Source organism: Rhinolophus sinicus, chromosome 3, assembly GCF_057876585.1.
Source record: "Rhinolophus sinicus isolate RSI-liver-muscle chromosome 3, RSI-T2T, whole genome shotgun sequence".
NCBI classification, from domain to species: Eukaryota; Metazoa; Chordata; class Mammalia; order Chiroptera; family Rhinolophidae; genus Rhinolophus; species Rhinolophus sinicus.
Window position 1 is genome coordinate 89,908,229 of NC_142503.1, and position 68,385 is coordinate 89,976,613.

Genomic DNA, 68,385 nt, shown 5'->3' on the forward strand with positions numbered 1-68,385 from the left:
ACCACCTGTGCTAGACTTGAAGGTACCTTGAGAGGCCAAGCCACAAACCAAAGCCTGCTGCTGCTAGTACTGAGATTGGGGCTGCACAGCAAGAGGTACAAAACATGCCATAGCCAGATGCCAGATGCTACTTGTTTGGTTTTTGTGAACCTTTGAGAGACTTTATGAAAGTCCGCAGCATGAACTAAGGCAGGAGGTTTGTATGGAAAAGCCGCTGGAAGTCGCTTGGTTGTGCCCAAAAATTGGGTGGGGCAGTGACTCCAGGAATTGCTAGGGTGGGGCAGACAAAAGGTGATAGCCAGTTTGATTGAGACTCAGAAATGTCATCTGCCTGTGTCTGCATACAGGGAGGGGGGAGTGCTCAATACAGAAACAATGACTTCTGCTGACTCCTCCAACCAGTAGAAAGCTGCCCTTTTAGCCTTGGCCCTGAAGCCAGACAATTTAGTTCTTCCCCATATGTCCTTGGCACCTTTTGAGCCTTTGCCCCAGTGCTGGAGCTCAGAGCAGGTGTGTCTATCAATGAGTAAGTCCCTTTAAGAGGAACACCTGGGAGTGCAGCCACCCTCCATCTCACCTAACCACAGTCTCCACTGGTTTTCACAACCAGAAGTTTTGGGGCTTCTCTCCCTGGCACTGGAACCATGGGTAGAGGAGCCTGGCATTGTGCTGGGACCCCTTGCTCCTGCAGGAGGGACCTCTGCAGGTGAGAAATGCCTCCCAATTTTTAATAGTCACACGCTGGGGTGGGACCAGCCCGTTCCGTGTCTCTGCCCCTCCTACCAGTCTCGAGATGGCTTCTTCTGTATGCTGTAGTTATAGGGCTTTGGTCAAACTAGATTTCATGTGATTCTCAGTGATTATTGTTCTGTGGTTTAGTCGTAATTGATGTGGTCCTGAGAGGAGGTGAGCACAGTATTTACCTACTCTGCCATCTTGACTGGAAATCCTCCACCAACCTTTCTTGAATGCCATTCTGTATAAAGTACTCTGCTAGGGACTAGTGACATAAGGGTGACGTAAATACCCAGACCATGCCCTTGAGAAGCTCTCAATCTGGTAAGGGAACTTGATGTGGAAAACAACAGTGGTGCTGGAGAATAGAGAAGACAATAATAGAATTGTGTGCAGGGAATAGAGGTTGTCCAGAGGAGGAAGTGGTTATATGTTCAAGGAGGTCAGTTAAGAAAGACTCTTGCAGAAGGGGTTCTATCTAGGCTGGATCTTGAAGGATGAGTAGGAGCCTTCTTGGGGGCACACAGACATTTCTTGGCAGAGGACACTGCATGGGTAAAGATTTGTAGACCTAGCTTGTTTGAAGGAATTCAAGTATTTTTCAGAGCAGGCAGCCATGGAGTCAAGGGCAGGATAGAGATTTCAGGCCAGTGGCTTTACTTGAGTTTCTGTAACCTTTGGGCTTGCTGATAAAACTGAGTGAGTTGTTGATTGATTTCCCACAGAACACGAACTCAAGGGTGGTCAAAGTGGGAGTGTCCATCAACATTCAAGGTGGAGAGGGCAGGTGCAGGTGGAGCACAGATGGCCCTTTTACTGGCTGCAGATCTAGTCACGCCCCTTTTCTCAGCACATAAACATCCAGTGTAGCTGAGTCACAGCTGGGTGGGTGGGAAGGGAAGCTCCGCACGCACAGGCTGACAGAGACTAGCACACACTGCTGAAAGGGAGCCTCAGAGTGGCAGATCTTAGAAGAAAACGGCCATGGACCTGATCCCAAGCTTTTCCACAGAGACCTGGGTTCTCCTGGCTACCAGCCTGGTGCTCCTCTATTTGTGAGTAACTGTCCAAATGTGTATCCTCTGTAACCTTGGACTTGGGGAGCTAATCAGGGTTCCCTTTCCCTTATGTATTTGGAAGATCAAATATTTAATGAAGGGGGAGTTTCTTAAGCATTGGGGGCTACAAATACAAAAGGAGTTATTACTGATCTTGTTTGAAGGAGTATCGCCTCCCTCCCCCTCTAAATCCCAACCTTCACTGCCTGGAATTTTTAGTGACATTGTTTACTCCTGGGGATAATCTTGTAATCGACTGTCAGTTTGGATGGAGTTAAACTAACCAGAATTCAGAAGGGGCTGATTAAAAACAACTGGCTTCTGTGCAGTGAGGTCCTCACTCTTTTCCCATTTTGGGGGATCCTGAAGGCAGGAGGGAGTGGCCTGGGGATTTGTCTGATTACTTTCACTTTCCAAGTTCCACTTTCCAAGTTCTGTTTCTACTGCAAAAAATATGTAGAAGGATCGTCGTCCCCTGTGTGACTAGGTTGGTTCCTCCTCCCCTCCGACTGCCTGGCATCATTAACACAAGGAACCAGGGTGCACCCCAGATTTCATGGGGATTGGAGACTGTCCCACCCTCCTCTTCACACTGGCTCTTCCCTCTTTTCTGTGTCTCTACCCTGGCGCTCCCCTCTGAAGACTCATTCCCCCACCCTGTAATAGGCAGAACTTTTTACCCCTAAATAAAAATCACAGAGTAGAGAAACTTGGCAGAAATCATGAAATTGTATTCTTTTCTTTAACTTTTTCCTTCCAGTCTTTGGGGAGGTCAGCATCAGTATAGAGATTAATATTCCCCCTATATGAAATCAGCTAACAGCCTGCAAAGCCATGAACCGACAAGCCAATTTGGATTTAATTTTGTTCCCTTTAAGTTACAGTGCAGGAAGACAGATCTAACAGAAGAGTTCCTCTTAAGGGTGGGATTCCTGGTATCACAGAGCAGGTGGGGGAGGAACTTTCTTGACTTGTGGGTAGGGAAGGCTCCCTCCTTGTCCTGTTTCACCTCTGCCTCAATTTCAGTTTCATGAAGAGCAGGAAATCATGATGACATGAATATAGAATATATAAACTTTGCTTAATTTTTTTGAAAGAAATATTACAAATTCAGCGTATTGTGGCAACATATTTTCTGTGTGATGACTTTTTAAAATTAATTGACACAATTTAGTTTCATTCTATTTAACACCAGAGTTTTTTTTTACTGAGGTAAGACTGTTCCTTCTGAAGGATAAAAGAGGGCTGTTGGTTCCGAATTTGTGGTGACAAAGGTGTGTAAATAACCTTACCCTTCTAGAATAATGTCAGGAATATGATTCCAGTGTACAAATATATACTTTTATGACGTAGATTATCTATATGTTTTTAAATATACCTGCCCAGCCAGTTATTTTAATCTCACAGTGCAGATGAGTAAGTGAGATTGTGAGCCAGTGACTAAGACAGGCATCCAGGTAGCATCTGGGTGGAGTGGGAGAATATTTCTCCCAGATACTCCACGTCCTGGTCCACAGGAGGTCACTCACAGGGCAGCAGGGTAGGCATCTCATCTGCTTGAAGCCTGGGGTCGGGGACACCATCTAAGTCACACTGTGTGGTCTGTCTGGCAGTGGGGCTGTCACTACTGTCACCAGTGGATACACAGCACTCTAACCTTAGGTAACACTGGTACAGCTGAGTCACTAGCTGTAGAGTAGAGAGTATCCTCTTATGCCCACACAATGTAAATGCAATAGAAATGATTGGCTTTATGTTAGCCCCTTCATTTGCACCAAAGCAGTATTACTCTACCAAAAAGAGGGAAGCTGGGAAGAAACTGAAGAGTCCCCCAGCCCACCCTTGGCCTTGATATGGAACCATGTGAGTTTAGACCTTAGATTTTCCCTTGGGATCAATGTTGCTGACACATTCATTCAATTGCTTAGCCTTATTTGAGGGTTTATGTAACATGTTGAAAGTTCAGAAGTAGAAACTGGTTTAATTGATTTGCTATGGTTGTCATTGCGAAGGAAGGAACTAAGATGGCATGAACCAAGAGTACCCCGTTTTTGACAGTCAGTGTACATACTTCCACCAACTTTCTGGAGGAAGGATCCAAACACCCAGCTGGGCCTGGTTGAGGTACCTCTGCTGTGTCCTTAAGCATAAGTACTTTCATACAATTTTGGGCATTTATTTCACCACATATTATGTGATTTGCTGGAGCAGTACAAAATATTTGGAACCTATATTTCCTTAAAGGCTAAACTCTAAAAAAGAGGACACAAGGTCTTAATCCAGCTCTGGAACATTTTGTAGTTACTAATCTTATGTTTTATAACACATCTTTTGCTATCAACAGGAAGGTACCCTGTTTGCAAGGCCACCTATCTTTCAGCTGAAAGTGTTTGTAGAGTACGTAGGACCATTATACAGAGCCTGCTTTTCAGCCATAATTCCCTAATTTGCCTCTATGGGCTTCGTCTTGTAGGCCTAGAAGCTTCATGGTTGAAATGGTTGCCAACGGCCTCTTTCCTCAGCCTCTCTTCCTCCTCCCCTCTGACCTCTCTGAGTAACCCTGGAGTGGGAAGGCTTGCAAGGATCCAGAGCCCCCAGCTGTGGGACTCCACATATGACACATGAAGATCAATTTCAGGCAGGCCTGCCGGAGGAAGCACCAGCCTTAATGGGATTTTGAGATGGTTGACACACAGAGCCAGTAAACCAACTGCATGGTGACTGGCCATCATGACAAACGGCGTGAGCCTGGCACGCTTAGCAGGTGACCATCACAGGCTGGTGGACCAGATGCCACCAGGGGAAGAATGGTCTGGAAATGCATTATTTAGTCATTGGTTCCTTCATACAGCTTCATTCAGGGCCCATGTGGGACAATCACTCTTCTCTAGAGCACATGGCACCAAATTTCCTGAGAACATGGGTGTAGCTGAAAGGCTACGAGGACAATGGAGGCCTTGAGCCCAGTTTCATGCTATAGAGATAAGAACACTGTGGCTAGTCAAGGCCTCCCTGTGATGATATATTTAAGAAGATCCAGATCCTAAAGCAGGGTCAGGGGCTAGAGGGAAGGCAAAGCATAAAGTCACAGAGCAAACTGTAAGAACTCTATCTCTGTGGGCGCTCACTAACCCTCAGTCATTGACGGATGCAGTTATGCAAAATCTCATCATCGGAGCAGAAAAACCTTCTTCCTTTTTCTGCTTAGAATTAGAATCTCCAAAATCCTGGAAGAGTCAACTTACTAAATAGAATTCCAGCCTGAGCCTCTCAGGAGCGCTCCAATCTGGAAAATTTATCAAGCATTCACTCTAGGATTGGGGCCCTGAAGTCTTCAGCTCTTTTTAGCTAATAATCATTACTTTATGTGGGTCTCTCAGTGGAAGTGAGAAAGGAGATGACGAGTGAATGGAATTATTGCTGTTGGAATTGCTTTATTACTTATCGCCTACATGTTACCTCCGCTTGACTGTTCCAGTTCCAAGTCCGCAATCACCAGCCCCAGCACCTATTCCACAATTCCTGCTTTCTCTTTTTCTTTATAGATATGGGACCTCTACACATGGGTTTTTTAAGAAGCTGGGAGTCCCTGGGCCGAAACCTCTGCCTTTTTTTGGAACTGTTCTGGGTTACCGTAAGGTGAGTGGTGTTTGGGCTCCCTCTTTCTCTCTTTTATTTTAGAGTATCATCTTTGTTTATATTCTTTATTTTTTATTAGTTTCAGGTGTACAAAACATTGTAATAGTTAGACATTTACATCCCTCACGATGCTAACCCCCCTCCCCCAATCTACTACCCCTCTGACATCTTATATTGCGGTTACAATTCCATTGACTCTGTCCCAGCTGAGTTCCATAGTCAAAGTGCCCTCCTCATGAGGATGTTCTGAGGTTTCACACTTTCCGGAATGGATGTCATATGCCCCATCCAGCACTGGGCCAGGTTTACCCCAGGGCCCTGTTGTCAGCTGTTAGGAGTCTCAGGTTTTGCCTCAGTCAGACAGCATCCCGCTCTGGCTGGTTCAGCACAGGACTTGCTGTTCCAGCTTGTGAGCATCGTGAGAAGCATTTTCTTGCAGCCAGGTGAAGATTCCCAGAAAGGCATAATCGTACTTAGTATTAGGTGAAAAGCATGAAGGAGGTGAGTGGCACTGCCTCATTACGGGTATACGCTAGAGTCAGACTTCCTGCTCGTAGCATAAGCTCCTGGTAGCTCTAGCTTCCGTCCTCCTGGAGAGCTTGGAAACTTCAGTGTATTTGGCAGCCCCAGTGTTCACCATCGGGGAATCTGCGTACATGCATTCTCTAAGAACTGCTAAATGCCTGTAGTTATATCCATGGCCCCTACTCACGCTTTGCTCGCCTTGACGACTTTGGGGGACAAGAGAGATGGAACAAGATCTTTCTGCTTTACTTCTCTGCCCTCAGAGGAAGCACCTATGGGTGAGTCTGAGCAGGTATCACTGAGGCAGCATGGGGGCTGTCTGTCAACTTCAGATATTTAACCTCTAAATGAGTTGTGTGGGGTTTTTGTAAGTGAGAGAGAATTACTTATACAAAATCACTAGAAAGGAGATTATTTGACAAAATAGCGAAAAATTGAATTTAACTGAATGGAATATACTCGTTGACACATGGACTGTGGATTTTGGTGCGGCCTTTGTGATATATCCTGACCTTATGCTTCACCCAGGGCGTGGCCCCTGGACAAAAGGTTACCAGCTCACATCCTCAGGCCAGAAGGCAGAGCCTTGAATACAGGCTGCTCTCTGCCAGATTTCCTTTCCCAGAGACCAGAGGCTTGTTTCTCAGATCCTAATTCTCCCAACTGAGGTCTTCAGTGTTTCTATTAGTCTAAGAACTTCCCGTAATTTTTCCCTCTGAAAAAGCAATAATTTCCTTTCCACCTTTCCTACATCAACTCCTTATAGATGCACCCCCACACCCACATTCTTGGGACCTTCTTTTGCATGGTTAAAACATCTAATATCACAGCTAAAACTTAGCGATCAGAAGATTTGTATTTTAAGTGACAGAAGTGAAAACTCAGAACAAGTGTGTTGATTTGCTCAGGCCTGGTGGAATGGTGCCATCTCCCCAGCTTTTCTATGTTGAGCTGGAAAACCAGAGGCAAATCTACTTTGTCATTCATTCATTCCCTCAGTCAGTTTCTCACTCAACAAACGTGTCTCACATTTATTCAAATCTGCTAGAATAAAAGAGTCACTGGTGAGTCAAACGTCCTAATTCTGCTGGAATTCTAGAGAGGGCTCATGAGATAAATGAAAATCATGCTTAACCAGGAGATCAAAGAGTGCGCAGGCCACTCTTACTTTCCCTCAGCTTCAGTTCTCAGTGTCCACGGTGGTAATAATTCTGGGGTTTAGGAGATTTTAGAGGCAACACATGTACAAAAAAAACCTTTAGAAAGACAAGGAGTTAGTTAATATCATAGACAAGGAAGGGTAAGTCATTCAGTAGCTATACTAGTTACAGAAATTTGAAGAGTGATTTAAAATTCTCCATTTCAATTATCTCTTTATTTTCTCTCCATTTCCCAAAACACCTCTGAGTAAGAGCTTCCCTCTACCTGCCAGTGAAAAAGAGTAAACTTGATTTCATGAGTTTGAGTCATTTTTGTCCCAATTAGAGGTAGGGTTCAGTATGTTTAGATTAATGATCTAATTTTGTTTCTCCTTGCAGGGTTTTTTGGAGTTTGACCAGAAGTGTTTTAATACGTATGGAAATATATGGGGGTGAGTATACTGGAAACTTCTATTGCATAGCCTTGCTGATATAATGAGACCCCACCCCCACCCCATGGTGTTGAAGACAGTCTCAGCCTATAGTGTTATTGTACAGCTTTGGAGGCTTGTTCTACTAGGGATCCGCTATGTCACCAGGTGTCCAGGGCTACATTCTGAATCAGCTGGAGAGGTGCAGGTTATCACTAGTCGCCAGATTTGGTGGCTTGGGGACTCCTGACGTCTCTCTCTGTCCAGTGTTTAATCATTCTCCCCTTCTTTATTTTTCCTTCCTTAGGTCACCTTTTATTGGATAAAATGCATTATTTCATTCCTAATATGCTCATAAATGCATGGCATTTCTCCCTTCCCACATGATTCACTGTTAATCAAGAGCCAAATGTTCTTGTTTAAAATTGGATTTGTTATGTCATTTTGAAAAATGGCTGTGGGTATAGGTACACAGAATGGGAAACCATTTGTACTCAGCTTTTTTCACTTTCTCCACAAGTATGAAGTTTGGGTTTTTAAAAGAATTTTAAGCCAAGACTTTTCAATAGAAGTTTAGATTATACAAGTATTGCTTTATCTACCCTATTCTCTAACTTTGAAGAGATGTAGCACATTTTCAAACCACCCTTTTCCTGGTGGGCTGATGGACTTGAGGATTGTATAGAGTGGCCTTGGCCAGTTCCAGCAGCTGTTCCCCTTCGGAGCTGCTAGAGGTGTGGTGAGAGCAGAGGGAAAGGTAGAAGGTGGTGCTTGCATGCTAGAAGCAAGTAGGAGAAGGCTTTATCTCTCTGTACTGGCCATCTTCTAAGTGGCATCTCATTAAATTATGTCACTGTTTCAACACTAAATGTACTCGACACCCACTCAAACCTTCTGAGTTTTAGAACATTTTTCAGAAATGGGCAGCATTAAATGCAGTGGGTCTCATCCATTTTTATTTGCAAACACAAAACCTTTTGAAATCATCTGTAAAGTCAAAGAGAGAATAGGTAAGTCTTGTGGAAAATCTTCCATTTGTTCTACCTAATGCATCTGATTTATAGTAAAAAAATAAAATTCCAGAGGACAGTGTAATTATAGTAATCCATGAGATCAGGCCAAATTGGGATGTATCACATAGAAAGAATCCCCTTTGTGTGATACGTGTGTCAAAAGTGGGCTTGCTGTGCTATTAACAGATGTCACCTACACAGAGACCAAGTCCCACAGGGGACCCATATACAAAATAAAAATAAGCAGTGAAAAGAAAGAATTTTTTAATGAATTATACATGCTCCCCTGTATTTTTTAATATTCTTTCCTTAAACATTTTTCTAACCTTGATTCTACCCAGAACTTCTCTTTAATAGTTAAAATAATATTTCCTTTAAGAAATTGTAAACTACTGAACAAACTTTATAAAATAGGGCAAAGAAACCATTCATGTTCCTATTATATATTTTTGGGCATTCCCAGTCTTTTTCATTTGCTGACGCATTTTTACATACTTGTGATCTCTATGTCTACAATTTTCATCTAATATGAAGTCATATGCATTTTTCATGTTTTTTGATATATCTTTAAAAGTGTATATTTTAATGACTGAGTGGGTGGACTCTTATTTGTTTTTTGTTCTCAGATAATTTACTTGCCTTCACCTATTTACTAACCTAACTTTATGTTTGATAATAAGGTATTTTAACATATAAAAATTATGGAGAATGGTATAGAAAATACCCATGTACACACCATCTGGACTTAACAAATGCTCTAATGTTGTTTCTAACCATGTCCTTTAGGAATATGGATTATGTAACATCAAAGGAAAGTCTGGACTTCCAGGAGTGGCTGCATCTGCAGATATTGGTTTGTTAAATTTAATCAACTCTGTTTTCCCAACACAGGTTCTATGATGGTCGACAGCCTGTATTGGCTATCACAGATCCAGACATGATCAAAGCAATACTTGTGAAAGAATGTTATTCTGTGTTCACAAACCGGCGGGTAGGCATGCATTCTTTTTTAATTTAATATTTCATTCATTTTTAATTTTGAAATAATAATAGATTAACAGGAAGTTGCCAAAAAAAACATCCAGGAAGGTACCATATCATCTACCTTGCACTCTGTTTTCCCCAAAGGTAATATCTTGTATGACTATAGTACAATACTAAAGTAGGGAACTTACATTGGTACTATCCACAGAGCTTAATCAGATTTCATCAATTTTATGTGCACTCAGTTGTGTGTGTGTGTCACTATAAAAATTTATGATCTATGTAGATTTGTGTAACCACCACCACAATGAAGATGCAGAACTATTCCATTGCCATAAGGCTCTCTCTTACTATTCTTTCATAGTCACAGTGTGTAACTTATTTTTTCCTTTTATTAGGGTTTTCAGCAGAGCAAACATTTTTGACACCAATTTATCAATGTTTTTATGGGTTGTGTCTTTAGTGGCAAGTCGAAAACTGTTCACCTAGCCCTGGGTCCTGAAGATTTTCTCCTATTTTTCTAAATGTTATATAGTTTTATGTTTTACATTTAAGCCTGTGATCCACTTTGTGTTAATATTTGTATAACATGTGAAGTTTAGGTCAAGGTTCTTTTTTTCTGCGTATGACTTTCTAATTGCTGCAGCACCATTTGTGAAAAGGCTAGCCTTCTTCCTTGAATGGCTTTTGCACCATTGTCAAAAATCACGGGACCTATTTGTGTGGATTTATTTCTCATTCTTTGTTCTGTCCATTGATCTATGTATCTACCCTCCACCAGTACCACACAATCTTGATTACTGTAGCTATATAGAAAGTCTCAGCATGGAGAATAATCCACCATTTTTTTCTGAATTGTTTTAGCTATTCTATATCCTTTGCCTTTCCATACAAAGTTAAAATGAGCTGATATATGTTTATAAAAAGATTGCTGAGATTTAGGTAAGACACAATTAGTCATATGGATCAGTTTGGAGAAAATATCTATATCATTACTAGATCAGTTGTTTCAATCCACGAACATAGTATGTCCCTCCATTTATTTAGGTTTTCTTTGATTCCTTTCACCAAGTTTTCAGCATAAAAATCCTATACATATTTTGTTAAATTTACACCTATAGTATTTCATTTTCTTTGGAGTGATTGTAAATCGTATTGTATTTTCACATATTCATTATTATACAGAAATGTGGTTGATTTTTATGTGTTAATCTTGTGTCCTGCAACCTTGCTGAACTCATTTATTAATTCTAGAGGTTTTCTTTTTATATTCCTTGAGATTTTCTACATTGACAGTTATGTCACTGAAAATGGGGACACTTCTATTTTTTTCCCTTCCAATCTGTATCCCTTTAATTTCTTCTTCATTTTTTCCTTTTATCTTTTTCTTTTTTTGGTCTTCTTACTACACTAGCTAGGATTTCCAGTATGATGTTGTCTAAGAGTAGTGTCTGTGGAGATTTTGCCTTGTTCCTGATCTTAGGGGAAAGCATTCAGTCTTTCTCTGTTTTAAAAATTTTATACACTTATTTTTGACAAATAAAAATATAGGTATATAAGTGTATAATGTGACAATTTTTTATATATGTACATACATTATAAAGTGATTCCCACAAATGAATTAACATGTCTATCACCTCTCATAGTTACCTTTTTGTTTTCATTTGTAGTAAGAACACTTAAGATTTACTGCCTTAGCAAATTTCAAATATACAATACGGTATTATTAATTATACTCACCATGCTGTACATTAGATCTCCAGAACTTATTCATCTTATAATAAAATTTTCCGGTACAATGAGTTTAACTATTTTTTTGGGATTACACGTATAAGTAAGATTATATGATATTTGTTTTTCTCTGTCTGACTCAATTCACTTAGCATGTTGTTCTCCAGGTTCATTCATATTGTTGTAAATGGCAGAATTTCCTTCTTTTGTAAGGCTGAATAAAATTCCAGTGTGTATATATGTACATATATATACATATGCTACATTTTCTTTATCATTCATACGTCCACTTACATAGAAAACTAGTATTCATAGGTACAACTTACTATTGCCATTTTGTTAATCCAGATATGTCATAGATCCTTTGTCCCATCTTCCTCTCTTCTTCCTGTCTTTCTTTGGGGTTTGATTTTTTATAGTAGTATGCTTTGATTCCTTCTTCTTCCTCTTCTCTATTTCTACCATAGGTTTTTGCTTTGTGGTAACCATGAGACTTATGATCAAGAACAACACAGGGATACCCCCTCTCACCACTGTTATTCAACATAGTATTGGAAGTTCTAGCCAAAGCAATCAGGCAAGAGAAAGAAATAAAAGGCATCTAAATTGGGAATGAAGAGTCAAATTGTCACTTTTTGCAGATGACGTGATTCTTTATATATAGAACCCTAAAGATTCCACCAAAAAAACTATTAGAAAGAAATAAACAAGTACAGTGAAGTTGCAGGATGCAAAATCAATGTACAAAAATCCATTGCATTCCTATATACTAACAATGAAAGTTCAGAAAAAGAAATGAAAAAAAAAAACGTTTTGCAATTGAAACAAAAAGAATAAAATACCTAGGAGTAAACTTAACAAAGGATGTGAAGGACCTATACACTGAAAACTATAAGACATTATTAAAAGAAATTGAAGAAGACACAAAGAAAACAAAGATATTCCATCTTCATGGATTGGAAGAATCAACATAGTTAAAATGGGCACTGACTCTTCTTCTACTTGATTGGGTCAGCTCTTATACCTCTCTGTTGCATGCTTTTCGTTCAGTCATTGTATTCTCCAGCTTCAAAATTATTTTGTTCTTTTTTATGTTTTATATCTCTTTGTTGAACTCTTGTTTTGTAATTTGTTTTTCCGATTTTGTTAAATTTTTCAAAAATTAAATTTATCAAGCTAAAATTGGTTAATTTTAGTACACAGAAACCATACCATTGCAAGACTGTAGGGATCATGACGAATCAGGGAACATGATACCAAGTGATCTTGTTATATTTTTAAATCTGCGTTTCTTTAGCTCTCTGAACTTCTTTAGAACAAATATTTTGAATACCTTGTCAGGGCAATTTGTGATCTCCTTTTCTGCGATGTCTGTTACTAGAAGTTTATTGTGTTCCTTTGGTAGTGCCATGTCTCCCTGATTCTTTGTGATTACTGTAGTCTTGCAATGGTGTCTGTGCATTTGAAGAAGCAGTCACCTCTTGCAGACTTGATCAACTAACTTCAGTAAGGAAAGACCTTTACATTTGGGTTGGAGCACACTGGAGTGTGCTGTGGCCCTTGGTCTAGTGGTACAGGGTGCCAGTGTGGGGGTGTGTGGTGGCTCCAGGTCTGGATGGCAATGTTGATCAGGTAGTTAGGTTCACCACATCGCCAACTGCATGATCCTTGGCAGCAAGAGCTGTGGAGGGTCCATGAGGGCTGTAAAGGCTGTTGGTGTATTCAACATCTCAGCAAGTCCAGTAGTGAGGGACTGGGGTAGGCAGAAGCGGTGGCCAAAGTTGATGGTATGCAAATTGTGGGAATTAACTGCAGGCAAACATGTCCAGTGGTAAGTGCAGGGGCCAATGGCAAGGGTTGGGGCCAACTGTGGGCACACAGGAAGCTTAGAGTGCACAGGCTGTCAGTGTGCACTCATGTGGCTACAGTGGCTACCTACTGGCACACGCACAGCAATCAGGGCTGGTGAATGGATTTTAGGCTGAAAGTATACAGATGTGTTGCTGCAGGGGTTAGGTGTGGGTGTATGTGTCAGTATAGTCCACTGACAGGAGTCAGGGCTGGCTCCAGGCACCTGAGCAGCTGCAGGAGCCTGGGCTGGTGCTATGTACATGGCCAGCCACAGAGGCCATGGCTGGCTGTTGGCATGGATCCTGAGGCTAAGGGTGTTAGTAGTGGCATTCATTTGGGCAGGTCTGGTGGGGGTGGAGTGTGGTGGAGCAGGAGTCAGGCCCCTGGAGTCTGCAAATGTGAAAACCTGTGGGCTAACAACAGCAAAATCTACAGGGGGTTCAGGGCGGCTATGCTGGTTGTTGGCTTCCTCAGCAGCAACGGCTGTTGGGGTCTTCTGTAGAGCAATACACAGACAATTATGGTCACTCCTGCCTCGTGTCTGATACTGGTAGTTACTGCTCTTCTTTGTTCTGAGCTCTCTCAACTTCTCATCTACACCATAGAGTGGGGGCAGTGAAACCAAAGCAGGTCATTTGTGCAGTGCATTGAAAGGCTGGGGAAAATTGTCACTCACCCGGTTCTTTTCTCAGCAAGGGAAAGTAGGTCAGGCTGGGGAGTTCCCTCTTGGCACTGAGCTGTGCTTGCCTGGGGGATGAGATGATGCAGGCAAAATTAAACTATTCTCCTTATCCATTTTAATATAGTTAATCTCAGGATTTTTGCTTCACTCTGTTTCTGATCTTCTTAAGTGAACTCCTAAGCTCTCCCAGATCTATATTTGTTTCTGAATGGCTGTCTAATTGTTGTTCTCTGTGGGGGTGCTGGAGGCTGGAGTCTCCTACTCCGATCTTGGTGATGTCATTCAAGGTTCTTATCATTAAATGTGATGTTAGTTGTAGGTTGTTTTGTAGATGCTCTTCATCAAGTTGAGAAAGTTTTCCTCTTTTCCTAGTTGGTGAGTTTTATCATTGAATATGTATTGGAGATACTCACTTTAAAACAAAATATTGTGTTGGAAAATGGAAGAAAGTCTCAAGCGAGTTGACTTGATAAGCCAGTCCCAATCTGAGAAATAGAATTACCTACTGTTTTTCTCCTTCTATCCCTGGTGGGAAAATGTAAAGGAAAAGGATCTCCATGTAATTGTATCATTTTTTCAGAATAGCCAATAGATTCCTTATCTGTAAATTTTAACTCTATTTTACAAAAAGTTACCATATTAACACATCACTTTTTCAAGTTGCTCATGCTGTAGACATAAATAAAGCTAGAACTGGTCTGAAGCAACACAGAGTTTACCTAGGCTATGTGGCTATCTCTCAACAATCCCTTTCTACTCTACTGAGCCCTGCAGGATATACTAGAACTTACACCTTTGTATTCCCCTGGAAGAGCAGTTTCCCTACCACATGGGTCATTTGCATTGAAAAAGACATTGGAATACAAATGCCTAATACCATATCAAGTAGCTGGATGTCTCCTCCACCCTCACAGGAAGCTAGACATTTGGGATAAGTATTTATTGAGTCTCTAGCATTGGGTCTGCTACTAAGTAGACTGTCACTAAATATTTGTTGAATAATTGATGCCCATTTAACAAATATTCTACAACTGTTGAGACCTTCAAAACTTATGTAGAACAAAATGTTTTTTGCTTTCAACTCTAGTCTGTTGGCCCAGTTGGATTTATGAGAAGTGCCATCTCTATGTCTGAGGATGAAGATTGGAAGAGAATACGAACATTGCTGTCACCAACGTTCACCAGTGGAAAGCTCAAGGAGGTAAGAAAATAGAGGACTTTTAATTAGAAAGTTAAAGAATGCAGCTGGGAATAGACTCAGAGATATAGAAAAAAAAAGTGTTGGTTATTAGATGGGAAAGGGGAGGGGATGGGGGAGGAAGTGAGGGATTAGAAAGAGAAAATTAGTAGACACAATATCGTCATGGGGATATGAAATACAGAATGGATAATATAATCAACAATGTTGTAAAGATTATATAAGGTGTCAGATGGGCACTGGACTGATCAAGGGGATGACTTCATGGACTGTAGATGCCTGACTAATGCCTTGTACAACTGAAGCTGAAGTAGAATGATATTGTATGTCAACTATAAGAATATATGTGTATATGTGGTCATGGGAGGTGGAGTACAGCATAAGGAAGATAGTCAATGCTATTGTAATAGCTATATAAGATGTCAGAAGGGTGGTAGATTGGGGAAGGGGGGTTATCACTTTGTGAGGGGTATAAATGTCTAACTATTATGTTGCTTTGTACACCTGAAACTAATTAAAAATAAAGTAAAATAAAAAGAATGCATCTGGGGACAGGTAGAAAATAACGTAGTTTCCTTCCAATGAGTAGTAGCATGCTGAATTTGAGCTTCCAAAAATAGTCTTTTATCTTTAGGTCCTAGAAGTGACATTAGAAAGTGTCACTGTTCCATGGTCTTGAAAGCCAGGTCCTTCTAGGACTTGAGTATTCGCATTTAACTTTGAGTGTTGTACTTTTTGTCTAGATGTTCCCCATCATTGGCCAGTATGCAGATGTGTTGGTGAGAAACCTGAGAAAGGATGCAGAGAAAGGCAAGCCCACCACCTTAAAAGAGTAAGTATGAGTGCAGCTGCTGGGATTCTGAGCTCTGCCCCAAGACCCTCTAGCTTCTTGCCATCAAGTCGAAATTCCCACTGTTGAGTAACTCTAGTGACCAAACAGAAGTAGGTGTGTGGTGTTAGAATACCAATGGGGTACGCAAGAAGACGTGGCTCATCCAAAAAGGCAGGGAAGCCAGGAGAGAAAATTTCTATGTACACTAGCCAAGATTAATATATCTGCTTAAGTGTCACCTTGGATACTCTGGAAGACAAAAGTACATAGTTTAGAAAGAAGAAACTTGACCATTACTGAGTTTTGAGTGTAGAGTGTATGGAATAGTGGCAGGGAAAATACTTCGTACACGCTGGCAGGTGGTGGGGAGGGTAGGAAAGTTACAATGTGGAACTTATAACAACTTAAAGACCACTTCCTGATTTTCTGAGTATACTAGCAAAATACTCCATATTAAATCTTATCACCACTTCTCCTTTCTTCAGTTTCAAAAGAGAGAACGTTCTGTATAGACTATGATGGGTAGAGTGGCCATATCATTTGTTGTCTAAACTAAGACACTTTTTAGTTATGCAGGAATAATAGGTGTAAACTGGGGCTGATCTGGGATAAGTGATAACTGATCATATGTCCATTACCTATGGGATTTCCCCAAATCAATTTTAGAATGATTTATTTTATATATATATATATATATATATATATATCTATATATATATATATATATATACACATACATATATATGTATATATATATACACATATATATACACATATATATATACACATATGTATATATGTGTATATATATATACACATATATATATACACATATATATGTACATATATATACATATATATACATATATATATAATAAATCATTCTAAAATTGATTTGGGGAAGTATATATATATTTTAAACTAGGAGTATTCTTAATTCTTACATTTATACAGAAATGAGTCTGCCTTCAGGGGAACCTCAGCTCACTGGAGTTGAGAGCGGGTCTTTCAGGAGCCTTAGCGGGGTGTAGAAAAGGAAGGATGACATTCCTGGCAACTCAGACCAGGGTGCTGTTGCTCTGTAATGTGCTGAAGAGGAATCAGCTCAGCATAGACTCTGTGGTGACACAAGACCCAGATCAATGTCGCCTTTTTTGACTCCACGAGGAAGAGTTACTTTTTCTACCCTTTGTCCCCCTCAAACACAGAGCAGCTACTATTGCTCGCACTCAAAACACACTACTGTCATTTGATTATGGTCTCCATCCTCCTGTGACTGATCTCCTTGAGCTCACAAGGGGTGTAACTTGTCGTAGTGACCCCATCACCCCCAGCACAGGGCCAGCTACATCAGTGCCACACGATAAACACCTCATGTGTGAGTGTGGCAAGAGCATAGACTCTTCAGATGGTCCAGCCGATGGTTTTGACAGCATGTGGCTCTTTACCTGTCTGCCTGAGCATATGCTCTTACATGCTCTTCTTGCTGCAGCTGTTGGATAAGGAAAGCAAAGAGGTGCTGATGTTAACTTCCCATGTCTGTCTTTATGCAGCATCTTTGGCGCCTACAGCATGGATGTGATCACCAGCACATCATTTGGAGTGAACATCGATTCCCTCAACAACCCACAAGATCCCTTTGTGCAAAACATCAAATTGCTGTTAAAATTTAATTTCTTGGATCCATTCATTCTCTTAATAAGTACGTGGACTACTATATTTATTTTTCTTTCTCCCTCAGTCCCTCCCTTCTCACCCACTTTCCCCCACCTCTCGTCCTTCTACCATCCTCCTTTTCTCCCTTCCTTTCTTCATCTCTCTCTTTCATTCTTTAAAAGTTTTATTGAGATATATGAGGTGTGATCACAAAATATGGTGACTGTTTAAATAAAAAAAATTTATTACAATAAAAGGACATATTGCCGTTAATCTCCTTCAAAATACTCCCCCTCTTTTCGAACACACTTATTAATTCTTGCCACTTTTTCAAGCAGTTCTGGAAGTCCTCTTTTGTGAGTGTCTTTCGTTGCTCTGTTGTGGCTGCCTCGATGTCCTGAATCGTTTTGACTTTAAGGAAGAGCCAGAAGTCACATTGTCCCAGATCCAGTGAACAAGTTGGATGAGGACACACCATAATGTTTTCATGTGACAGAAATTTCCATACCAGAAGGTATGTGTGACACGGAGCCTTTCTGTTGTGATCACAAAATGCAGTGAATGCTGCTGCCAAGAGCCATCCAACAGAAAGGCAGGGATCTTCAATATGGGAAGTGGCGCATCCAACCTTAGTAACAGTGTGTGACAAGTTTAAACTTATTCAGTGCAGTCAGTTGGATGTTAGCTGTGGTTGAGAAAAGGTGTGTGTGGTATTTATTTATTTATTTGTTATTAGTTTCAGGTGTACAAAGCAATGTAATAATTAGACATTTACACCCCTCACAAAGTGATAATCCCCTGCAATCGCCTACTCCTCTAACATCGTATATAGCTGTTGTAATACCATTGACTATATTCCTTATGCTGTACTTTACATCCTGTGACTATAGATATAATATATTTAATATTTATTAATCTTTAATATTATATTATATTTAATATTGAATTATAGTTGACTTTCAATATTATTCTACTTTAGCTTCAGGTGTGTAGTGCAGTGGTCAGCCATCTATACGGTCTATGAAATGATCCCCCTGATAAGTCCAGTACCCATCTGGCATCCTACATAGTCTTTACAACATTATTGATTATATTCCCCATACTGTATTTTATATCCCTGTGACTATATTGTGACTACTACTTTGAGAGAAGGTTGATTTAAAGTGTGCTCTAAATCATCCTCTATCATAACAATGCTCCATGTCACACATCACTTCTGGTATATGGCAATTTCTGTCAAATGAAAACATTATGGTGTGTCCTCATCTGCCTTATTCACTGGATCTAGCACCATGTGACTTCTGGCTCTTCCTCAAAGTCAAAATGATTCAGGACATCAGGGCAGCCATGACAGCTCAACTAGAGATTCACAAAAGAGGACTTCCAGAACTGCTTCAGAAAGTGGCAAGAACAATGGGATAAGTGTTTTCAAAGCAAGGGGGAGTAGTTTTAGGGGGATTAATATCAATGTGTCTTTTTTTATTTAAACATTCACATATTGTTTGATCACACCTCGTAATTCACATAGTACATAATTCATTCACTTAAAATGTACAGTTTAATCACTTTTACAACCTAGTGTCCATTGACAGATAAATGGATAAAGAAAATATGAACAGGAAGAGGACTTCTTGCTTCCAGTAGCGGGGGTTGAGGGGGTGGGGGTGAGGTTACTCAGACTAACCTTTTCATTGTAAAAAACCTGAATAAAATATTTTTAATATACACACACACAATGGGATATTCTTCAGTTGTAAAGAGGAAAGACATTTTTTCACTTGTGACAGCAATGCTGGACCTTGAGAGCATTATGATAAGTGAAATAAGTCAGACAGAGAAAAACAAATACTATGTGATCTCACTTATATATGGAACCTAAAAAAATACCAAAACTTGGGAAAACGAGAAATGCTTTGTGATTTTCAAGGTGGGGGATTAAATGAAGGTGGTCAAAACATACAAACTTTTAGTTGTAAGATAAATAACAGTGTAGATTCTAAAAGTTCTTATTACACGCGAGAAAAATATTTTTGTAGCTACGAGGTGATTGATGTTAACTAAACTTACTGTGGCAATTATTTTGCAATATATGAATGTCAAGTCATTATGCTGTATACCTTAAACTTATACACAATATATTTCAATTATAACTCAATAAAACTGAAAAAATGTGTTTTAGTACATTCAAAGATACATGCAACCATCATGATATCAATTGTTAGAACAATTTTGTCTACTTAGAAATCCTGTAAGTTTTAACTTTCACCTCCCACTCCCCTTAGCCCTAAGAAACAACCGATCTACTTTATGTCTTTATAGATTTGCCTGTGCTAGACACTTCAAATAGATGGAATCACATAATATGTGGTCTTTGTGGCTTGCTTCTTTCATTTAGCAGAATGTTTTCAAGGCTCATTCATGCTATACTTCATTTCTTATTATGGCCAAATAATATTCTACTTTATGGACACTGCATTTTGTTTATCCATTCACCAGTTGATGGACATTTAGGTTGTTTCTACCTTTTGCCTATTGTAAATAGAGCTGCTATGAACATTCATGTACAAGTTTTTGTTTGAATACCTGTTTCAATTCTTTTTTAAAAAAAGAATTTTATTGGGTGACAATGGTTAGTAAAGTTACACAGGTTTCAAGTGTATAATTCTGTAATGCATCATCTATACATCACATTGTGTGTTCACCACCCAGAGTCAGTTCTTCTATCACCATATATTTGACCCCGTTTACTCTCATCTACCATTCCTCTCCCCCCTTAACCTCTGGTAACCTCTAAACTATTGTCTATGTCTATAAGTTTTTGTTTCTTTATTTGTTTGTCTTGTTCCTTTGTTGCTTTCAGTTTTATATCCCACATATCAGTGAAAGCACATCGTTCTTGACTTTTTATGTCTGATTTATTTTGCTTAGCGTAATAATCTCAAGATCCACCCATGTTATTGCAAATGGCACTATTTGATCTTTTCTTATGGCGGAGTATTCCATTGTGTGTGTATAACATATCTTCCTTATCCAATCATCTATCAAAGGGCACTTTGGTTGTTTCCATGTCTTGGCCACCATAAATAAGACTGCAAGGAACATCGAAGCACATGTATCTTTACAGATAAATGTTTTCAGATTTTTTTGGGTATATACCCAAGAGAGGGATTGCTGGGTCATATGGTAATTCTATTCGTAATTTTTTGAGGAACCTCCACACTCCTTCCATAACGGCTGCACCAGTCTGCATTCCCACCAACAGTGTATGAGGGTTCCTTTCAAAATGTCCTTCAATAGATGAATGGATAAAGAAGTTGTGGTATATATACACAATGGAATACTATTCGGCAGTAAGAAAAGATGATATAGGAACATTTGTGACAACATGGATGGATCTTGAGCGTATAATGCTAAGCGAAATAAGTCAGACAGAAAAAGCAGAGAACCATGTGATTTCATTGATATGTGGTATATAAAGCAAAAACAACAAAAGAACAAGACAAACAAATGAGAAACAGAAACTCATAGACACAGACAATAGTTTAGTGGTTACCAGAGGGTAAGGGGGGGTGGGAGGTGGGAGATGAGGGTAAGGGGGATCAAATATATGGTGATGGAAGGAGAACTGACTCTGGGTGGTGAACACACAATGGGATTTATAGATGATGTAATACAGAATTATACACCTGAAATCTATGTGATTTTACTAACAATTGTCACCCCAATAAATTTGAAAGATAAATTTAAAAAAATTATCAGTTTTGTTTATCTTTTCAAGAACCAGCTCTTGGTTTCATTGATCATTTGTATTATTATTTTAGACTCTATTTCATTTATTTCTGGTCTGATCTTTATTATTTCCTTTTGTCTTCTCACTTGGGATTTGTTAGCTATTCTTTTTCTAGTTCCTTTAAGTGCAATGTTAGATTGTGTTGTTTTTGTTTTTTTTATATTTTTAAAATTAGTTTCAGGTGCACAAAGCAATGTAATAATTAGACATTTATCATTTATATCCCTCGCACAGTGACAACCCCCTCCCCCATCCACTACCCCTCTGACATCGCTCACAGCCATTACATTTCCACTGTCTCTATTCCTAATGCTGTACTCCGCTTCTTGTAAATATATATATATATATATATATATATATATATATATATATATATATATATATATACATACATACATATATATAAAATTGTAGTTGACATTCTTTATTGTTCAGCTTCAGAAGGTTAGGTTGTTTATGTGAGATTTTTTTTGTTTGTTTCTTGAGGTAAGCCTGTATTGCTATGAATTTCCCTTAGGACTGCTTTCACTGTGTCCCATAGATTTTGGGTCATTGTGTTTTCATTTGCATCTCTCTCAAGGTATCTTTTGATTTCTTCCTTGATCTCGTTGTTGACCCATTCATTATTTAGTACCATGTTATTTAGTCTCCATGTGTTTATGTGTTTTTCAGTTTTTTTCTTGTAATTGATTTCTAGTTTCATACCACTGTGATCAGAGAATATGCTTGATATGACTTCAGTCTTCTTAAATTTATTGAGACTTGTTTTGTGGACTGTCATGTAGTCTACCTTGGATAATGTTCCATGTGCCCTTGAAAAGAATGTATATTCTGCTGCTTTGTGGTGAGATGCTCTAAAAATATCAATTAAATCCATCTGATATAGTGTGTTATTTAAAGCCACTGTTTCCGTGTTGATTTTCTGTCTGGAGGATCTGTCTATTGGTGTCAGTGTGTTGTTAAAGTCCCCTACTATGATTGTGTTACTCTTGATCTCCGTCCTTATGTCTGTCAATATTTGTTTTATATATTTAGGTGCTCCTATGTTGGGTGCATAGATGTTTACTAAGGTTATGTCCTCTTGTTGGACTGATTCCTTTATTATTATGTAATGTCCTTCTTTGTCTCTTATTACAGTCTTCGTTTTAAAATCTATTTTGTCCGATGTAAGTATTGGTACTCCATCTTTTTTCTCATTTCCATTTGCATGAAATATCTTTTTCCATCCCTTTACTTTCAGTCTGGGTATGTCTTTCGATCGGAGGTGTGTCTCTTGTAGATAGCATATGCCTGGATCTTTTTTTCTAATCCACTCAGCTACCCTATGTCTTTTGATTGGAGCATTTAATTCATTTACATTTAAAGTGATTATTGCTAGGTATGTAGTTACTGCCATTTTATTATTCATATTTTTGATCATCGTTAATTTGTTTGTTTATTTTCTTTTTTCTTCTGCTTAAAGAAGTCCTTTTAACATTTCCTGTAATACTGACTTGGTATTAGCGGTAATGAATTCCTTTAGCTTTTTTTTTTTTTTTTTTTTTTTTTTTTTTTTTAATCTGGAAAGCTCTTTATCTCTCCTTCAATTTTAAATGATAAACTTGCTGGGCAGAGTAGTCTTGGTTGTAGAGTTTTGTGTTTCATTACTTTGAATATTTCCTTCCACTTCCTTCTGGCCTGCAAAGTTTCTGTTGAGAAATCAGCTGATAGTCTTATGGGAGCTCCCTTGTGAGTAACTAGTTGTCTTTCTCTTATGGAGAAGGCCGGTGTCTTTTACTCTTCTGATAGGTAGACAAAATTATAATTGCTCCAGGTACATTTTGTATTTTCACTGTGGTTTCCTTTTTTTCCTACAGCATTCTTTCCATGGCTTACCCCAGTTTTTGAAGCATTAAATATCTCTCTGTTTCCAAAAAGTGTTACTGAGTTTTTCAAAAAATCTGTAAAACTGATGAAAGAAAATCGTCTCCAAGATAAACAAAAGGTAAAACCTGGTGATGGTTACATGAGGGTGTTCACTTTTGATAATTTATTGAGCTGTATACATATGATTTGTGCACTTCTCTTTTTTTTAAAGGTAGGTAGAGACTCTAGGATTTAGCACAGGAGAGTTATAACATTTCATAGGGAATGAAGAAAGTAGAGGTGTGGGAAGGAAATAAGAAAATGAATCAGAAAGATAATATTAATAATGTAATAATAGGCTCAACAATTAGTATGTCACTGCATGAATGTTATTGAGATAAAAAATATACTATTATACTACTGTTCAATAAATTGTCAAAAAAGAATTATTGTTTAAAAATTATTTCTCTGGTATTATAATTTCTCCAGATATTATGTAGGCAAAGAATCACATCAATTCTAAACCTCTTATTTTACACATTCTGCAATGGAAATTCCAATGAATTTCTACCTGATGGAACATAATTTATGTTAAATTTGAGCCTGCCAGAAACTGGAGAGGGCAATAGTCTTCTCTTGGCATTGGAACTTTGCCTTAATGGGCCTGGAGGCCAGCACAAGAATGTCTGCAGGTCAGGGGGACAGGGCTGGGTACCCAAGGATGTCACTGCAGGTTGTTCAGAGTTCTGGGAGGGTGGAGCATTTGAAGCTACTCATGGAAAAGATGCCGATCAACTCAGCAAGTGTCAGGGTTGTAATCTATGTGGCCATTCATTAAGGATAAAGGATGGAGAAAATAAAAAAGATTGAAGTCAGTGACTTTTTTCTGAGCAAGCACACATGATAAGAGAGAGAGGAGACAACTCTTTTACGAGGAAGCTATATTTAAAACCAGAGAATTTGAAGATCAAAGACAGTTAAGACCAAAAAGCAGTTGGACATGATTGCTGGATTTCCCTCAGGGAAGCATCCTGCTCTCCAAGATTTGTAGATGGATGTGTCATTCACTGATGACTCAGGCAGCACCAGTCAAACTTCTGGACTAAAACAGGCCATACTTTCAGGGAAGAGGTGAAGTACTGCAGTCCTGATTTATTTCTGACTTCACAAGTGACTTTCTGTCATTGAAATTTCTCCTTCTGCTTCCAGCACCGAGTGGATTTTCTTCAGCTGATGATTAACTCCCAGAATTCCGCAGAAATGGACAATCATAAAGGTAACCAAGGTGAGCTTCAGAGAGCTGGTGATGGGGAAGCTCAGAGGTAGAGGCTTGGTTCTGAAAATGTTCAGGAAGACTTTTAGGCAGATAAGAATTTCTGCCAAATTGAAGAAAGGCACATGTTCAGAGATAGAAGGTAGGCAGTGGCACTTTCTAGAAGTATGCAGAGATGACTTTGTTCAAAGCGTAAATGGCAACCATAAACAAGTATTTTATGTCCAGAAATCAGTCAGTGGTCTGTACATCAGAACCTCTGGGGAGCTTATTTCCAATGTCCATTCTCCGGCCTCATCTGCCCCACTGAATCAGACTCTCTGCCTGGAAGTTTGCTTTAAGGCTCCATCACATCAGGAGGCACATTGCCCCAGTGTGGGTGACCTTAACTTGGAACACTTGGTTGAAATTGTGTTCACTAGCTTATCTACTGGAAACTTTTATTTTTCCTTTGTAACTAATAAGTAAGTTGTGTGGAAGCCTTTGAGACTAAGGAAATATTCTATTTTCTCTTCAAACTTTCCCCCGCTAGTTTTATCATCCATGAATGTTTTTGACTGAAATCATTATTACTGTGATGGTTGCAAAATAATGACTTCCTAATTCCATCATTTCTTTTACATTTATGAGTTGATAGTCCATTGTAAGGGAGAGCTCTTCATTCTCCCTTGTTTGTTTGTTTGTTTGTTTATATCAGTATGATCGCATATATTACCAATTACTCTTTTCCATTATTCTTTCGTTGATGGTCAATTCTCTCAGCTTTGTCCACTGAAGCCCTTTCAAATAGGCTTCAGGGTCCTTTTTTGCTTTCTTTTGAATTTTTCAATAGACTTTATTTTTTAGAGCAGTTTAAAGTTGACAGCAAAATTGCAGGGAAGTGACAGAGATTTCCCATGTACCCCTGACTCCACCTATACTCAGCCTCCCTGACTATCAAAGTCCCTCATAAGTATGGATCATTTGTTATAATCAGAGAACGTACATTGACACATGACTATCACCCAAAGGCCATAGTTTACATTAGGGTTCACGTTTGGTGTTGCACATCCTATGGGTTGTACATTCTATGTATAATGACATATGGCCACCATTATAGTATACAGAATATCCTGTATCCTTTTCACCCATCATTTTTGAACACTTCTTTGCTTTTTCACGTGAACCATTCCAGGTTTCTCTATATGTCCCCTGATCAGCTCTAGAATCAGCCATTTCTAGAGCTCACCAGGAGCTCTGGTGAGATATGGTGTTTAGTGTCAAAATCTGGGATTTGGAAATCCTCATTACTACTAAGGTTTCTTTGTGTCTAAACCCTTTCAGTGGACAAAGCTAAGGACATCAAATATATTTAAATAGCTCTGATAAACATAAACATATTCTCTCTCTCAAAACAAGAAAAATCCATGTATTACAGCTTATTTCCACGGTGTCAATACTCCCATGATGGTTAATTTCAAACTACCAATGGTTTGACACCATCTCACAAAATTTGTGAATATTTAATAGTTGATTATAGAGAGTAGGTATGAGATTACTCTAGTACACCGGTATAAATATGTCTATAGCTATACCTTTCTCTCTACCACTCTCTCTCCCTCCCTCTCTTTCTTTTCTTTCTTTCTTTCTTTCTGCCTTCCTTCCTTCCTTCCTTCCTTCCTTCCTTCCTTCCTTCCTTCCTTCCTTCCTTCCTTTCTTCCTTTCTTTCTCTTTCGTCTATTTATCTGTCTGTCTATCTACTTGCCTGTCTATCATCTATCAATCAATCAGTCTATCTATCTATCTATCTATCTATCTATCTATCTATCTATCTATCTATCTATCTATCTATGTATCTACATGGTCCAATACAACCTTCTGTGATGAAGGAAATATTCTATGTGCACATTGTTTAATACAATAACTACTAGACACATGTGTCTGTTGAGCACTTGACATGTGACCAACTGATAACTGAATCTTAAATTGTATTAATTTTAATTAATTAAAATTTAAACAGCCACATATGGCTAGTTGTTACCATATTGGACAGCACAGCTCTGAACTTTGAATATCATGGGCTGTATTCTAACTGGGGGAAAGAGTTTGATAGTTGAATTTACCCCCAACAGCATCATAGAAATCATCATTGGAAAATCAGAACTCTGTAGACATTTCTTACACTCATTTTGTATTGTTTTTACTCACAAATTACATGGTTAGAGTGGGTCCCATGTTTATTTCAGTGCTCTAAGTAGCTACAGGTCCTAATCCAGTCCCAGTCAAATCAATCAGAGCCTGACCATGCTTAGTTTCTCTCAGGAGAAAATTTAAAAAAAGGCCAATTTGATCATAAGAGCTGTTTGCTGAGTATACATTAGAGGAAAGAGAGAGTGCGTATGCTGAGAAAGATGACATTCAGGCCATAATTGAATAAGCATTGCTGATTCCACTTGCTGGTGCCGATTTTTCTATATTTCATAGTGGTTAATGTCCTTCTATTGATACATTCATTCTTCAGCTATTTTAATGCTACTGACTAGAACAGAGTAGTGCACCCCTCTTCTAGCTTTGTGTCTATCTCTGTAATTTCCGTACACATCTGAGATCATCCATGTTGAAGACATTTGCCCAGGTCTTCTATTACCTGATGCATCTTAAAGGTATAATGCATGCATCTCGAGCTCAGCGGTGCACACAAATCAACACATCTCTTAACAGTTCTACTGTTAAGTTGAATAGTTCTACTGTGGAGTTTGGGATTTTGTATTTCTAATAACCTCCCAGATAGTACATCAGAACTGATAGTGCTGGTGCATGGACGATGCTTTGAGCAACAAGTATCTGTAGCCCAACTGTTCTCTTAAATTTCTGTAAAATGTTTAAATAAAAGATCCTTCAATTTTCCCCTACATGAGCTTTAGTACTGTAAACTCTCTCAAAGTTTTTCAAGTGTATTTTAGCCAGAATAATTTAAATGTTTCCAGAGGGAGAATGCTACCCCATATTACTTGTAGCTAAATTACTTTTAGGATTTTCTGAAGAACATACTGATCACACTGTGTGTGTTACACAAAAATGTTATCTCTGAAATTACACATCTGTGTTAGTGGTGGCCAACAATAATATAGACATTGGGGAAAGCTAGATTAAGATACTTTTTGCATTTTTCTGGCTCTAAGATACACATCAGTGTGCAAACCACTCCCAGTTTGATTCTGAATTGTTTTTCCAATTTTTCCCCTAGAGCTTTGGGAGTTTCATTTAGATTTTCTGTCATCAAACTGTGATAATGTACATTGACCTTCTTTATATAAATGTCTTTCCTCTCCTTTTAGGTTTGTCTGATCTGGAGCTCGTGGCCCAATCTATTATCTTTATTTTTGCTGGCTATGAGACCACTAGCACTACTCTTTCCTTCCTTATGTATTTGTTGGCCACTCACCCTGAAGTGCAGCAGAAACTGCAGGAGGAGATTGATACAACTTTCCCCAATAAGGTGAGTAGTTGATGCCTGGAAAGGGAGGGAGAAAGTGAAGCCTTAGCAAGAATGCCTCCTAAACAGTTCCTAGAATTTTGAAGGACATAAGCATCAATTCTTTCATCTGCGCTTTTTAGGAAGGGTATAAAGAAACCAAAGAAAATGGAAAAACTTAGGTAATAATGTATGCTTTTCACGTATATATAAGAAATTTGAAAAAAGTGCTTGTCATGGCATATCAGTTATCTGTTACCATAATAATGCCAAGTAAAAATCAACAAACCTCAGTGAATATTAACAATAAGCATTTATTGCTCAAGTCTCTGGATAGTTATCTATGTTGATACTAGTTGGACGTGCTTTCATGTGCCTCTTGGCTGATCTTGACTGCCTTTGATAAGCTGGCTTGGCTGATTCAGACCCTGATGGTCTCAATACTTCTCCCATACTCCAGAAAACTAGCCTGGGTGTGTTCTTCTTAATAATGGCAGAGGGCAGGAGCAAGAAACTCAATTATATAGGTACCTTTCAGAATCTGCCTGCATCACATGTAGCCAACATTCCTTTGGTTCAAAGCAAACCACATGGCCAAGCCCAGCATCATAAGGGAAGGCTTCACAGAGTTAAGGACATGTGCAGCAAAGGACATGGAAACAGGAAGGGGTGGAGAATTGGCACCAGTAGTGCTGGATAAACTTTGCAGATAAAGAGCAGCTGGTATGGGGCCAGCCCGGTGGCACAGGCAGTTGGAGCTCCATGCTCCTAACTCCGAAGGCTGTTGGTTCGATTCCCACATGGGCCAGTGGGCTCTCAACCACAAGGTTGCCAGTTCAATTCCTCGAGTCCCGCAAGGGATGGTGGGCAGCGCCCCCTGCAACTAAGATTGAACACGGCACCTTGAGCTGAGCGGCCGCTGAGCTCCCAGATGGCTCAGTTGGTTGGAGCGTGTCCTCTCAACCACAAGGTTGCTGGTGGGCTGCGCCCCCTGCAACTAGCAAAGGCAACTGGACCTGGAGCTGAGCTGCACCCTCCACAACTAAGACTGAAAGGAGAGCAACTTGAAGCTGAATGGTACCCTCCACAACTAAGATTGAAAGGACAACAACTTGACTTGGAAAAAAAAAGTCCTGGAAATACACACTGTTCCCCAATAAAGTCCTGTTCCCCTTCCCTAATAAAATATATATATATATATATATATATATATATATATATATATATATATATATATTTTTTTTTTTTTTTTTTTTTTTTTTTTTTTTAAAGAGCAGCTGGTATACAGGAAAGAGCATAGAGTAGGAAATAGGAGACATGATTTGAGTCCGGACTGTGGTTTTGGACAAGTCCAAAAACCTTTCTAATTTATAGGTCCTTCAAATATAGGAAAAGATTTTAGGGCCTATTTAAATGACAGATTATCTGTCTTCTCTGGGAAAGCCTATCTTGGGATTCTTTTGATTGCAGGAAGATGGAAAGGTCACTAAAGCATTGTGACTACCTAAAACATTGTGTTCTGCCCTTTTTATAGTAGTAATTGCAAAGAAATAACAACACTAAAGCTAACATTTGTTTCTTACTATATATGTGTATTCTAAATGCCTTCTATTTACAAATGAATTTAATCTTCAAATATTCTGTATTAGTCAGGATAGGCTAGGCTATATCTCAGTAACAGATTGGCCCTCAAATCTGAGTGGCTTTATATAGCAAAAGTTTACTTCTTACTCATATTTGCATGTCCAACGTGGCTTTTTAATGGAGGATGGGAGTGGGACTCTCTGCTCCATATTGTTACCTGGAAATATAGGCAAAAGAGGCTCTACTTTATGGTAGCTGCACTGTCTGGAACACGATGCCTTCATGTGGGCTGGGGAATAAAAACCTAGAGCGTTGCTCATTGGAGTTTCAAATGTTTTGGTCTCCAACTGACATATACCACTTCGGCTCAAAGCCCGTTCACAAGTTGGTTTCCCTAACTTCAAGTGTCCTTGGAGATATGGGAGACTACAAGGATATTGGGTGAGCAGTGAGTGTCTCTGCCACACAAGCCTATGAAGAGTCAGCTCTAACTATCTCCATGTAACATGTCAGAAAACTGAGCTATGGAGAGATGAAGTCGTTTTCATCCGCTAGTCACACAGCTAGAGGTTAAGACCAGTTTATGAACCAGGGTGTCTAACTCCTGAGTCCAACTCTTATCCTCTACAATATTGCCTCTTCAGTGTGACACCAAGTGATAACCACCTATTGCCCACAGAGTTTTCAGATCTCTGCTGAAACTGGAATGCTTTGTGGTGTGAAGAGACTGGCCTCTGGGGCTGGAGAGGCTTGTTTGAGGTCTTCCCAGCTTGCAGTCAAGCCCTGAAGTGACAATTAGGAGATTGTTCCAGTGAGACAGCATGGGGCTAGGAGTCCATCTCTTTATAACTTTCCCTAGAATGAAATTGTGGACCTTGAAAGAATCCAACCAAACCCTCCTATTGACATATTTGGTTCGGAAAGGAGCTAGTTTTTCTCCAAATTATTTACAAAGCCTCTACATAATATAGTGTGCTTCATATATATATATGGCTCTGCTTGCTAAATTTATACACATATATACAAATACATGCATATATATGTTTAAATTTACATATATACATATTTATACACATATATGTTTTATACATATATATTTATACATATATATATATTTATAAACTTAGCAAGCAGGGCTTTTTAAAAATTGCTGTTACACAGGGAATTTGGTCTTTTACACATTCTCTTTCCTTGGTACAGATGTGAAGCCTCTCCTTTGAAAGGAAACAGTGACTTTGGCTCATTTCATCTAAGATTAAGGGCCATAGTTTATTAGTTACATTTCTTCACCTGTGAAGGAAAATCGCTGCATGGTCATGTGAGGGATTTCAGGTCCTGTTTAGGGAATTGTCCCAAAAGTCTCCCATAGTCATAATTACTCCACACACCTCAGTGGGCCATTGAGCAGGTCAAAGCACATGACAGATGTTAAAATGCCTGTGAATACTAAGGTCCTTTACCAAAAAGAAGTTGTTCTTTGAAGCTCCTAAGAGTTCAGGAGTACTGCATAGGCTGAGTTCAAAGTTGATCCCAAATCTCAATTGATCAAAATCTGTTTCTTTCTTCCCAGGCACCTCCCACCTATGACGCCCTGGTGCAGATGGAGTATCTTGACATGGTGTTGAATGAAACGCTCAGATTATTCCCAGTTGCTGGAAGAATTGAGAGGGTCTGTAAGAAGGATGTAGAAATCAAGGGGGTGCTCATTCCCAAAGGGACAGTGGTGATGGTGCCAAGCATTGTTCTGCAACGAGACTCAACATTCTGGCCAGAGCCTGAGGAATTCCATCCTGAAAGGTACTGGGCTCCATGGAGAGAGAACCCACCCTGACGCAGGCTGGTTGGACCATGTTCTGATGTCTGTTAGTAAGGTGACAATGTGTGCTTGTACAGTAATTGATTTCTACTTCTTTTTATTTTAACAAGTTTGTTTACTTGTTATAAGAGTGATTATGTTTACTCACAAAGTTTTACAAATTCCAGAGTAGAAAAGGAAAATTGTGTTTTTCTACAGTCCCACCACCCTAAGATAGGCCTCATTAAGAATGTGGTGTATATCATATTGGCATTTTTCTATGCATATATTTTTTAAGTTAAAATGGTCATACATTTTATTTTATTTTGAACTTGTTACATTATTTAACAGTAAAGTACAAACAACGTCCTATTATATATACAATCATATATAGGTATATATGAACCATCATATACATATTTTTGTGTGTGTGATTATATGCATAGGCCATAATTTACTTAACCACCATCTGATTTTAGGAATATAAGCTTTTATTTTTTTCTTTAAGTTTTTCTGTGCTGGACTCTTTAGCTCTCTGAGTTTACCACAATTTTCCCACATTATACTTTTTTACACACTGGCCATCGTTCCTGTAGCGTTATTGTGAGAGTGCAGGCTGAGAACCTGACAGGTCCTCATCCCTGAAGGTTTAAGCTGCCTCATTGAGGGTGGAGGGGAACACAGGTCCCCCGGTACCTCTCTAGCTGCTGTCCTGTGGCAGCTCCCTCCTACTCTCAGCATTTGGTGACTCTTCCAAAGCGAAGTCATCTGTTTCTATACATCAAGACCCTCCTTTGGAGGGTGGAGGGAGTCTTTAGCAGGCTATTCTGGGAATTCAAAGCCAAGGGCGGGCTTTGGGCGCAGCTTGAATTCTGGAAAGAGGTGATATTTCCCATCTATTGTATTGGTGAGAAAAATTGGAATGAACTAATAGAGGCACTAGCTGGGACCTAGACTTTTGTCAGCTCGACTGTACCATCCCTAATGGCGGGGACCTTGTCTCATTTGCCATAATGTTCTCAGCTCCAGCGTAGAGCTGACTCGTGATACTTGTTGAAAGAAGAAGCTAGAGTTGACCAAGTGCTCCGTTTCCTGGACCAGGGCCACTCTGTGCTTCCTCAAAGCTCAGCACTTTCCCTCACTGTAGTTTCATGAACATGAAACCAGAGATCCTTACTGTACGTCTCTTTTTTATGAACTGTATTGGGCTAACTTTGGATAATAATACTATATAAATTTCAGGGGTACATCTTTATAATACATCTGTATACTTATTATGTGTGCTGTCTATCTGAAGGCTAGTCTCCTTCTGTCCTTCTGTATTTCACCCCCTGTACCCTTCTTCCCCCTACCTCCCACTCTCCTTCTCTTCTGGTAACTGACATTCTGTTATCTGTATCTTTTTGTTTGCCTTGTTGGTTGCTTTTTGTTTTGCATCCCACATATGAGTGATGTGCTGTTGTTGTCCTTTTCTGTCTCAGTCATTTCACTTAGCCGAATACACTCAAGATCCATCCATGTTGTCACAAATAGCAACATTTCATCTTTTTTATGGCTGAGTAGTATTTCATTGTGTGTGTGTGTGTGTGTGTGTGTGTGTGTGTGTGTGTATATATATATATATATATATATATATATATATATATATATATATATATATATATCACATCTTCTTTATCCAATCATCCGTCAAAGGATACTTGGGTTGTTTCAATGTCTTTGCTATTGTAAATAATGCTGCAATGAACATAGGGGTACACATATCTTTACAAATAAATATTTACAAATTATTCAGGTAGATACCCAGAAGAGAGATTGCTGGGTCATATGGTAACTCTATTCTTATTTTTTGAGGAACCTCCATATTGTTTTCCATAGTGGCTGCACAAGTTTAAATTCATACCAGCAGTGTATGAGGGTTCTCTTTTCTTCACATCTTCTCCAGTGTTTATTTTTTGTCCCATTTTGTTTGTGTGTATCCCTTCTATTTATTTATGTATTTTTGCTTTTAACTTTTTCTTTTAATTAAAGTTTATTGGGGTGACAATCGTTAGTAAAGGTTACATAGATTTCAGGTGTACAGTTCTGTATTACATCATCTATACATCACATTGTGTGTTCACCACCCAGAGTCAGATCCCCTTCCGTCACAATATATTTGATCCCGTTTACCCTCATCTACCACCCTCCTCCCCACTTACCCTCTGGTAACCACTAAACTATTGTCCATGTCTATGAGTTTTTGTTTCTTTGTTTGTTTGTATTGTTCCTTGTTGTTTTCAGTTTTATATCCCACATATCAGTGAAATCAAATGGTTTTTGACTTTTTCTGTCTGACTTATTTTGCTTAGTATAAGAATCTCAAAATGCATCCATGTTATCGCAAATGGCACTTTTTAATTTTTTTATGGTAGATTTGTCCTACTTATAGTAGCTTTCTAACAGGAGTGAGGTTAGCTTTGATTTGCATTTCTCTTATAGCTGCTGATGTGAGCATATTTTCATACATCGGTTGGCAATCTTGTAATTCTGTTTGATTCATTCAGTCATCATACAGACAATAAGTGCTTACCATGTGTGAGGAAGTGGTCCAGGCAGTGAGAAATCCAAATGTTAAAATAATGGCTATATAGAAAATTTTTGACATGTACACAAGTATATGTGTATTTGACATACACACGAGCATTTTCTATAGGCATAAGGGATGTGTCTGTAGAATACTATGGAATACTTAAATGTATCTATGTGTGCCCATCACCTGCCTTAGAGCCATCAGCCTATGTCCGCTGTCCCATCAACACACCACTATTGTCCTTCTCCTGATTCCCATATTATTTTAAGGCACATCGTCTGTAAATAGACAATGTTCTCCAAAATATAGAGACTCTTAAAACATACGTAACAACAATGCCATGATTACTTTCTCCAATATCAGAGTTTTTCCTCAATAAAATCAAATATTGAGGAATCAAATTTAAATAAAACATAGATCTAAACATCAAGAAATTTATAGCCCAGCCGAACAGACAGACAAGGAAATCAGGGATTAGAGTAGAATAGCATCATATGACCATGAAAATCATCTGATTTATGCTATTCTGTGGGAGGTAGGGGGACAGAAGCTGAGAGTCCAGGGGAGGGGGTGGGAAGGAAGTGAAGACAGAGGAAGAAAAAGGAAAGGAAGGGAAAGAAAAAATAACAGTTTAACTAACAGGAGACATTATTCCTGCTTCCTTCCTCTGTGAGCATGTGACCAACATGAGTTTGAGTGGAGGCAGGAACCCACTGTTCCTTCAGTCTCATTTCTTCCTTGCAGCTCCTCAGAGGGTGAACATCTCACACTAAATGTAATTTTAGTGTTTGAAGATAAATTTTCCTTTAAATAGCACTCATCTTGTGTCTTCAATGAGACCAAAAGCTCCTATAGCCTAAGGAGAATGGAAAGGACCTGTAGCTTACAATTCTCACTGCAAAATAATCACAGCAGCATCTCAATGACTAGCCCCCGGAAGCGTCCTGTGTACCTCTGGTTAAGGAGTCTGAGCGAGAACCCCAAACATGTGAGGGTTGTGGTGTTATATTTCATTAACTTGTTTCCATCTACTGTTGTGGAACCAGGTTCAGTAAGGAGAACAAGGACAGCATAAATCCTTACATATACCTGCCCTTTGGATCTGGACCCCGAAACTGCATCGGCATGAGGTTCGCTCTCATGAACATGAAACTTGCTGTCGTCAGAGTCCTGCAGAATTTCTCCTTCAAACCTTGCAAAGAAACACAGGTCAGACAGTTAACTTTCTGCGTGCATAGTGCTGTATTGGGAGAGTTTTCTTGCTGGGGGATATATATGCATATATATTATGAATGTGCTCATTCACTGTTTGGTAACTTATTCTACGTGCCAGAGAATCTATTTGGAGTCATCTGTGCCCTTTAAGATGCTGTTAGCTCTGGAGTGCTAAGTCTGTGATTTTATATTAACCCAGCTGTAAAAGTCATCTGGAATCAACGCAATTAGCATGACATGAAGCTGTGCAGTCCTGTGAGCAAAGTTTTAAATTTGGTTTCAAGTCCATTGGAAGGGAGGGGGAGTGTTGTGTGCAGTCATGAAGTGCAATGAGAATAACCACGTCGTGACTTTTGAACAATGCTCTTCTCCGCCTGAACTTACAGATGCTCTTACAGCAGTGGTTCTCAACTACTGGCTGTGCACCAAAATCAGAGGGGAGTTTAAAAATTCCTGATGCCTAGGTCATCTCAGAATCTAAAATCATCCATCCTGTGTGACTTGAAGAGTGCCCCCTTTGATTCTCATGTGCAGCCAAGGTTGAGAATCACTGATTAAAGCATTTCTGCCAGATGTGAAGGATTCCCACAGTCTAAGGCCATCCTGGCTACTTGACCCCACCTCCTGGGAGCCCCCTGCATTCAAGCTTGGCTCCTTTTATATCTGAATAAGATCTCTGTGATGTTCTCTCTCTCCTCGCTATTCTGTTCTCATCTTTCAAGTCCTAGTTCAAATTCCCAAGTCCCTCCAGGAGCCGTCCCCATCTAGTCCAAAGCCCGTTCTCTCCTCTGCTCTATTACTACTCACTGCAGGCTGGTCTCATTGGTTGTATCACCTCACCTAATACTTTGTCATTAAATCATCCAGTCTGGTGCTCCATTTCTTTGTAACTAAGAAAGGTACAAAGCTCCTCATTTTGTGCCTTTCATAAATTCCTTGGCACTCATGCAGCAAATGATTAAGTAATGATTTGCAGTTGATCAGAGCTCTCGGAGATAAATTTTAAGCATCTTAATTTGAAAATTTTAACAAATAACATTTGTGATGTCCATTCTGTATGAGTGTTACAGTTTATAGAGGAAATATATACATGTGATTTTAAATTGTATAATAGAAAGGTTTTACACTAATAGAGAGATCTGGAATCTCTCCTCTGAAGAACAGAGAACTGTTGCCACTGGTTCATATCAAGCAAGGCATAATAAGGCTTATTTCTCGGCCTCGTGCGTTTAACATTCATCCACTCCCCTTACGGAGGCTTTCTCAGGGAAGAGGAGAGGGTAGAGATGGTTCTCATCTTATTTGCGGCTTTGGGCAGCTGAGTAGCCATCCTGTAAATGTGTGCAAGCAGGGGACTGAGCCCTGAGAGGAAGTGGGCCTCTGGCACACCTGGGTGGGGAGACGCTCCTGCAAACTCCCAGTCATCCACGGCTGGTGCTTCTCAACCTGCATGACAATTTGCTTGCCCTTCTCTCAACTGAGATCAGAAGGTTATTGTGTTGGTGGCTCTCCCAACACTGAAGGAGCAACTGGGTGAGAATGGAACTAAAAGTATTAGTCAAAACACTACATAGGCCTTCAGAAGTTCACCATTTACACTGCCCCTGAGAACCAGGACATGTTACAATGCAGGCGTAATGCTTCACAGAGAACTCTTCCCATCATGAAACTGGAAGAGTTCCACTGGGAGAGGTGACTGGACTCTAGAAGTCAAGGATGGTCCACACTATTAAAATGCATAATACATATTCAAAATTACCTTGCAATTTTCAATATGCACAAAATTAACTTTATATGGCTTTTTAAAAGTTTGCCATAATGCCTAAGAATCTGGTTTAAATTTAAAAAATTCATCTTTTTTATTTAAAATTTAAACCAAACACAAACCAACATGGTTTTGTCTCTGGCCTGGTATATAATAGGCACTGTGTAGATATTTTGTTGAATGAATGGATAGATGCATATTTTCACTATCCAGTCTTGACACAGCTTATTGAATAAGTATTAGGAATCAAGGTGTATGGTGCTAAAAGTAGTTTTTATAAATTTGTAAGTCATTATTGTTCTTAATGTATCTTGTCGACTTTGCTTCTGTCATTGACAATGCTTCATTAATCGATTCTCATGTGCTGTTTAACCTTTGCAGATCCCTCTGGAACTGCAAGCTCAAGGACTTATTCAACCACAAAAACCAATTGTTCTAAAGGCTGAGTTGAGAGATGGGACCGTAAGTGGAACCTGACTTTCCCTAAGGACTTCCGCTTTGTTCTTCAAGGGAGCTGTATCCCATGACACCACAGACCTCAATTTACTTTGTGAATAAAACCCAGAAATGAAGATGAGCTTAACCTACTGCACTTGATGGATAACTAGGGAGTCTGTACCTTCATTTAGCTTTCTCAGTAGCTACACAGAGTATTCTATACTGTGTAATATAAAAGATGTGACTAAATAAGTACCATATATGCAGACCCAGTTTATTTGGTTCTCATAGTACTATCTCCATTCACCTCCACTTAGGACCATTTACTCTTCCTGACCACTGATCAAGAATACAAATTTCTGTATTACATCATCTATAATTGTACACCTGAAATCTATGTAATTTTACTAACAATTGTCACCCCAATAAATTAAAAAAAAGAAATTTAAAAAAATTTCAAAAAGAAAGAATACAAATTTCTCAACAATGTTACCACAAACTTTAATAAAAACAAGAATTATTGTGATAACTGCAGTAGTGACATTTATATCCCATGTTTTATTTCGAATATTTTATATTGTATGTTATACAAGCAAGTCAAGAAACATCTCTCTACAATAGTATTATCTGCTGCCTTCATGCACAGTAGGGGGAATTGAATCAGTGAGAGCCAGTGACTAAATGTTTTTGACCCTCACAATCACTGGCTGGGTGGGGCCTTTTTCAGAACTCCAGTTTGATATATTAATATAGGTAAGAGTTAATCCCCTGTGTCTTGGCCCTTGTTTCAAAAATATATTCATAGTTTAATTCTACATTTATGGAGCACATATTTTTTTATCCTCAGCTGAGTCACTTTTGATTTAATGTTTCGTCTCATCTCCCTTGATGTTTCCGGAAGGCAAGAAACATGTTTTTATTTATTTCTTTGTATGTCATCCTCAACTGTCAACTATCTTAACACAATGAACATGAAATAAAAGATGGTCGACTGGTCAATTGATTGGGCAGAAAAGCTGCAAGCATTCATCAGTTTCAATTGGCATCAGAAGCTGCACAGGTTCTTAATTTTCTTTCTCTGTCCCTTCCCTCCCATTTATGTCCCTTCCCTTTCCTTCTCCCCTATATTCTACCTGTCTTGCCTCGCCTTGCTTTGCCTTTCCTACCCTACCCCTTCCTTTCCCTTCCTGGATAATTCAGACCTAAAGCAAATCGCTGGGACAGCATTGTGGGTAAACATACACTGGTAGCGGGGAGACAGGGGCAGAGAAGGGTGTCACAGTGACTCCAAGTCAGAGACCAAGAAGGGTGGGAGGGTGTCCACATGGGGGAGCAGACTGACATGTGCCTGGGAACCCATGCAGAGCGCGTCATGGTGAGAGTGGTGAGAGCTTAATAGGGTTTGGAGAATCTAAGTAGAGCAAGGTGGGCACCCGTGTGTGTCAAGTGATGGTGCGGGGTTTGTCTATATTAAGGGGAAGTTGATCAAATAAGTAAATGTATAATAATGGATAATGGCAGCCAAGTTTCACACTGTTGGAGAAGGGAGTCACTCATTCAGAAAGGGAGAAACTAGAATGAATCCTGTGGATTCAGCGATGGGACCAAAATGCATGCATTGTGTAAATTCATGCTTTTGATGATAGCTTGTATGTGTGTGTGTGTGTGTGTGTGTGTGTGTGTGTACACACATGTGAAGGAATACGGTTCAGCAGTTGTCCTGATGGGAGGGCAAAGATTACAGCTGCTGGTAGGGTGTGGTGGTTGAGGTGGAAGGCTCTCCCTGAATTCATAAAGCAGCTCTGCCACTTGGAGGCTGGGTAACCTAGTTACTTAAGCTTGGGGCACCTCACATTCCTCATCTGTGAAGCAGGGGTGATCATAGCACCCTCCTAGTGGGCTAATTGCGAGGATTATGGAAGTTAATGCAGATGAGACTGAGAATGATTCCAGGCATGTTGTGAGTCAACTGCAGCACTGGCCGTTGGTGTTATGATTCATACTCCCAGAACAGTGCTCTTCTGAGCTGCTGATGTCATGGAAGAGCCCAATTTGTCACAAATCAATTTGCGGGACAGCCAATTTGCTGAATGACTCAGTCACTGGGTTCCTGAGATCCTCTCTGAGGTTTCAGTTCTTTCCCAAACTGGGCTCTGCAACTCTGCTCTAAGGTGTGAATGTGGGGACAGAGCCAGGAGTGCAGTTTCCAGGCTCTCGGCCTCACATGGAAAGGTGCTGGCTCGGGTAGTAGATGGCTATCAGCTATGACTGGTTGGCCATCAGCTGTAACCAGTTAGCCAATTAGCCACTGATATAACTGCCGTGACTGCATTGGTTTGTTGGTTCATTGGCAGGCAGAGAAGCTGACGGTGGATTGTGGATCGTGTGGATCCTACTGCCTGTGTGTGTCTTGCTTAGCCGCCAGCGAAAATATAGTGGTATGACTCCCCTATCTATGGCTCCGTGGGTGTTCCTTTTTGGCCTCACTATATCCTGAGTTCTTATGTGGGGAGCGGGAGATGAGACCCCGTGTCATGCAGGGTCTCTGCTCCCGCTCCCTGCACAAGAACACAGGTGTCATGTGGGGTGGCCAGCGGGGTCTCTGCTCCCGCTCCCCACATAAGAACGCAGGATATGGTGAGGCCAAAAAGGAACACCCACGGAGCCGTAGGTAGGGGAGTCATACCACTATACTCTCGCTGGCGGCTGGGTTGGAGAAACAGGAAACAGGAGCCACACAATTCTCAACCCTCACTGCACCACTTGCTAGCTCAGCCACCATCTTCTTGCGAGCCCCCATTTGCTGCTAGCATAGCCACGGCAGTTATATTAGTGGCCAATGGCTCACTGGTTACAGCTGACGGCCAACTAGCTACAGCTGATGGCCATCAAATCAGAGTTGATGGCCATTTACTACCTGAGTCAGCACCTTTCTATGTGAGGCCGAGAGCCTGGAAACTGCTTTCTGGGGCTGTGTCCCCACACCCCGCATGACATCCCGTGTGAAAGTGAATAAGTGGGTTTTCCTGCAAACATACTGTACTGTTTTTTTCTATACTTATGTCCTACCCTGGCATCCGCCCCATGCCCTGCGTTGTACCTTTCTTTGGCCCACCCTGCTGCCCCCATTCAATGGGCACATTGGTGCGTTCGTGGGCTTTCCTTTAAACATACTTCATTGTTTTCTCTATTTTTGTGGATTTATGTTTTGGTGTTTGGCAGAAAATTGGCAGTAATGGAATATCATAGGTCTTAATGTCTTATGGATTTGTCTTATGTCTTAATGTCTTCTGAATTGACTTATCTTGAATTGACTTCAGGTGAAGTGCTAGAAGCGGGCACTGGGCTTAAAGCCAACTGCTCCAGGTGTCGATGGTCCTATGGCCCTGGCCACATTTGCTCAGAGCTTGGCCCTGCCTATTCCAGTAAATTGCAAGTGGCTTCCATTATTGTGTCCCATGACCCTTCATGTTATGCCATAAGAACTGGTCCTAACGATCAATCAATTGGTCTATTTACAGAGTGATGTGACCTATGCATAATCCATCTTATTAAATTTGAAGGTGGTTGTGCAAAATGGAGGTGATTCCTTCATTCATGTATTCATTCAAAATCACCATACCAACTATACCATTTTTAGGCCTCAGGACTATAGAAGGGAATACATTGTGGATCTCAAAATTTAATTGGAGAGACAGAAATATAATTGTTGTATAATCATTGAGTCCCCAGGCACCCTTGAGAGAAGGAGAATGGATCTGTATTAGTTTGCTGGAGTTGCCATAGCAAAGTACAATAGACTGGGTGACTTAAGCAGAAGAAATTTATTCTCTCACAACTCTGGAGGCTGCAAGTCCAAGATCAAAGTGTCAGCAGAGTTGGTTCCTCTCAGTTGGCTTCAGGAAGGCCATCTTTTCCTGTTCTTCACATGGTCTTCCCTCTGGCCTGTCTGTGTCTGAATCTCCTTTTCTTATAAGGATACCAATCATTGTAAATTGGGGCCCACCCTATGGTCTGATTTAAACTTAATTAACAATTTAAAAGCCCAATCTCCAACTACAGTCCATTCTGAGGTGCTGGAGGTTAGGAACACAACATGAATTGGTGGTAGGGGGGCATAATTCAATCTATAACAGGATTTGAGGAGAGCCCATGGGTCTGCACGTAGCTGACACAGGAGGGCTAAGGGCTCCCACACAGCACTGAACATGTACTCTCACCAAGTCTGGGTGGAGGCTGGGGGCAGGGCCTGGATGCCAGTGAGAAGTGCCCAGGGGAGACTCTCAGGTCTAATAGAGCCACGAATGCAGCAGCAGACCCTCTAGGAGCCTCTGCAGAAGACGGCAGGGAGCAGACGTGGCCTACCAGGCCCCAGGGGAGGGTGAAGGTCTGAGGCTCACTTTCCCATTACATAGTTCATACCCCTCAATATCCTGACCTCATCCTGGAAGGAACAAGAAAAGGAGGGGCTCAGAAAGTCCAACTCAGAGAAGCTCCTTAGGCAAATGTCATGCGGGAGACCCTGCTCGCTACGCCATTTATCGTGCAGGGCGTCCGGTGGGGTCTCTGCTCCCGCTCCCCATACAAGAACGCAGGATATGGTGAGGCCAAAAAGGAACACCCACAGAGCCATAGGTAGGGGAGTCATACCACTATATTCTCTCTGGCGGCACTATACTCTCACTGGAGGCTGGATCCACACTGTCCGCAAACTGCCATCCACGCTTGCCAGCCCAGCCGCCATCTTCTTGCTAGCCCCCATTCTTTCTCTCTCTCTTCTCCTTCTCTGCTAGCGTAGCCACAGCAGTTATATTGTGGCCAATGGCTCACTGGTTACAGCTGACGGCCAACTAGCCACAGCTGATGGCCATGCAATCACAGTTGGCCATTTACTACCTGAGCCAGCACCTGTCTATGTGAGGCCGAGAGCCTGGAAACTACTTTCTGAGGCTCTGCCCCCACAGCAAACAAGACCGCAAAGTTGTTTTATGGTAACCAAAAAATTCTCCCTTCCCAATCCTGCCTCAGGTACGGTCCCATGGGGATGATGATCTCATTTATGAAAAGTTAAAAGGCTGCGTTTTCTTTGAGCACCTGTGTGCATTTTCAAAAGTGCTATATCTCTCATTTCTACAGTTGGTACAATAACACAGATGATTCACAGACAAAGATGAAATGAAAGAATCAGACAGAAGTCATCTCAGAGATCAAGCCAAAGCTTAAGTTTTACAGATTTCTCACTTATTCCTCCTAACAGCCCTCAGAGGAGACTGAGGCACAGAGAGATGAATGACTTGCCCAAGGTGAGAGCTGGGAAAGGCAGAGCCTTCCAGACCTGTGGCCTTAACCATATGTGGTGCTGTTGCCAAACAGCCTCCTGAGTCTCACTGCTGGGATAAACCCCAGGAGATCCCAAAGTTAGAGTCATGAATAGATCAATTCACTATGGTGGGAGGTCTGCCTGGTGCTTTTGGAGCACAGAGAAGGGCACTTAGCCCCAGAGGAGGTTTGGAGAAGGTGACGTCGGATCTGACACTTTTAAAAATTCATTTAAAAAATAAAATTTATAGATGTACATGCTTTAATTTTTTAAGATTTTTATTAAACCATGGCTAACATACAGTATTATTTTATTTTCAGGTGTACACCATAGTTATTCAACATTTATATACCTAAAGAAATAATCACCATGATAAGTCCAAAACCATCTGCCACCATACCAAGCTATCACAATATTATTGATTATATTCCCTATGCTGCACATTACATCCCCATGACTTATTTGTTTTACACCTGGAGATTTGAATCTTTTATTCCCCTTCACCTTTCCCCCCTCTTTTTAAATTTTTCAGTTAGAGTTGACATTCAATGTTATTTTATATTAATTTCAGGTGTACAGCACAGTGGTTACACATTTATATAATTTAAGAAATGATCCCCCTGACTAGTCTAGTACTCAGCTGGCACTATACATAGTTATTACCATATTATTGACTATATTTCATGTGCTTCACTTTACATCACCATGATTGCTGAGTAATTACCAATTTATACTTTTTAATCCCTTCTGCTTTTCACCCTGTCCCCAACCCCACTCCCATTTGGCAAGCATCAATATGTTCTCATGTATCTATGAGTTTCTTTCTGTTTTGTTTGTTTATTTTGTTCTTTAGATTCCACATACTTATAAGGGAAATCACATTGCATCTGTCTTCGTCTTACGCTCCACTCAGCACAGTACCCTCCGGGTCGCTCCAAGCCACTGCAGATGGCAAGAACCCATTTTCTTTCAGGGCCAAGCAATATTCCATTGTATATAAGTTCCACCTCCTCTTTATCCATTATTCCATAGACAGGCACCCAAGTTGCCTCCACATCTTGGCCATTATAAGAAATGCTGCAATGAACATATAAATGCACATGTTCCCTCGTAATACCATTTGGGTTTCTTCAGATAAATACCCTGAAGTGGGATTACAGCATCCTTCCTTGTCTCTTGTTAGTCTTTGTTTTAAAGTGTATTTTTTCTCATATAAGTACTACTATCCCGGCTTTTTTTTTTTTCCATTTCCATTTTCATGAAATATGTTTTTCCATCTCTTTCATTTTTGTGTGTGTGTCTTTCAATCTGAAATGATTCTCTTGTAGGCAGAATATATAAGGGTTTTATTTTCTTATCTAGTCAGCCTTCCTATGTCTTTTGACTGGCGCATTTAATCTATTTACAATGAAACTGATTGTTGATACATATGTAGCTATTGCCATTTCATTATTCATAATAGTGATTTATTTTCCATCTTAAAGAAATCCCTATAACACTCCTTGTAATACTGGTTTGGTGGTGGTGAACTCCTTTTGTTTTTTCCTGTTTGGGAAGCTCTTTTTCTGTTCTTCAATTCTAAATGATAGCCTTACTGGGCGGAGTAATCTTGGTTGCAGGTCCTTGCATTCCATCACATTGAATATTTTATGCCAATCCCTTCAGCCTGCAAAGTTTCTGTTGAGAAATCAGCTGACAATCTTATGGGAGCTCCCTTATAAGTTACTAGTTGCTTTTCTCTTGCTGCTTTTAGGATTCTCTTTTTGTCTTTAACCTTTGCCGTTCTAATTATAACGTGTCTTGGTGTGGGCCTGTTTGAATTCATCTTGTTTCAAACTCTCTGCACTTCCTGGGCTTACATGTCTATTTTCTTCACCTGGTTAAAGTTTTCAGTCATTATTTCTTCAAATAGGTTCTCAATCCCTTGCTTTTTCTCTTCTCCTTATGGTGCCCCTATGATGCGAATTTTGGTATGCTGTATGTTGTCCCACAGGTGTCTTAAACTATTCTCATTTTTTTGAATTCTTTTTTTCTTTCTGCTGTTCTGATTGGGTGCTCTCTGCTACCTTCTATTCCAAATCACCATTTCGATCCTCTGCTTCATCTCTTTTGATGGTGATTCCTTCTAGTGCATTTTTCATTTCAGTTATTGTCTTCTTCACATCAGACTGGTTCTTATTTATGGTTTCCGTGTACTTTTTTATGCTTGCTAACTCTTTGTAGAAGTTTTCACTAAGTTCGTTGAGCTTCCTTAAGCCATTGTTTTGAAGTCTTTCTCTGATAATTTGCTTGCCTCCATTTGTTTAGTTCTGTTTCTGGAGTTTTCCCCTGTTATTTCATTTTGGATGTATTTCTTTGTTTCCTCATTTTTGCTGCCTCACTGTGTGTTTCTATTTATAGCAGGTGCCCTGTGTGTTTCTATGCTCTGTCTCCCAGTCTTGGCTGGGTGGCTTTATAACAGGTGCCCTGTTGGGCCCTGGCAGTCTCCCTGGTCACCTGCTCTGGGTGCTCCAGGAGTGTCCCTTGTGGGGGTTGTGTGTGCCCTCCTGTTATAGTAGAGCCTTCATTGCTACTGGCACATCAGTGGGTAGGATTGATCCCCAAACTGATTGGCTGTGGGGTTTGGCCACATCCACAGCTAACAAGCTGTTGTGCAGAGGCTTACTCCACTGAGTGGGATTCACCCCAATGGGTTCTTGTACCCGTTGACACTACCCTTTGTGTGTGCTGCTTGTGAGGTTAATTGGATGGTGCTCTGCTGTTATCTGAAGCCATCCTCCAGGTATGTTGGTGCTGGGGCCTTTTGGGAGAGGCTTTGGTGCAGGCTCAGGTCACCCACTGACTGTGACTGGTCTGGGGCTATCTGGTAGGAGCTACAAAGTGATCCATGGTTGTTCACTGCCTGTGGTGTATGGGAGAGGCCACACTGCAAACCAAGGATGTCTGCCAACAGTACCGGGCCTGGGGTAGCTCCACAAAATACCAGGACACCCCAAGGTTTGCTGCCACCTGTCAGCTCCCTTAAGGTTCAGCCACTGATAAAGTTTTGTGTGGTATGCACGTTGGGTGAAGCAGGGTTGCAGAGAGTCTCTAGAGTAGGAAGAGCTCTTGTCACCAGGTTAATGTAAATTCTGGTTGGTGCCAGTGCTGAGCCTGAAGCTACTCAGCAAAAGTCTCAGAGCACACCGAGGCCAGTTGTCATCTGCCTGATGGCTGTGGAATCCTATAGTTTTCCAAGAAAGAGTGCAATGCGGGAGGTGCTGCTCTTGGAGAAAATGCCTCTGGCGTTGGGGGACTTGGGTTGGGCAGGGTCCCAGCTGAGTCAGCAGGGTGGAGCCAGAGAGCTGCAGAGCACAGCAGACAAATCAGATTCTGATTTGGCCAGCAGCATAGGGGGAGAGCTCCACACAGGAAAGATGGTGGCCACCTGCTGGCTGCATGGATGCCGGACCCCACACAGGGTAAATGGCGGCTGTCCTCCAGCCATCCCACTGAGGCCACATACCACAAACTGCCCCTTGTATGCCTCCGACACTCCTCGAGTCACCGTCTGTGTGCTGGAGCCCAAAGTGAGTGCCTGCGAGTGAGTGAATCTGTGCACAGGCCCTTTAAGAGGACACCTGGGTTTCCCGTCTCAACCAGATAGTCAGAATCCCCACTGTTTTTCACAACCAGATATTGTGGTGGCTCCTCTTCGTGGCAGCAGTACTCTGGACTAGGGAGCCTGGTGTGGACCTGGGGTCTCTTGCTCCTCTGGGGGGAACCTCCGTGGCCAAGATATCCCTCCCGGTTCTCAACCACCAAACAGAGGTTTGGGGCCAGTCCGTTTCTCATCTTTGCCCCTCCTACCAGTCTCACCTTTGCTTCTTCTTTATGTCCTTAGTTATAAAATTTCTGCTCAGTCACATGTCAGATGGTTTTCCAGGTTGATTGTTCTAAAATTTTGTTGTAATTTTAATGTGTTCACAAGAAGGAAGCAGGCACAATATTTATCTACTTTGCCATCTTGGATCTCCTCTCTAGATGTACATGGTTTAAAGACTCAGACAGTCCTACAAGGTTTATAACAAAACTGTTGTCAACTTGCTCTACCTGATTCCTACTGTGGTGTTACCATCCAGAGTCCACTTTAACCACTTTTCAACCACTTTCTTCTAGTGTTTACTGCTGTGCCATTAAATGGCATGCTTATACTACAACTTCTTGATTACTATGGAAGATAAGTGTTCAGGTTCCTTCCATCCTCCTCTGCCTCACCCCACTTCCTACCTTCCCGAAACAAGGATGGGACTCTGATTTCTATTCAGTGTTTGCATCAATATAACTTAAGTGTCTATTATTCACAATTGAGCCACACACACTCTGTGCTTGACAACATTTATGTTCTTGACAACTTTTCATTTTCATTTTCCTTGACACCAATAGTACCTTTTTGTAATTTGATGAGTTTTCTCTGTCCTTATCATCCGTTTTCCAGCAGAACTGTAATTCCCCCCTCTGCCCCTTTAAGCCCTCTGGAGGCCCTCTCCTTGCTTTCCATCTGGACTGCTTACTCCTGATGGCTTCTGCACAGCCTTGCCCCCTTGCCTCTCAGCTGTGCTGAATGACCTGTTCCCAGATCCTGTGCCTGTCTCGCTCTCTCTCGGTTTTCACCATCCTTTTGATAGTGTGCCATCTTGTGACTTGCAGAGGAATGATGCATATGAGTAAATTTTTAAAATAACCTCCACATCTGAATACATCGAATGCATGTACCCTCATGGTTGGTTGATTATTTCGGCATAGAATTCTAGGCTGGCCAGAATTTTCCCTCTAAATTTGGAGACATAAAGTCTTGCTTCTAGTTTTGCTGTTGAGAAGTTTAATGCCTTTCTGAATTCTGAGCCTTTGTATGAGAACTGTTTCCTGCTCTTGCTACACTTTCTGCCAGGTTTGATATGTTCGTGTTGTCCCTGGTGTTCTGAAATTCCATTACAATGTGTCTTAGTGGATCTGCTTTCATCCATTATTTTAGGCCAGAGCTGTCCAATCAACCTTTCTGTGATGAGTCAAATGTTCTCTCTCTGTATTGTCCAATAAAGTGGTTGCCAGCCATATGAGCTATTGAGCACTGAGGAATTGCTTTTGTAATTTTTTTAAATTAAAATTTATTGGGGTGACGATGGTTAGTAAAGTTACATAGGTTCCAAGCGTACAATTCTGTAATACATCATCTATACATCACATTGTGTGTTCACCAACTAGAGTCAGTTCTCCTTCCATCACCATATATTTGACCCTGTTTACCTTCTTCTACCAGCGTCCGCCCTCATTACCCTCTGGTAATCACTAAACTGTTGTCTGTATCTATGAATTTTTGTTTCTTTGTTTGTCTCATTCCTTTGTGCTTTCAGTTTTATATCCCACATATAAGTGAAGTCATATGGTTCTTGACTTTTTTGGTCTGACTTATTTCACTTAGCATAATAATCTCAAGATCCACCCATGTTGTTGCAAATGTCACTATTTCATCTTTCCTTATGGCAGAATGGTATTCCATTGTGTATATATAACACATCTGTCTTATCCAATAATCTATCGAAGGACACTTTGGTTGTTTCCATGTCTTGGCCACCATAAATAAAGCTGCAATGAACATCAGAGCATATATATCTTTACGGATAAATGTTTTCAGAATTTTGGGGTAGATACCCAGGAGAGGATTGCTGGGTCATATGGTAATTCCATTCTTACTTTTTGAGAAACCTCCACACTGTCTTCCATAACGGCTGCACCAGTCTGCATTCCTACCAACAGTGTATGAGGGTCCCTTTTTCTCCACAGCCTCTCCAACACTTGTTACTATTTGTCTTGTTGATGATAGCCATTCTGACTGGGGTGAGGTGATATCTCATTGTGGCTTTTATTTGCATTTCTCTGATGATTAGTGATGTTGAGCATCTTTTAATATATCTATTGGCCATCTGTATGTCCTCCTTGGAGAAATCTCTATTCAGGCCCTTTGCCCATTTTTTAATTGGATTGTTTATTGTGGTTGTTGTTGATGTCGTTGTTGAGTTATATGAGTTCCTTGGATATTTTTTGGATATTAGCCCTTTATCAAAGGTGTTGTTTGCAAATATCTTCTTCCATTCTGTTGGTTGCCTCTTTAGTTTGTCGATGGGTTCTTTTGTTGTTCAGAAAACCACATAAATATGGATAGATACTTTTCAACAAAGGAGCCAAAAACATGCAATGGAGAAAAGACAGCCTCTTCAATAAATGATGCTGGGCGAACTGGAAAGCCACATGCAAAAGAATGAAACTAGATTGCTATCTGTCACCATGTACCAAAATTAACTCAAAATGGATCAAAGACCTAAACATATGATCTGAAACAAAAAACTGCATAGAAGAACACATAGGTACTAAACTTATGGACCTTGGTTCCAAGAGGATTTTATTAATTTGACCTCAAAGGCAAGAGAAATAAAAGCTAAAATGGGATTATATCAAAGCATTTATGATTTTATTTAATTTCAATTAATTTATATTTAAATATGACCATCAGTGGGACTACTGTATTGGACAGAGCAGCATATCATGTTTTCATTTGAAGACTCCTGTCTTTGATTCTGGTAAATTTTCTTGAATTCCTTCCTGTATTTCTTTTTCTATTTTCTTTTCTGATACCTTTATTTGACAGAAGATGGAACTCCTAGAATGCTTCTGTAGTTTTCTGATGTTTTCTCCTCCATTTTCCATCTCTTTTCTTCTCTTTTGAAGTGAATTGGTTAACTTTCCCCTTCTATCTTTCTGTGGAATGTTACATCTTCTATGATATATCTTATTTCCAGAGTTCCTTTTCACTCTGTTCTGATTTAATGTCAGTATATTGCTCAAGTCACTATGGCTGCTTTCCAAGCTCCATTCCTACTTCACACTGTTTGTTTTCCTTTAAGCTTCTATCCCTGTTTGTTTTTGTCTTTTCCTTAAATGCTGTCTGGTCCTTGCTGGTCTGCCTGTATTTGAGAGCGTGCATAATTTGTCACTGGTGGGCTTTGGAGTAGAGCCATCTGACTGGAGGACCCCTAAATCTCCATGTAGTAGCTCATTGGGACTGTTCAGCTTTCCCAGGAGGAATTCTCTGGTCTTCTGCCCAGGAAGCGGAAGGTGAGGGAAATCTCATGATTCCCCTAATTCTAGTCCAGTGCCCCCTTCTCCTCTCTGCCAGGGGTCCCCAAGTCCAGAGTGTGTCCAGTTCAACATGGGCAGAGTTGTGTCCACAGTCTTCTGCAGGGTAGGAAAGGTGGCCGTAACAAAGCACCACAAACTGGGAAACTGGTGGCTTAGTACAAAAGAAGTTGATTGTCTCACTGTCCTGGAGGCCAGAAGGGAGAGGTCAGGGTGCTGGCAGGGTTGATTCCTACTGGAGCCTCTGAAGGAGAATCTGTTCCATGCCTCTTCCTAGCTTCTGGTGGTTACCGGCAATCTTTGTGTCCCTTGGCTTCTGGTAGCATCACTTCAAGCTCTGCCTCCATCTTTACACTGCTGCCTTCCTTACGGGGGTTCTGGGTTTCTTCTTATAAGGACACCACTCACTGAATTGGGGCCCACACACTGCAGTATGACCACATCTTACCTTAACTAACTACATCTGCAAATATTCTGTTTCCCAATAGAGTCACATTCTGAGGTTGCTGGAGGACATGCATTTTGGGGGACCACTATTCAAGCCAGTACAGGAGGAAATCTGGAAATCTATTTATTATGCAGACGTTAAGCAATCATCCTGTTCTCATTCACACCTCCTGATGGTAGACATGCCTGTGCATTCAGTTCCTGAGTCTTTGTGGGCCTGGTGGCCTGGTTCTGTTTTGTCTGGTCTCCCCAGTGCTGCGGGCTCAGCTCCAGCTTTCTCTGTTCTGCACAGTGAGTGACCTTTCATGGCAAATATACAGTGGTCATGGGCGTAAATTCTGGGGCCAGAACACCTGGGTTCAAATCCTGGAGCTGTGGCTGTGTGACTTTGCACAAGTGAATTAACCTCTCTGTGCCACAGTTTGCTCATTTGTAAAAGGTGGTTGCTAATAAAAGTACCTACTGCATACAGTTATTCTGAGGTATAAGGGGAGTGTTTAGCAAGGTGTCCGGCAGGAAGAGCTGTGATGACTCTTGGCTACTTCTACTTCTAGGTTTCAAACATTTGGAGGCAGTTGTTTGCTCTGGTTGTCTTTGTCACTGTGGATATGCCTTTTAAGAAAGCACTTCAGTGTATTTTACGGGGCTTCTGGAAGCTTCAGAAGTAAATGCATGTGTTCAATCACCATGTTTAAGTTTCTGAGAGGAATCTTAAAGATGAGGAGGTGATTGAGAGAGAAGAGGCAAGCGGAGTAATATGAGCAAAACTGTGGAGATGTGAGCACCAGGGTGTGTGCAGGGACCTGTAACGACTCCAGGGTGACACAGCGTGAGGTCTGAGGACAGGCACTGGGAACACAGCAGGTGCAGTGAGTCACCTCTCACCTGGGCGTGGCACAGGCAGTGCCCAATGTGAGGGATCAATTCTGGGAGCGCCCTGACTGATGTGCAAAGGTCACCCTCCGACAAGAGATCAGCCAGGAGGCTGTGGTTATGGTCTAGGCCAGAGATGACGATGTCTGATTAAGGCAGGGGCTGGGGAAGGAGAAGGGGGGAAGTTTGAAAGATATTTAAACTCTTAGAAAGTGCTGCTAATAATGTCTCCCCGAATTTTTAGAATGATAATTTTCAAATACAGAAAATTTCAACAGAAAGATGGAAAAGAATATATATAGTAAACGCTCATGTACCCACCACTGAGATGCTACAATTAGCATTTCTTTATTTAGTTTATCACTTATCTATCCACGCCTCACTCCATTCATCAACCCATTTTATTTTTTGATGCATTTCATTGTAAGTTGCAGAATGAGAACACTGTGCCCCTGAACACAGCAGCATGAGTGTGATTACCTAGATGAACCTTGCTGTGTAAAAAAAATTAACCTACTGATCCTTTTATTTAAAATTTTAGTACTTTGTTCCTATTTTTGCATTACTATTGATTTTTAAAATATTGCATTAAAATGTAATTAATAATTATTACTGAAGAGGCATTTTTGCTCTCAAGTGGAATGCTTCACTGATTTGGCCTCGTCTCGGCCCTGTCTGGAAGTCCTCACCGATTTTTTTTTTTAAGACAGAGAATACTTTATTGAGACCCATCAGAGAAATGGACAGGCTGGGTCTGTAACAAGCGTCATGCTTTAAAGCGTAGGCCAGTAATTGTATATGAGAGTATACACTGCTCCCTACAAATTAGCTGATCAGACCACAGCTTTTTAATGTTTAAAACAGAATAAGCCTCCCTGTAAAAGCAGCAGCTTTGTGACATGTTAACTTTAGTATTTCTCTCCATCTTCCTTAACCCTTCTTCCATTTATTTTTATAGACACCTTGTGTTGGCAAAGACGGAATCAGCTCTCTCTATTCCTTATGTGGTTCCTTTGGGTTTTGCCTTTTCTCTGCCTACAAAATAAAGTATTCAACTTTGGGAATTGTTTAAAACAAGTTCTGCTGCACCTGAGGAGGGTGAGAGGGATTTCAACCCACGGGGGCTTTAAGATCACACAAGAGTGGGAAAAGGTGGGGTGTCGTGGGCCTGCTCCAGGCCCGGTGCTCACACAGTTGGACAGATAGTACCAGCCCTAATTAGAATCTAGGAAATTAAGTATCTAAACATTTATGAGCTCAGCAGCTCCTCACCCAGCAAGGGGTAAAAAGAGCCATTTATTTTATTTATCTTTAAAATTAAATTTATCAGGTAACAGTGGTTAATAACATTATATAATTTTATCTAATTATATAATACAAGATCATAACTGGACATCTGTGTACCCTGTGGCATGCTCTGCAACCCCAGTCTAGTTTCCTTCTGTTAGCATATACTGTCCTCCTTTGCTCACTTTTCCTGCCTCCCACTGTCTTTCCCCTGTGGTTACCATGGTTCACTTGTCTGTAGCTACCATTTTGTTTTTGTTTGTTTTATTATTTAATTACTTTTTGTTCTGTATTCCACATATGAGTGAAATCATATGATTTTTGTCGTTTTCCATCTGACTTGTTTCACTTAGCACAATACCCTCCAGATTCATCCATGTTGTCAAAAATGATAATATTTTATTTTTTTATGACTGAGTAGTAATCCATTGTATATATGTACCACAACTTCTTTATTCAATAATCTGTCAATGGGCACAGGTTGTTTCCATGTCTTGGCTTTTGTAAATAATGCTGAAGTCAGCGTAGGGGTACATATATCTTTAGGAATAAATATGTTTTCGTATTTTAGGGATAAATACCTAGAAAAGGAATTGCCGGATCATATCATAGTTTGATTCATAATCCTTTGAAAAACCACCATACTGTTTTTCACAGAGACTGTACTAATTTATACTCCTACCAACAGTGTGTGAGGATTTTCTTTTCTCCCCATCCTCTTCCACACTTGTTATTTTTTGTCTTTTTGATAATAGCAATTCTAATGGGTGTGAGGTGGTATCTCATCTTGGTTTTAATTTGCATTTCTCTGATGCTTAGTGATGTTGAACGTCTCTGCATATGTCTGTTGGCCATCTGTATGTCTTCCTTGGAAAAGTGTCTATTTAGATCCTCTGTCCATTATTTAAATCAGATTGTATGTTTGGTTTTTTGTTGTTGAGTTGTGTAAGTTCTTTACATATTTTGGATATTAGCTCCTTATCAGAGGTATCACTTGCAAATATCTTCTAACATTCAGTTTGTTGCCTTTTTGTTTTCTTAATGGGTTCTTTTGCTGTGCAGCAGCTTTTAGAGTGATGTAGTCCCATTCTTTATTTTTGCTTTTACTTCCCTTGTCTTTGGGATCAAGTTTACAAACACCCCTCTGAGACCGAGGTTTATAAGTTCGGTACCTATGTTTTCTGCTAGGACTTTTATGGTTTTGGGCCTTACATTTAAGTCTTTAATCCATTTTGAATTTATTCTTGTATATGATATAAGATAGTAGTATAGTTTCATTCTTTTACATGTGTCTGCCCAGTTATCCCAAGACCATTTATTAAACAGTCTGTTTTTACCCCATTGTATATTCTTGCCTCCTTTGTCATAGATTAAATGCATATATAGACATAGGTTTATTTCTGGACTCTTTTCTGTTCCATTAATCTATGTGTCTGTTTTCCTACCAGTACCATGCTTTTTAAAATTACTATGGACTTGTAATAAGTTTGATATAAGGTATTGTGATATCTCCAGCTTTGTTCTTTCTCAAGATTGCTTTGGCTTTCGGGGTCTTTTTAAAAAAAGATTGTTATTAAAATATAGCTAACATACAATATTACATTTGTTTCAGAAGTGCACCATAGTTATTCAACATTTATATACCTAAAGAAGTGATCACCATGATAATTCTAGAAACCGTCTGACATCATACCACACTATCACAATATGATTAATTATATTCCCTATGCTGTACAATACATCCCATGACTTATTTATTTTATACCTGGAAATTTGAACCTCTTATTCCTCTTCACTATGGGGAATATACACAGGCTTTTAATTTTTTCAATTAGAGTTGATATTCAGTGTTATTTTATATTAATTTCAGGTGTACAGCATAGTTTAAATTAAACATTTATATAATTTAAGAAGTGATCCCCCTCATGAGTCTAGAAAATTCTGTATAACACTATGCAGAGTTATTACCAAATTATTGACTATCTTCTCTATGTTTTACTTTATATCCTCATGTCTGCTTTGTAACTATCAATTTGTACTTAATCCCTTCACTTTTTCTCCCTCCCCCCAATTCCCCTCCCATCTATTACTCTGATAAATCTAGTACCTATCTGACACCATACATAGTTACCACAATATTATTGACTAGATTTTTTTATACTATACCCTACATCCCCATGACAACTTTGTGACAACAAATTTGTACTTCTTAATCCCTCCCCTTTTTAAACCACCCCCCACACCCTCCCATCTGGTAACCATCAAAATGTTGTGTGTATCTATGAGTTTGTTTCTGTTTTGTTTGTTTGTTTAGCTTGTTCTTTAGATTTCACATACAAGTGAAATCACGTTACATCTGTCTTCCTCTGTCTGACATGCAGTCATCTATTGATGGGCACTTAGGTTGCTTCCATATATTGGCTCTCTTAAGCAGTGAACATAGGAGTGTGTTTATCTTTTTGAATTAGTGTTTTGGATTTCTTCAGGTAAATACCGAGAAGTGAAATTGCTGGGTCATAATTTTTTGAGGAACCTCCAAACTGTTTTCCATAGTGTCTGCACCAATTTGCAGTCCCACCAACAGTGTACAAGGGTTCCCTTTTCTCCACCACCTCACCAGCAGTTGTTATTTTTTGATTTATTGATGATAGCCATCCTGATAGGTGTGAGGTGATATCTCATTGTGGTTTTAATTTATATGTCTCTGATGATTAGTCATATTGAGCATCTTTTCATATGTCTGTTGGTCATCTGTATGTCCTCTGGAGAAATATTTATTCAGGCTCTCTGCCCATTTTTTAATTGGACTGTTTGCTTTTTTGGTGTTGAGTTGTATGTATTCTTCATAAATTTTGGATATTAACCCTTTATCAGATGTATTCTTGGCAAATATCTTCTCCCGTTCAGTAGGATGTCTTTTCATCTTACGAATGGTTTCCTTTGCTGGGCAAAAACTTTTTTGATTGATGTAGTTTCATTTGTTTATTTTTTTCTTCTTTTGTTTCCTTGCCTGAGGAGATACATAGAAAAAAAATATTACAGAGAACAATGTCAGAGAATTTACCACTTATATTTTCTCCTTGGTATTTTATGGTTCAGATGTTACATTTAAGGCTTTAATCCACTTTAACTTTATTCTTGTATATGGAATAAGATAGTAGCCTAGTTTCATTCTTTTTCATGATATCTGTCCAGTTTTCCCAAAACCATTTATTGAATAGACTGTCTCTATCCCATTGTATATTCTAAAGCTGATATTTCCTTATTGGCTTTCTTTCTGTCTGGATGATGTATCTATTGCTACAGGATGGGTGTTCAAATCCCCTCCTATAATTATATTTTTGTCAGTTTCTCTCTTAAGGTCTGTTATTGTTTTATATATTTGGTGCTCACAAATTGGGTGTGTATATATTGGTAAACCTTTTGATGAATTTTCCCCTTTATCATTATAAAATGTCCATCTTAATCTCTTTTTACCTTCTTGGTCTTAAAATCTATTCTGTCTAATGTAAGTACTGATACACATACTTTTCCCTGGATGCTATCAGCATGGGGTACCATATTTCACCCCTTCTCTTTAAGCCTATGTTTGCCTTTGGATCTCAGATGAGTCTCCTGAAAGCAGTATATAGCTGGGTCTTATTTTTTTTTTAGTACATCCCAGCACTGTCTCCCAAGAAGAGCCATTTAAAGACAATCGATGACATGGAAAAGGCCAACAGTTCACAATCAGCAAACTCCCAACATTCTAATTATTTTTCAACTAAACCTCGAAGTTGTTTCCCCTTCTTGCTAAAAGAAAATACATTACACAATTTGGAGTTACTCTATAACTGTTGTCTTCTCTCAGCCACTGGTTGAACTGTTTATGAGTTCACATGAGTGAACATTTCTAGATGAACTGTTCATCTAGATGAAAGGGTCAGCTATCTGGCCCGACAATGTCATTGTTTTCTTCAGTTGTAGTCACCATGAGTCAGACTTGCAGATCTAGGTCTCAAACCATGGCAGTTCACAGATCAGGGTCTCCTCTGGTCAGGGTTCCTTTGGGAAGGAAAAGCATAAAATATTAATGCTCATTTTTAATGCTCATGCAGCAACTGAGGCTGAGGGTGCTTAAGTAACTCCCAGAGGGCCTGTGGATCCCTACTAGCTGGCTGTGTACACACAGAACATACGTGTCCCTGGAGTCCATAGAAAGCTCAGGAGCCAACCAGGCCAAGTCCCCACCACACCCTTTACTTGTCCCCCTCTGTCCCTGGTTTGTTTTCACAGGTTCTTACCCATTAAATTGCACAAAGTCAAAATCCCAGAAAAATTAGCACTTTACAACCACTAGGATGGCTGTAAAGAAAAATAACAACTGTTGATAAGAATGTGGAGTAATTGAAACACTTGTACATTACTGGTGGGAATGTACAATGGTTCATCCACTGTGGAAAACATTTTGGTAGTTCCTCAACAAGTTAAGCATAAAATCACCATAAACCCAGAATTTCTACTTATGGGTATGTACCTAAGAAACCTGAAAAGAGTTTCTTAAACAAATACGTGTACCCTTATGTTCAAAGCAGTATTCTTCACACTAACCAAAAGGTGGAAACAACACAAAACAATGGATTAATGGCCAAGCAAATTATGGTATATACATACAACACAATAGTATTCAGCCATAAAAGGACTGAGGTACTAATAATACATGCTACAGTAGGGATGAATCTTGAATACTTTACCCTATTTGAAGGATGTCAGATACATAAGGCCATATATACATGATTCCATTTATATGAAACATCTAGAATGGGTAAATTCATAAAGCCAGAATGTACATTGGTGATAGCCAGGGGCTGGGGCGAGCAGAGACTGGGAAGACGGTGCTCAATGGGCATAGGATTTTATTGTGGTGCAATGGAAATGTTCTGGAAGTCGGTTGTACCACATGTACTAAAGGACACTGAATTGTTCACTCTAAAATGGCTAATTTTATGTTATATGGAATTTACCTATGTACATTTTTTTTCACTCCCAGAAATGTACCCTAATAAGTACAAGACAGGTCACCATGGAGCCTGCCAAGCACAGTGGCTGTTTTCAGAGGCCCTTCCCAACCTCCAGTCCCCTGCTGCCTGGTCAGGGCTGACCTTGGCCCCAGACACAGAGGCTCCACAGTGTGGTCTGTGAAATGATTACCTCCTTATTAGCAGTAATAAGAGTTGACATGATTCAAACTCTGTACTTTGCAACCAAGAAATGATAAACATAATAAATAATGGTGATGGTAAGCTAGGCCATTCTTGCAGCCTGAGAGGCCCCCTCTCCTTCTGTTCAAACACTCCTCTGTCCATCACACTGTAAGCAGACTGTCACCTCCTCCGGGAAGCACACCCGTTGTCCCTCTAAGTGGCTCCAGATCCCACTTATTTCTGCCTTCCCCCAAGCTCCCGATGCCTTTGGAGGTGTCTGCCTACAGTGGAGCCCCACACTTAGGTCCCTTTGAGATGGTCTTGTTCACACCTCGTCCCCATGGCACATCATAACACTGGGCACAGCAAAGATCCAAGTCAGACTTATAGAGAGGACCCATGGCCCTGGGAATAACCCTGTGACTGATCGGAATAGGGCATCTTGTGCTGCAATTCAGGAATGGGCTGAACTTGGCTGGGCAGGTCTCCTGGAGAAAGGCACTGGGCTTGGCAGGCACCATAGTGACTTATCTCCTTGGGAACCCCTTTGAACTGCATACAAAATGTGAGTGTTTGTTTTCTGGGGAGGTTGTTCATTACTTTTATCTGATTATCAAAGGATCCCATGTTCTGACTAAAGGTCAAGAACTCTAGCTTGTGAACCTAGGTGATCTTAGCTGAATAAATCTCTGGGCTCTCCCTTCCCCCCATGCCCTTTGCTGCCCTTAGATCTGGTTAGTTCATAAAGACTCATAAGGGAGAATAGTACTTAATTTTTTCAGTGATTTTTCAAATTGTTCACCGAATCGTCAAGCAGCATTTCTGACAAAAACAAGTAATGATATTCTTCATATTTACAGGAACAATAAGTTAATTTATCAGATGTTCTTTATTTAAGAAGTTACTATACAGCTATATACAATGTCAGAGGGGTACTAGATTGGGGGAGGAGGTTATCACTTTTTGAAGGGTGTGAATGTCTAACTATTACATTGTTTAGTGCACCTGAAACTAATAAAAAAAATCATGAATTTGGGGGAGAGCGAGAGGGATTAATAGGTGAAGTACAGAAGGTTTTTAGGGCAGTGAAACTATTCTGCATGGTACTATGATGTGGCTACGTGGCAATATGCGTTTTTCCAGACATATATAAGACAAAGAGTGAACCTTAATATTCACTATGGAATTTAGTTAATAGTAATGTATCAGTATTTGTTCATCAAATTTAAAAAGTACCACAATAATGGAACACATTAATAAGGGAAGAAGCTATGTAGGCGAGAGGGAGTGTATGGAAACTCTTTGTACTATCTACTCAATCTCTCTGTAAACCCAAAACTTCTTTAAAAAATTAGTCTACTAATTTAAAAAAAAAACACCAAGAAGTTACTGTTTTTGAAAAGGCTATATGTACACAAATTAAAATATTAAATGATATAAAAGGATAATGTTTTTATACTATGAAGAATGATGTGTTCTTTAGATTTCTTGGTAGATACTTTTATCAGGTTAAGGAAATCCTTACTATGAGTAGTTTAAGATTTTTTATATCATAAATGGGAGTTGACTATTAGTAAATGAAACTATTGATACGATATGATTTTTCTCTTTAATCAATTAATGTGATAACTGATATTTATATTTTTTCTCTGTTAACTACCCTTGAGTGAGTTCCAGGGTCAAATCCAACTTGGCCATGATGTACTGTCACTGCTGGATTTGGCTAGCTACTATCTTTTTTTTATGGTCTTTAAAGTTTATGTTTCATTTGGCAGCTCGCTTTTTTTTAAAAATTAGTTTCAGGTACACAAGACAAAGTAATACTTAGACGTTTATCATTTATATCCCTCACACTGTGTGAGCCCCTTCCCCCCATCCATTATCCCTCTGACATCGCTCACAGCCATTACATTTCCACTGTCTCTATTCCTAATGCTGTACTCTGCTTCTTGTAAGTATACACACACACACACACACACACACACACACACACACATAATTGTAGTTGACATTCATTATTGTTCAGCTTCAGCTTCAGGTGTACAGTGCAGTGATCAGGCATCTACAGCATCCCTGAGGTGGTCTCCCTAAAGAGACAAGTGTCCATAGGATACCATACAAAATCTTTACAACATATTGATTACATTCCCCAAATTAATTTTCAAAACCCCGTGGCCATCTTGTAGTTGCTGACTGTTTTCTAATCCCCTCACCTTCCCCCTTATCCCCACCCCCTCCCATCTAGTAACCCTCAGTTTTTCCTCTCTGTCTCCAAAACTGTTTCTGATTAGTTCATTCACTTATTCTTTTCTTTAGAGTCCACATATAAGTGAGATCATATGGTATTTGTCTTTCTCTGTCTGACTTATTTCACTTAACATAATGTTCTCTAGGTCCATCCATGTTGTTGCAAATGGTAAGATTTCTTTCTTCTTTATGGCTGCCTAATACTCCATTGTATAAATGTACCACAGTTTCTTAATCCAGTCATCTAATGATGGACATTTTGGTTGTTTCCATGTCATGGCTATTGTGTGTAGTGCTGCAATAAACATAGGAGTGCATAAAGATTTTTTAATTAGAGTTTTGGATTTCTCCAGATAGATACCTAGGAGTGGAATTGCTGGATCATAATGTAGTTCCGTTTTCAGATTTTTGAGATACCTCCATATTGTTTTCCATTGTGGCTGCACCAATCTGCAATCCCACCAACAGTGCACAAGGGTTCCCTTTTCTCCACATCCGCGCCAGCACTTGTTGTTTGTTGATTTATTGATGATAGCCATTTTGACTGGGGTGAGGTGGTATCTCATTGTGGTTTTTATTTGCATTTCTCTGATGGTTAGTGAGGTTGAGCATTTTTTCATATGTCTGTTTGCCATCTGTATGTCCTTTTTAGAAAAATGTCTCTTCATGTCCTCTGCCCATTTTTTAATTGGGTTGTTTTTTTGGAGTTGAGTTGAGTGAGTTTTTTTTATAAATTTGTGATATTAACCCCTTATCAGATATACCATTGGCAAATATCTTTTCCCAATCAGTAGGATCCCTTTTTGTTTTATTGATGGTTTCCTTTGCTGTGAAAAAATCACACATGTTTTTTTTTCTCTTACTTCCCTTGCCTGAGGGGATATATCAGTAAAAATCTTACTCCGGGTAATGTGTGTGAAATTTCTTCCTATATTTTCTTCTAGGAATTTTATGGTTTCAGATCTTACATTTAAGTCTTTAAGCCATTTTGAATTTATTTTTGTATATGGTGTAAGGAGGTGGTCCAGCTTCATTTTTTTTGCATTGTGTCTGTCCAGGTTTCCCAGCACCATTTATTGAATAGACTGTCTTTACCCCACCGTACATTCTTGCTTCCATTGTCGTAGATTAAATGGCCATATAGGCATTGATTTATTTCTGGGCTCTCTATTCTGTTCCATTGATCTATGTGCCTGTTTTTATGCCAGTACCATGCTGTTTTGATTACTGTAGCCTTGTAGTATAATTTGATGTCAGGTATAATTATGCCTCCCACTTTGTTCTTATTTCTCAAGATCGTTATTATCTCCTTCCTTGTACTCCCTTTGGGCTTATTTTGCTGTTCTTTTTCCAGATCCCTTAAGTGTGAAGATAAACTGTTGATTAGTGGTTTTTCTTATTTCTTTAGGTAGGCCTGCAATGCTATGAATTTCCCTCTTAGGACTGCTTTTGCGGCATCCCATAGATTTTGGGTCGTCGTGTTTTCATTTTCATTTGTCTCGAGATATCTTTTGATTTATTCCTTGATCTCCTGGTTGACCCATTCATTATTTAGTAACATGTTATTCAACCTACATGAATTGGTGTGCCTTTCAGTTTTTTCCCCCTGTAATTCACTTCTAAGTTCATAGCACTGTGGTCAGAGAAGACAATTGGTATGATTCCAATTTTCTTAAATTTATCAAGGCTTGTTTTGTGGCCTAACATATGGTCTATCTTGGAAAATGTTCCATGTGCGCTTGAGAAGAACGTGTATTCTGCAGCTTTGTGTTGAAATACTCTGAAAACATCGATTAAATCTGAGTGGTCCAATGTGTCATTTAAGGCCGTTGTTTTCATATTGATTTTCTGTCTGGAAGACCTGTCCCTTGTTGTCAGAGGTGTATTGAAGTCCCTTACTATGATAGTGTTACTGTTGATCTCTGTCTTTATGTCAGTCCATATCTGTTTTATATATTTAGGTGCTCCTATGTTGGGTACATAGATGTTTACTAGGGTTATGTCCTTTGTCGGATCGATCCCTTTATTATTATATAGTGCCCGTGTTTGACTTTTAATATATTCTTCACTTTAAGTCTATTTTGTCAGATATAAGTATTGCAACTCCAGATTTTTTCTCATTTCCATTTGCATGAAATATCTTACTCCAACCCTTCACTTTCAGCCTGTGTGTGCCTTTTGATCTGAGGTGAGTCTCTTGTATACAGCATATACAAGGGTCTTGCTTTCTTATCCCCTCAGCCACCCTATGTCTCTTGATTGGAGCTTTTAATCCATTTACATTTAAAGTGATTATTGATAGGTACATAGTTATTGCCATTTTTTAAATTTGTAGTTAGATTGTTTTCATCTTTCTTCTATTTACAGAAGTCCTTGTAGTATTTCTTGCAATGCCGGCTTGGTGGTAATAAATTCCTTTAGCTTATTCTTTTCTGGGAAGCTCTTTATCTCTCCATCAACTTTAAATGATAGCCTTGCTGGATAAAGCAACCTAAGTTGTAAGCCTTTGTTTTCCATCACTTTGAGTATCTCCTGCCACTCCCTCCTGGCCTTCAATGTTTCTGCAGAAAAGTCATTTGATAGTCTTATGAGAGTTCCCTTGTATGTAACCCTCTGTCTTTCTGTTACTGCTTTTAGGATTCTCTCTTTGTCTTTAACCTTTGCCATTTTAACTATAATGTATCTTGGTGTGGACCTGTTTGGGTTTATCCTGGTTGGAACTCTCTGCACTTTCTGGGCTTGTATGCTGGTTTCCTTCATCAGGTTAGGGAAGTTTTCGGACATTATTACTTCAAATATGTTCTCCATCCCTTGCTTCCTCTCTTCACCTTCTGGTATTCCTGTGATGCGCATGTTGTTGCACTTGATGTTATCCCAGCGGTCTCTTAAACCATCTTCATTGTTTTTTATTCTTTTTTCTTTCTGTTGTTCTTTTTGGGTGATCTCTGCTATCTTGTCTTCTAAGTCGCTGATTCGATCCTCTGCTTCATCTAACCTGCTGTTAATTCCTTCAAGTGAGTTCTTTATTTTGGTAATTGTGTTCTTTAGTTCTAACTGGTTGTTCATTATGATTTCTATATCCTTCTTTATGTCGTCTCTAAGCTCCTTAAACATTCTTATCATCAGTGTTCTGAACTCTGTCTCTGATAGGTTGGTTACTTCTGTTTCATTTGGTTCCCTTTCTGGAGGTTTCTTCTGTTGTTTTATTTGGGACATGTTTCTTTGTTTCCCCATTCTGGCTGACTCTCTGTGTTTGCCTCGATGTATTGGGTAGGTCCCCTAAAGTTCTTAGTTCTTGCTGGGTTCTTATGTAGTATGTGTCCTTTATATTTGAATTGCACTACTTCGTTCTTCTCCTCTGCGTGTGCTCCAAAGGTGACTCTTGTGTTGTATATATTGTCCTGTTAAAGAAGATCTTTAATTGCTTTTCACTTGTGAGTAGTGGCGTTGACTCGTAGGCTGACTAGTTGTGAGACTTGGCTCTTCCCACTGCAGGTTGTTCTGGTGCGTGAGGGTTGACTGCTTAAATGTGGTTTGGCCTCTTTGGGTTCTTGTGCCTGTAGAGAATTCCCTCTGGGTGTGTCACTTGTAGGTCAAACCTGGTAGTACTCTGGTTTGGTCTGGAGTTGGCCTCTGGGTGTGTTGAATCTTGTGCCTCTTAAGCTGGGCCCTGGTAGGGCAATTTCAGAACAAAGCAAATCACTAAACACAACATGAACATCAACAACAAATTAAAAATCAAATACATTCACATGTATAAACAACCGACAACCCACACTCAACACAGGCAATGATATCAAAGATATAAAGACAAGACAAAACAAAACGAAAAGCAATGCCAGTCTTGGCTTAAGCCCACCAACTAATCTCCAGGTTGTCCTCTGCTGTACCAAAGAGTCCCCTGCGTATTGTGTAGGCAGAGCCGGTCACCTGGCGCCCAGAGTGATGTTGAGACTGCAGATTTAGATGCGTCGGCTAAGGGGTCTGGATGGTAGTTTCTACAAAGTCAGTGCAGTTTCTGCCCTTGCCTGCACGTATGCACACTGAGAGTAGCACCACCAGCCCTGTGTCCAGTTCTCCTGAGTCTTAGGGCACTTCTTCCATGTGCGTGTGTGTGTCTGTGTGTGTGTGTGTGTGTGTATTTGGCGGGCGGGAGATTTCTGAGCTGCTGAAAGCCCAGAGCTGTGTCTGCCACCTACTGCTGATCTCTGGGAGTGTCTCCGCAGTTGTAATTGCCCTGCCCTAGGCAGGCCAGAAAGGGTGGGGGCTGGGGATGGAAGGTTCTTCTCTCTCCCAGCCCAGCAGTGTCACACTCTTCCTGCAGGCCAATAGAGGTGGGGGTAGGGGTGGAGGAGTCTCTTCTCTCATAGCCCAGCAAAAATCACACTCTTCCCAGCCTCTTCCCTAGGTCAGAGCTGCACACCAGTCTTCCCAGAGCTTGAGCACTAAGGCTCCTCTGTAATCTGACACTACCCCTCAGTTCAGGGGCCAGTTTAAGTCTCTGGGAGGGCGGGGGTAGGATTGGAAGGGGGGGAGGGGCCCAGGTATGGAGTTTGTGTCCTTTGTCCTATCTAGGGCCCAGCTGGAGGTCTCAGCTGAGGTTACTGCCTCAAATGTTGGATATGCTGCCCCCTCGGTGGGAGAGATCAGCTGTGGGACTCAGGGAAAGAGGTTTTGTATGCTCTGTTCCATCCTGGGATCCCATGTGTCTCTGCCGCCTCAGATGCGGCCGCATCCCCACAGCCACAGGTGCGGGCAGCGTCTCCACTCCGCTCCCTTCCCTCTTCCCCAGCTCTCCCAATTTGCCCACCTTCCAGTAATCCTTGCACAAGTCTCTTAGCTGTTCTGCGTGATGAGCAGAGAGTCCTTTGATGGCTTATAGATGTCCCATTTGTGGTAAGATCCGGAGGAGAACTCAAAAAGTGCTCCCCGCTGCCGCCATTCCTATGATGTCACCTTGCTAGTATTTTGTTTGTGATCTTTGTGTTGATGCTCCTGAGTGTGACTGACATGCAATCTTCATTTCCTATCCTGTCTTATTTAATTTGGATCAAGGTGATACTGTCCTCATAGAATGAGCTGGGCGTGAAGCCTTCTGTTTCAGTTCTCTGGATTGATTTTACATGACACTTTAGAGTCTCTTGGCTTGATGTCTGTGGCAGCATCCTCTAAGACAGTGGGCAATGCTCCCTACCTCCCACTAGTTACAGGCCTGTGTAATCACCTCTCCTTGGTGTGGGCTGGATCACGTGACTTGCTTCTGATGAATAGAATATAGCAAAAGATGTAGAATGCCACTTCTAAAATTAGATTATAAAAAGACTGTGGCTCTAACCAAAAGGTTGGTCATCAATGCATCCTTTGGATTAATTTATGACAAAAAAGGGGGAATTGTGGATTAAAAAAGAGGTTCTATGGAAAGTAACCTCACAGGATGATCTGATCATAAATTCCTAACTGGGCCAGTTATGGTGGGTAATCCTGACCCAGGCATATAACTTTTTAGTAAAAGGTTTATCTTTACCTTAAGCAAGACCTGTCTATTGTTTCTGTGAACCTAGGTAAACATACCTTTGGAATGCTTCTTTTTAGATCCCTCCTTCTAATGCTGGAACCACCTTTCAGATGCCTCCTTTTGATTTAACCACTTTCGTGAGAGCAAATAATCTTAACTATTCTTTAATCCAATCCCTGCCTTTCTTTTTCTCACCTTCATGTAATCTTCCTTACATTCGCTCATTAATTTCAAATGCATAATAGAAATTACAAAACTGTCATTCTCTAGAACATTTTAAATCTTGCTCTCTGGAATATGTTGTGAGTTTGGTTCAAATAAACTCTTATAAAATTTTTTTTAAGTCTGTGGCTTCTATCTTGGGTACCTGCTTCTAGTAGTTACACCCCTGTGTAATCACCTCTCCATGGTGTCGGCTGTATCACATGACTTGCTTCTAATGAATATAATATGGCAAAAGAGATGGGATGCCACTTCTGAGATTAGGTTATAAAAAGTCTGTGGCTTTCATCTTGGACACCTGCTGTCACTCACACATTCTGAGGGAAGCCAGCTGCCATGTTGTAAGCTGCTCTATGGTGGCAGAGACCCAGGTGACAATGACCTGATGGAGGCCTCTGGCCAATAGCCAGTGATGAACTGAGTCCATGATCTTGTGAGGAACTGAAGCCTACCAATGGCTACCTACGAATAAGTAGATTTGGAAGTGGATTCATCCCCAGTGAAGTCTTTGGTTAGGAATGTAGCCCTGCCTGACTTCAAAATTGTAACCTCATGAGAGACCTTGAGCTAAATCATATCAGGATTCCTAAAAAAAAAATCTGTAACAGAATAAAAGTTTGTTGTTTTAAGCTGTTCCACTTTGGGATAATTTGTTGGACAACATTAATAACCAACTTACCTATCCCGTTCTTTGGCCACTTGTTTGGTTTCAACTGCCACTGCAGGGACCATCTTTACATAGGTTCAAACTTAAATTACATAGATGTAGCCTGACAGTGCCTCCCAACCTACCAAATCATCTGTAATACAGAATTTTGGAGGAGTTAATGCCCCATGGGAAGAACATTTGACCAACAGGAGAAGGAAGCCAGTGGATACCTTCTTCCTCTTTCCTTCCCTTGGACGGACTGTCCTAGATGTAGTGGTCATGTAGCCTCTCAGAAGATGGTCTCTCTTGATCAGAGAATCAGTTGCTTTTGATAATAATTGTTGGCCGTGTGCGAAAGGAACCCTCCAGTAGGTTATCCTTCCTTCCATGCTTCATTCCTATGTTCTTTCACACTTGATCCCATGAGATTATATTCTGTAACAAAATAGTAGCACAAACCCTTGTGTCTCAAGCTCGCTTTTCTTGGAAACCAGGCTGAGACATATTTGTTCCTTGAAGGTTGTTTTAAAACTCTATCGACATTATGTTTTCCTTGTGGGGAGATTTTGACGTCTCATTAAATTGTTTTAGTATTTTTTTTTAGATTATTTAGCTTTCTCTTTCTCCTTGGGTTGGTTTTGGTACATTATGTTTTCCTAGGAACTACCCCATTGCTTCTAATAGTAATGTTTTTCAAATTTTTGGCAAGAATTATTTATTATTTTCTTGAGTTTAGGTATTCAATCTACAAATTAAAAAATAAAAATTACCAGTATGTGCTACTGGTTAACTGCTAGAAAGTGCTTGCTTTTGACAAAGTGAATGCAGAAGCATCAGGTGAATATTAATTGAACAACTGAGAAATGGTCAATTATGCCTTTTTCCTTGTAGACATGTGTACTTATAGCTGTAATTTTATATTCCAAGCCATAAATTATAGTTTTATTTTTTGCTTAGTAGTATCTCATAGTTGATATGATAGAATTAAAAATATCAGTATTTCATGAAATAGACTTGTGGCCTCTAGAAACAGTTGCCTCCTAATGAAGCTTGAGAACTGTTGGCTTTTCTCCGACGTGTGGCCACGTCCAAACCAACCACGCCCTCCACCTTCACTACCAAGTTCCTGCTTTGAACCTGGCCAACTAGGGAGCACTGCCAACAGAGGTCTCCAGAGACTCTCAAATGACAGTGATAATGTTTACTTTATATAGGAAACTATTTTGTGTTTCCCACATCTGAAGCAAACAACCCCCTTAAACAAACTGGCTTCCCTCAATGGTGTTTGCATTATTTTACATGACTTGGATGGCTGCTTTGTTGGATCGGTCAGATCCTTTTTGGTCATTGTCCTCATCACTTGAGCATTTCCCAAATTTATCTCCCTGATCACTAGCTTACTAGCTGGTTACCAGCTTACTAGCTGGTTACCAGCTTAGGAGTTGCTCATTCTCTCACTTGCTACTGTTTCCTATTTGTGATTTCCAGGATACTCTCAACTCTCATTAACCTTCGTTGATTTGATTCATTCAGTCAGTTTTCCATTCATTCATCATATATGTACTAAGTGTCTGTGATGTGCCGGCCAGTGTGCTGGGCCAGGGAGACAGAATCAAGAAGATAGTTCTTGCTCTCAAGTTGGAAATCCATGTGCTGTGTACCTCATCTCCCCTAGCAGTTTCATCCCTGATTGCATGTTAGCGTGGCTTGGAGGAGAAAGTTGTTAATTTTGATAGTGTTGTTTGACTTTTAATGCTAACGTTTTTTCCTACCCTCAGATATTCTTGCGGGCCTGGGTGTCTACTATTTTTTAAAGCTCTTTATGCACATGGAATGTAATGAGAATTCTGGGCTGAGAGTCACTCCTTGTTTCTCTGTAGGTAGAATGTGTAGAATTGGGGTGCTCCCCACTACACACCTGCTGAGGCAATGGAATGGTGCTCTGGCTCCTGGAGGATGGCTAGAAATTTACCTGATGTAAAATGGGTTGGGCCCATTCCAGATGGGAGAACAGCTTGTGTGGGTACAAGGAGATGCAAACATGTCTCATTTGGGGAGCTTGAGGGAGTGGCAAATCATACCATTTGCTTAAAACATCGTGTACACTTGGGAAGTGGACCAAGAGAAGACTGAAGAACACAGCCTTGGCCAGATGGACAGGGTCTTGAGTTGGTACCCTAAGGCATTAAATTTTATCCAGGATGATAGTAGATGTTGGAAGGATTTGATAAGGGAGAAATATTAAAAGTTCTTTGTTGTTGTTT

The 68,385-nt window shown here is 40.1% G+C and overlaps 1 protein-coding gene across 2 annotated transcripts; it reads left to right on the forward strand.

The window, feature by feature from the left end:
- The first annotated feature begins 1,614 nt into the window (after positions 1-1,614).
- LOC141570661 (cytochrome P450 3A12-like) lies at positions 1,615-38,208 on the forward strand. 2 transcript variants are annotated; one of them, XM_088796697.1, is made up of 13 exons: positions 1,615-1,790; positions 5,339-5,432; positions 7,496-7,548; positions 9,432-9,531; positions 14,876-14,989; positions 15,730-15,818; positions 17,372-17,520; positions 23,121-23,248; positions 24,319-24,385; positions 27,700-27,860; positions 30,991-31,217; positions 34,834-34,996; positions 37,149-38,208. In XM_088796697.1, the coding sequence occupies exons 1-13, from the start codon at positions 1,720-1,722 to the stop codon at positions 37,242-37,244; spliced, it is 1,512 nt and encodes a 503-aa protein (XP_088652823.1). In that variant the 5' UTR covers positions 1,615-1,719; the 3' UTR covers positions 37,245-38,208. The 2 variants fall into 2 exon arrangements, with proteins under 2 accessions (XP_088652823.1, XP_088652822.1); XM_088796696.1 differs by having other exon boundaries at positions 1,616-1,790; positions 24,319-24,394.
- The last annotated feature ends 30,177 nt before the right edge of the window (positions 38,209-68,385 follow it).

Bases quoted from the DNA above. Each gene is read 5' to 3' on its own strand.
- LOC141570661 (XM_088796696.1), top strand. From the start codon at position 1,720: ATGGACCTGATCCCAAGCTTTTCCACAGAGACCTGGGTTCTCCTGGCT. The intron at 17,521-23,120 runs GTACGTGGACTA...TTTTTCCTACAG, and splicing joins TCCATTCATTCTCTTAATAA to CATTCTTTCCATGGCTTACC. The intron at 34,997-37,148 runs GTCAGACAGTTA...TAACCTTTGCAG, and splicing joins AACCTTGCAAAGAAACACAG to ATCCCTCTGGAACTGCAAGC.